The following is a 72,089-nucleotide window of genomic DNA, read 5'->3' as shown; positions in this document are numbered from 1 at the left end:
AAGCTCTTTTGAAATTGTTTAACTAGCAGTTTGTGTGTGTGTGTGTATGTGTGTGTTTTCATGAGACACCATTTTTCTTGAAACTGAACACTGACAGACAAATTAGGGTTATTTAGACTTGAGAATTTGGCAGACATTCAAAAAAAATGAACAATGTGAATCTGTCACTTCAAGGAAACAATGATCAATATTTATTGCCATTGAAAATATTTGAGCTCTTAAGCAAACATTGATAGTATAGACCAGGGGTCCTCAAACTACAGCCCGTGGGCCACATGCAAATACAAATATTGTATTTGTTCCCGTTTTGTTTTTTTACTTCAAAATAAGATATGTGCAGTGTGCATAGGAATTTGTTCATAGTTTTTTTTTTTTTTTTTAACTATAGTCCGGCCCTCCAACGGTCTGAGGGACAGTGAACTGGCCCCCTGTTTAAAAAGTTTGAGGACCCCTGATATAGACCCCTTCTATCTGCCACATGAAAACGAGAGCTCTCCAACATTTAAAGAATTTTTCTGGTGAAGGCAGTAGTGATATTATTAACAAATGTATTTTTCAGTATTGGATAATAAAATGTGTCAATATTTGGATGATCTAGAACTCAATTAGTATTTTCCCAATGACCAATGCTTCATATCATAAAATCATGCATGGATAAGAGATCCACTCAAAGTACACAATCAATCAAGATATTTTAATGTAACAGAGTACAAAAATCTTTGATTAATCTGATTTGGGATTCCATATTAAAACTAACTTTATAGAAATTACCACTTGTTAAGTTTTCGTGTAGTATCAAAGAAGAATATCTACAGTTACCTAAAATTGCTACTAAAATACTCCTCCCCCTTGCATGTACATATCTATCTGAGGCCAAATTTTCTTCATGTACTAGAAGAAATCCAAATCACACATTGCAATAATGAATGCAGAAGTAGATATAAGACTAGAGCATATATTGAAAAGACTTGCAAACAATGAAAAACAATGCCACTCTTCTACCTAAATTATTTTGCTTTGGAAAATACAGTTGCTTTTCATACAAATCTATTATATATGTAACTAAATAATAAAGTTCTGCAGAGGGGTTCTCACGTCACTGAAGTGTGGCATCTTTGGGGGCCTTGAAGTAGCTAGACTGTGAAAATGACCAGTTTTCTTCACTTCTCTTTGTAGTTCATCCTATCAGAAGATGGAGTCTATTTCTTTATATTTGAACTGATTTTGTGATTTGCTTTGTCCAGTTGACTGCAGTGGAAGTGACAGGGTGCTAGTTGCAATTTTTGAGCCTCAGAAAGTCTTGAGTGATTCTGCTCTTTCTGGGTAGCTTGTACCATCATATGAACAAACCTGGGCTAGCATGCAGGAGGTTGGGAGAACACAGCCAAAGAGCCCAGCTGTCCTGTTGTGGTCATCCTAGATTAGCCAACAGTCAGCTAATTAATGAAATAGGAAACGCTTTTTCTTTTTTAAAATTAAAGTTATGGGGTGACATTGGCCCAAATGAACATATAGGTTTCAGGTATGGATTTCTATGTTACAAGATCAGTATATTGCACCATGTGCCCAACACCCAAAGTCAAATCTTCTCTGCTCACCATATATTAGGATCCCCTTCTCCCTCCACCCCCTTCCTTCTGGCAGTCACTGCACTGCTGTTTGTATTCACGAGTTTCAGTTTTATATCCCACATGTGAGTGAAATTATATGGTTCTTAGTTTTGTCTGACTGACTTAATTTATTTAGCATAATGTTCTCAAGGTCCATCCATGTTGTTGCAAATGGTGCTGTTTCATCCTTTCTTATGGCTGAGTAGTATTCCACTGTGTACATGTACCATTTCTTCTTTATCCAGTCCTCTATTGCAGGAAACTTTGGTTGGGAAACTATTTTTTCTATTCTCTACCCACAAAACTTCTGATACCAATATTTTCCACCCACATCAACCAATACCCCAATTCTCTGGACACCAAATGGGTGTCCTACAATTCAATTATGGCATTGTTTACCTGGAGTTAGTGTAGACACCACAGGTTACACGCTAAGGCCCACAGGCTGCTCCCACTTGGGATACCATTGAAAGTTTCTGATCAACTGGCTATAAATTGGAGGTTCCCACAACCGTCTCCTCAGGCTTGATAATTTGCAATAAGGGCTAACAGAACTCAGGAAAACACTGCTTAGATGTACTGGGTTATTATAAAGGACACAGATGAATAGCCAGATGGAGAGGTATGTAGAGCAAGGTCTGGAAGGGTCCCGAGTACAGGAGCTCTGTTTGGGGGTGCTGCCTCCAAGCATGTGGATGTGTTTACCAACCCTCATAGTTTAGGCATTTTGCTGCAGGCTTCATCATGTAGCCATGCTTTATTATTAATTCAATTTCCAACCCCTCTCCCTTCCCTAGACTTTGTAAACTCCAAGCTTCTAATCATGGCTTGATCTTTCTGATGACTAGCCCCCATCCTGAAGCTATCCAGGAACCCACAGGAAGTTACCTCCTTAGAACAAAAGATTCCTCTACTATGTAGGAAATTCCAAGGACTTTAGGAGCTTTGTGTCTGGAACCAAGGTCAAAGACCAACTATTAAAACAATGATGCTCCTAGCACTCCTATTCCTCAGGTCATTACACGGGTTTTCGGAGGTCTTTGTTGGAAACCAGGAGAAGAGAACAAATATATATTTCTTGTTAGGCTACACCAGCACACATACAGAGAGCAGAGCTGCCTACGTGATCCCCCACTGACCCCAGGCACCTAAGGAGGCCTCAGTAAGACTGAACAACCCCGTTATCTCATAGACTTGTGAACAGTAACTAATACTTGTAGTTTAAAGCCACTACATTTTGGGGTGATTTTTAACGCAGGAGTAACTAATTGATATGTGTCTCAATGAGAACCAAGACTCAAAGAGTTCCATTTTGATATCCTCTTATAGTAAAATGTAGCTTGAAGGAGGAATAGGGTTGAATTAGCAGGCAGGGGAGGGGACAATCATAAGGAAATGAAGAGAAGTTAAAATGTATTACTTATTCATGAGTCAACGGGTAGGCAAATGTGGAGAAATAGGCTAGAAAAGTGAGTATGAGTCAGACTGTAAGGATTTTTATTTTAGGGTGGGAACTTCTTTTGTTGTCCTATATGCAATGACAAACGATTGAAGGTGGTGAGTGTGGTTTGCTCTATCCCAATTTCTTTCTCTTCTCTTTCATTTCAGCCACCACTCAATTCTAGAGTGTTTGCAAATGTAGAGTGCAGAGTCAATAGAAGCACCTGGGTTTTATTGCACAGAAAAGTGACTGGCTGTAAAGGAGACATTCTCAATGTGTTTCCTTGTGACCAACCTCCAGCCTACCTTTTATGGCTAGAAGCATGGTTTGGCAGAAGATGAGCCAAGGTACTTCTATCCTGACCAAAGAGAAATTGATGGAAGAAATACGTTTCTCTAAAAAAGAAGGCAAATGCAGAAAAAGCATCTTGTTTAAGTAAAAAGGATGAAAAGCATGTTTCGTTATACAGGAAAGGCTTTACGTCTTCCCTTTTCTTGAAGAGCCGTGTTAATTTTTTCTTGGCCGCTAGATGGCACTTGTGTACAGCATTTGAAATCGATTCCAGCAAAAACAAGAGTACCTGTGGTGGAGTCTGAACAGAATCTGAGGTTTTGCTCTCATGCAATGGGCTTCCTCCCCCACTCTGTGTCAAGAGGGGTATAGGAGAGAAGGCCTAAATCTTTTTCTGTGCTTTTCTGACTTATAAAGAAAAATGAACATGGCAGACGTGGTCCTGATTAGATTGGGAGAAAAAGGATGGTGCATTCCGGCTGGATGAATCAGGAGAGATGATGTTCTGTCATTCTTTAGATATAGACCTGAAATACTAACTTTAAATTTATGGTTGCCGGTACAAGCCATGGTTCTGTTTACCCAGTCGGTACATTTGGGTGAAGCATGAATAGTGTGTCTTTCAATTGGTTACTTTATCAACATTGACGATTTCAGAAGATAGAATAACTCTTACCCTTTTGGGTGAAAATAAATGGATCTCACAAGTCTTCTTATCAGATCACCATAGTTTGATTCATCTTTATGAGAACTGGCTGCCTGGTTGTTCATTGCTGCCTCCAACTCATCTGGACATTTTCAGATGATGCAAAGGGTGATAGCAACTGTGAACAGCATCCACAAATGTATCAAGACCAGTAAATGATACATCTTTAAAAGAAAAAAAAAAAGAAAGAAAAATAATAGCAAGCAAGCAAACAAACAAAAACTCCAATGATGCAAGACATCCCAGTAGAAGGCCAGAGGAAATGACAATCTTGCCTAACCTGTGCCCCTCATTCCTCTGCCCCTGGAGCTGCTATCAACATTTAAAACCATCCAGCAAACCACGACTTCTTTCTGGGAGGTAAGATACTGGCAATCTGCCAGTGGCAGCCCTGCCAGCCCCATTCGCTTGTCACCACAGTGCTGATGCTGATCTCTTTTGGGGCTCCTGTAATCTTGGCCTTTTGGTAGCCTCAGCTTCCTCCTGTATAGCCTAAGCTGCTGTAAGCACGTGTTTGAAGCATCGTCAAATCTGATATAAAGGGGACATCTGTCTGAAAGAAGATTAGGGTGGGCTCAGGATATCCTAATAGGGCAAAAAGAAAAGGGCAGATTGAGTCATAGAAGTAAAGGGAAATCAGAAACAAATGTATGTTCGGGGAGGAGGGGGTTGTTTGCAGAGACGGCAGGAGCCCTCTTCCACGTCTCTGGTCCTAAGCCTTTGACCTCAAGGATGACCTCTTGGTTCTCTTCTCAGTTACTTGGAGCTCTCATGCTCTTTTACAAATGTCCTTATCAAATCCTTCCTGATGAAAAGGATTGATAAACTAATTCCTACCTAAGATCAACATTTTAACAGGAGATAAAAAGCATACATTTAATAAGGGCAATGGAATACTATTCTGATGTTAGGAATTCAAGTTTTGGTGGGCATTTTCAGAGGTACCACTCTCTTGATTGTGAAGTCACCATCTTGGCTATCTACTTTTGTATGGAGATAGTTACAAAACTATCCTCTATCACATACATGTATGTATGCATGGGAGCCTAGTTAGCTTTGTGGTATTGACAGCACCAAATAAGCTCAATCTGACTAGGAAATAAATAGGAGTTAAATTATTGGTACAGTGCCAGAGTTGGAATTTGGGGAGGTCCATATATAAAGACTCAAAAAAGCAAATACATTGAAAATTACGCACGAGAAGCTAGCAGGTCCTGTGGAAGGAGTGACAGCAGAGAGCCTTGGGGAGGCTAGCTGAGTTGAGGGCATGTGAAAGATACCAAAACACCATGAAGTAAATAATTCATGAAGGAAAAGGCAGGAATCACAGGTCCAAATGGCAGTCAGGTTCCAGAGTTGACAAGGTCTGAATAGGACCATGCCCCACTGAGGGCAGGCACTGTCAGGCACAGTGAACTGGACCAAGAGTAGAGGCATGTTTGCTCCCTGCTCCATTAGTTTTCTCTGTTATCATGGTGCCCTGAGCCTGTAGGCATTAATCATTGACAGAAGAAAGTGTAAGGATTTGGGTTATACCTACTATTATTATTAGAAACAAACAAAGAGATGACCAGAAGGTTCCCACGTACAATGAAGTGGATTTATGACCATTATGGAAAATGATCATTGTAAGGGTCATGGATTCCTGTACTAGACTTTTCTGCTTAGTATACCATTTCTTTCTTTCTTTTTTTTTTTTTTGCTATGAATATGTTATTTCCTTTGAGTAATTAACCTATTCTGCTCCATGTGGTTCTTTTGGGTCTGCCAAAACACAGTATCTCCATCTTCTGGTATGTCATCAGGCCGCATCAACCACTTACCTGTTATATAACTGGCTTAGGATCCAAAACCAACCAATCATAAGTCTTCTCTGAGATTTCAGATAGGTGGATACATAGATTCATATATGGCTGACAGTTAGATAAAATGCTCTTTCTCTTAAACAGCAAAGCTGGGATGATGTACACCTGGAACTTTCTGTGGCCTTTTTCCCTCTTCTCAGTCATGGAGCAAGACTTTCTGAAGTCATGAGAATGAGGCTAATGGGCAGAAAAAGCAGAGATGTGACCAGCAAAGGCAGAGGTGATAAAATAGCTCCATCTCTGATCCTCCCAGTAAAATGACCCAGTACATTCCTTTTTAGCTTAGTCTATTTGAGCTGGGTGTCTGTCACTGGCAGCCATGAAAATATTGACTAATATATTCCCCAACCAGTCCAACTGAGACTTCTAATATGGCATATGTGTTGCTACTTGGAATTCCATTAATTAAATTATTTTACATTTCTAGCTCAGCTTGCCATCCCATTCTAGTAGAGAAAACAGTCAATATCTTTAGAAGAAAATATAATGGAAATTCAAATTTTGATCATTTTGATTTATGCTCATTTTATGTCCTGAAGCACAAGTATTATCTATCCCTGCAAGAAGTATTGTTTAGGACAGAGTCAAGTAATATTTGCAACAATTTGCCACATTTTTGTAAGGAAACTTATAATGAACGGATTTTTCATCAACTCCTTGGCTTTTTTCTTAAATACTTATTGACTCACAGTGTGCTGTGCTGGCCAAAATTCTTCCCTTATGGTTTTTTCCCAAACAAGGATCAACAAAGAGGGGAGAAAGATTTCTTAGAATCCCAACGCAGCATAAACCTAACAGCAACAAGACTAGAGGAAGGAAAAATATGCATCAGCAAGAGCTAGATGGTAACATTGCTTTTAGATCCCTAAGACTTTCCCTGACCCTACCCCACTACAGTAGAACTAGAGGACCTTAGTCCAATCCAAGTCCTTGGTTTTGTGGGCATGGAGACCCAGGAGGTTAATTAAGTGACCTAGCCAATGTCACAGAGCAAGTTTGTGAAGAACTGGGACTCTGTTCTCTTTTGATATACCAAATTGCATGTAAGTACTTGCTTTAAGAAAAATTATCTTGTTTTCATTTAAGGTGGTTATTTCTCCCAATTAGTGAGTCCTAGATAGTAGATTTAAAAGGGAGTTAGGCAATCTGATATAAATAGAAAAACAAAAAAAGTGGTATATTTGTAACTTATCTTTTTTTTTACAAAGCACCACCACACCATATCATGTTTTTTCTGTCCCCTGAGTATGCCTTAGTTTCCTGCTTTTGTTGTTTGCATAATTTTTGTGGTTTGCATCTCTTGGAATAGCTTTTCCTATCCCTCAGTCTGGTTCATTACACCTGTGGTAAGCACCGTCTCTGTGCTGTCCACTCTCAAGACTGGCCCTGTCCAACAGAAGCAGAATGCAAGCCACACAGGAGAGTTTAAATTTTCTAGTAGCCACACACAAAAAAGTGAAAAAGTAGTTTTAATAATGTATTCTACTTAACCCAATATATCTGAAATATTATCATTTCAACATATAATTGCTGTAGAAATTTAATGGGATCTTTTATATTCCTTTCTTTATAGTTAAGTCTTCTAAATCTTATATACATTTTATACACATCTCAAGAGCACATTGCAATTTTGATTAGTCACATCTCAAGTACTTTATGGCCACATGCAGCTATTGGCTATCCTATTGGACAGTGGAGATGACGAGCCCTAGAACAGACTTATAGTTTAGCCAGATCTTAGTAGCTTCTCAAGATCAAAATCAAGCTTCATTTTTCTACTGTAAGTTTCCCTTTAATTTTCAGGTCAAAAGCATTTCCTACTCTGAACTAACATTTCTGTTACTGTGAAAGCTCCCCTTCTGCCATGAGTACCACCAATAAAGAGCCGGGGGTGGGGGGCAAGCCAGGCATCATGCTAGACCTTAGGCAGGTGTCTCATCCTTCCTTGAGTCCCTAAGACACTTTGCTTGTCTCTCTTGGGGCCCTACCATACTATTATATCTCATCCTATGTGTTTGCTTAGATAATGCACTTTCCTAGATTGTAAGGCATCTGTCCACAGGAGCTATCTCTTACTTACACCTGTATATTCCACCCTGTCTTACCTGTGGTAGACCATTGATACAAGGATATTGAATTATACATGGGAGGGAATCAAATCCTGTATATTATATCTCCCCCATTTAGACAATAAACATCTTAAGGGAGAGTCCATACCTTGTTTTTCTCTATGTGCTCTCAGAAATTCATAAGAAAAATATATGTACAAAAATATACTTACCAAGTATTATTAATTGCTTTTGATCTAAGGTCAGGTAGAAGATGGAGGTCTTATTCTCACTAGATAGTTGCCAAATGGGCTTTGTTAACAACGAATCCATGTCATTGGGTAAGATGATTAATTTTCCAGAATTAAAAAAATAATTATAATTTCTATTTTAAAAGGTTCAAGAGACTTTAAAAAGGCCCAAAGATGTTCAAGTTTAATATAAGATTATACTGAGGTAATGCCTATTGGTTCCTCTATTACTAAGTTTTCTGAATTTTCTGTCCTATGAAATTAGATTTGAATGGGGCACAGATTTAGTGGAAATAAATGGGCTTTAAATTGAGAAAGACATGCATTCTAATATTAGTTTCTAATATTAATTCTAATATTGCTGTCTCCTACTTATATAATTTGGTTCTGTTATTTTACCTCTTTAAACCTCAATTTTCACATCTGTAAAAATGGGGGTCATGAGATTTATATTAGTTGACATGAACTTATGGGTTCAAAACCCTTTACCAATGTCTGACATGACCATAAATGCACAATAGATGCTGTGTTCTCTCCTTATCTCTTGCCAGAAGGAACACAATTAGTAAATGATAAGCTGGGGTTATAAAGTGGTTCTGTCTAAACTCTGACGGTATATTATTTCTCTTTCTTGTGACTTCCCATGTGGCCTCAGGCAATAATGCCGCTACAGGATAAATGGCCATTAATCTGGAGGAGAGTCTCTGAAGCAAGTCTCGGGGCTCTGCCCAGGACTCTGTCCCACTGCTTATTGAAGACCTGTGTGAGAGAAAGCTGATGAAATTTATAAGTGGCACGGAGCCAGGCTGAATATCTAGTATGTCAGATGTCAGAATCAAGGCTCAAAGAGGTCTTTAGATGCTGGTGTAATGGCCTAAATCCAATAAGACAAAATTTACAGGGAATAAGGTGAGGTCTTGCACTTCAGCCTGAAAACTCAATTGGGGGAGATGTAGCTGAACAGCAGACCTGTGAAGAAAAAATCTCAGGAGGGTCCTAGCTGGCAGTACACTTGATATGACTCCATAGAAATAGGGTTGTTCAAAAAGAGAAGTCAGCCTTAGGTTGCATTTGTGGATGTTTAGCATTCAGAAAGAGAGTAGCGATCAGTCTGGCTCTCTGTGCCTGCTGGACAATACCTGGAGTTTTCCAGTCCAATTTGGGTTCCATACTTGAAGAGGAAGAGAGACAAATGAGGCCACGCTCATCATGGGGCGGAAATGTTTGGAACCATTCAGTCATCATGTTCTCATTCAGTACATTTTTACTGAGTGTCCACTGTGTTCTAGGTACTTCCCTTGGCTCCTGGGATACAACAGCAAACAATTAATACCTGAGGAAACTCAGGAAATTTAGTCTGTAAAAAAAGAAAACTTAGCAAGTATGTGCTATCTATTTTTTCAGAATTTTAAGGGCATAGCATCCTTCTGGATAATTACAGTACTAGTGCTAATGTACATATGTGAAAACAAGCAGACTCTGGGCCATGACTCCATCAATTGAAAACACCTGCTGATGCAAAGGGGTGCTTTGCAAGTGGGGTACACAGTGTAAGTTGATTGATCTCTTATAGGCCAAAGAGGGAGTCAGATATAGTAAAATCCTGTGATAATGAGGCCATGTTAAAAGGGATTCTAATACAATGTACTCGGCAATTAGCCCCTTTGTTTCTCTTCTTCAAAAAGGGCTGGCTAAATTTGTCTTCTTAGGGGTAGAGGGAATGGAGAGCTCATTTGGCTGTGAACAGGGAAGAGAAGAAGGAAAATAGTGGGCCAACCTACCCAGTTAGCAGGCCTGTATTCTGCTGGCCCAGCCTCTGGAACAGGTGCCACTTCATTAAATGATTCCTGGAATTGCTACAGCAACATTCCAAGTCCCAGCCAGACCTGAAGCCCTGAATGGTCCTCATCAATATTAATCTGGAATAGATAACCACCATCAGGTGGCACGAAACCGTAACTGGGGTCTGGAGCGATCCAGATTGTACCGCCAAATGAAATGCCACACTTGTCAGTTCATTAACGTCACAATAATCAGCCTACACATCTTATGGGATTGAGAAGTTTGAGTCTACTTTTCAAATCATGGAGGAATTTAACAGTATGACAAGCATTGCTGGACTATGTCACTAAACTTCCACCCAGCCCTCTGTTTATCTAACTGTCCTAATCCCGGGGTGATCCACTCAACCTTCAGGCCCAGTTTGAGGGTTATGTTGTAATGTCCAGTCTTACTCTTCTAATCACAAATAGTTTTCTTTATTTTTATTTCTATGGAATTCTCTCATGTTTACCCTCAAACAGTTATTAAATTGCACTATAATTCCCCAGCCCAAATACATTCACCAATAAATATTTTCCAAGAACCTGCTCTTGCCTAGACACAAGGCAAAGAAATTGCACATGATTTTAAGAGGCTATTAGGACAATTGGGCAGATCAGATCAGTGTGGGACCTTAGACAGCATTGCAACTGTACTCCATGGTATGACATTGAGGGGTGTGTTGCACAGAGATGAGAGAGGTTAATGGGGACAGAGAAGGGAAGGCTCCCAAGGGAGCCAGGTGTTGTGACTGCTCAGGTTACTCTGCGGGGGGGATGCCTGGGTCTTTCCCTGCATTATTCTAGCACGTGATCTGTTTTCCCAAGTTAATAGTGGAGCAAAGTAGTATTAGATGAGTATATCTACACACACACACACACACACACACACACATATGCTCACACATTTCAAGCAATGGAGCCAGGTGCAATGAGTATATCAAATGCTATACCTTAGCCACTATGGCTCCATTAAGAAACAAAACTCACCTAAAGTCTAAAAGTATTATTATCTTGATAGTTAGAGAAAAGTGCCAGACAATCATTGCCAATATAGCTGCCTTTAAACACAAAAAATTGAAACAGAATCATTTCCCCAAACACTATTTGTCTTTAAAAAAAATCCAAGGCTTTGGCTCTTTCATTTTATATGAACTTATTAACTCTGTGCCTCTAAGCCAGCTGTTTTCTCTCTCCGAGTCTCAGAGTTATCGTATGTAAAAATATTACCCTACCTTTCTGGGCTATCAAGAGGATCAAATTCAATGCTTAATGTAAAATTACAGAATAAATGCTCTTTTATGGGCATTTTCTATACCAAGCAATTGCTGCCTCAGTTCTCTATTTTCTCAGTGCTTATGTCTCACTTCCTACCTGCCATTGACTTTGCTTGATGAAGTTTAATTGCTGATTTTCACGATCAATTGCCATTGGCAAATCTCTCCAAATACCTCATGTCTTTTCCCATCAATAAATAAGGGATTAAAATTATTTTATGGAGTGCAGAGCAGTGTATTGGTCTTTGGGAGGGCGTTGGGTGATCTAAAGAAAATTCGGTCCTTGCCTTCCAGAAGTTGATAGTCTTAGTATATTAGCCAAAACACACAGATTTCTATAAATACATATAGTAAGCTCTATGTTCCATCCACCTAGGATTTATTTTGCAAGGCACAAAAGTAGCCTCTGCCCCTTCTCCTTGGTGTGAAGGAGTTAGGAACATTGTCCGAATAATCGGATTCTTCTCAAGGACATCTTTCGATCTACCTATAAATTCCTGTCAATCAATTTTGAGCTCTTTTTGATTTTTACCTGATGTTACAACTTGTGAGATACCAATGACCATTGTTACAATGTATTAAGTATGTATTGTGTTTTACTATACTGTGCGCTTCCCATGCGTTGTCTCATTTTATCCTTGCAGCAACTTTGAAAGGGATGATTCTCTGATAACCCCCATTTTACAGACAATGGCATTGAGACTGTTTGGAAGGTGATTTGTCTTAGAACCCGCAGAGTAAATGAAAGAGTTGGGATTCCAATTTAGGTATTCTGATTGCAGAATTTATCTGCACGACAGGTTTGCTAAATTGCCTTCATAACAACTTCATTCATCTTGAAATTGTTTCTTTCAAATGTTTAAGTGTTTCTCCACTCTGTCTTTCCCAATTCTGCCACTCTGCAATGCCATAAACCCTCTCCCCTCCAAACCTTTTGTGAAAAAGAATTTGTAATGAGATGGAAGCACATTGGTCTAAGAATTAGAAGGCCCTCTAATGTTGGCGCCACCAACTTTTTATCCAGATAAATATGGAAAACTTACCGTCTCTGATTTTGTTTCCACCTCTGAGAAATAGAGATGAATGATGTCTTCTGTGGAGGCTGTAAAAAACAATACCTTCATATGGATGAAACTATGGTAAACTGCAGTAGGGAAAACTAATATAATGCAATAAAAAACATAATTGAGTTCAGCTACATCTTGTTAGGCTTTGCACTTCTTTAAGATCATTGTGGCTTGACATTATAAAGGAAATTTCCATTTTCTTAAAAATTGCAAAATTTTTTTTTGATTTTCCAGAACAACCTGAAGAATTTTGGAAGTAGATGTACCAAAGGAAAGATACTCTCATATTATTTTGTCATTTCCTGTTTTTTAAATGCTTTTCTTTTTGACTTCTCCAGAAGATTCTGAGGTGGGCTAAATTTTAAGATATGGAAAGGTCATATTTGCATAGCAGTGAGAGGTGGGGTTGCCTTATAAATGGTTGAGGCAGTGCTGAAAGCAAGAATCGGTTAGCTCTTTAAGAGATGTAGGTTGGTGATGACCCACTAAAATCATTTCCTCCTTTCTTGTACAGTTACTGCATTGGTTAGGGAGATTTCCAATAAGTATTATGATTGGACCATATGGACTCCTATTGCTGCCCAGACTTTCAGGGATACTTTCGTCTGAGGAGTGACAGGATGTTTCAGAAAGGGTAGCACTCACAGGCTAGCCCTAGTGCTGCAAGTCTCAATTAAGCAATGTGCAAAACAGCCATTCCTATACAGGGAGGTTGGGGGCCATTGACTTTGTTTGATTCAGGGCGATGATTCAGTTTGGTGCTAAAGGATGGTTTTTAACATGGTGCCATCTGGCACTTGTGTGTATTGCTGTCTCCCCAAGTATGTTAGTCCTGCAGCCATTCTCTATTAGCTATACACAGGACCTGTAGCATTACCAGCAAAGAGAAAGGGAAGGATGTGGGGTGAGAGGTGTTGTTGGGAGGGGTTCTAAGTCAAAGGTTTTATGATTATAGTTTCCATGGGTTTGTGTGGTTTGGGAAACTTGGACTTAACACACTTAAGTTCTCTATAGGGCAGGCTGACCTAGATCAATAACTCTGTTATTGTGCTTATTCCACCTCCCCCACCTCCATGCATCCATACTTTTTACTCACTAAAGCATCATCTTGTAAGAGTACTAGAAACACTGTTTATGAGAATGAATTGCTGTGAATGAAAATTATAAAGTAGGAAGTTATTTGTATTAGTCACCGTATAATATCAATGTATCATAAAGCCTAAGCTTCCCTATAACCTGCTGAAGATTATGACAGAAGAGGGCATTAGCAAAAATGTTCAGAGTAAGTGGTGAGCTGTGGTAATAGCCAGAACACGGGTGGGGAGGCAAAGTCCCCTCTTTCTGCTGCTTGACCCAATGTTCCATGTTTCTGGTAATTGTTTATAATAATATACACAAATTCTTGGAATGTGAAATAAGCTTTTATGCCAAAATTCTGGGAGTAGCACCCCTGCTATTTGATCAATTGCCCACTAACCTAGTGGCCTTTTCTGTCACCTGTGGCAGAGAGAGAGAGTGCCTTATTTTATCAACAGAAGGGAGCCAAAAACTGGTGAAGGAACTATAAACCACCCTCCTCCTCCTGGCAGCCCTTCCTTCCTTCCTTCCTTCCTTCCTTCCTTCTTTCCTTCCTTCCTTCCTTCCCTCCCTCTTACCCCCCTCCCTCCCCCCCTCCCCCTCCCCCTCCCTCCATTCCTCTTTTCTCCCTCCCTCTATCCCTTCTTTCTTCCTTCCTTCCTTCCTTCCTTCCTTCCTTCCTTCCTTCCTTCCTTCCTTCCTTCCTTCCTCTCTCTCTCTCTCTCCCTCTCCCTCTCCCTCTCCCTCTCCCTCTCCCTCTCTTATATTTAACTTATGTTTTGTATGTGGAGAGAACAAACCTTTATAAAGTTAAGGAGTCTTGTTTGGAGCCTTGAAATTCAAACCCTAGGTAAAGAGCATGCACCAGATCCTGTGCTATGGAAACAGAGGCGGTAGCATTGAAAGTTGGGATGGGAACAAGGGACCTACTTGGAGTAGGTGATGCTCAGGCAGGGTCCAGATAGGTGAGCTCTGTGTTTGCTGATATCACATTGGTAGCTTGAAATTAGCTATGGTGGGTGTATTTACACAAGGAAAATCAGAAAACACTAGAAAAGTGATGGAGAAGATGCTAATAAGGCAGATCAAACCTAAAAGTGTATTGTCTCTGTAGCTGTTACATAGTGAAGAGAATAAATTTGAGAACATATCCTTGTATTCAAAAGCTATTATTAATTGATCAAAGGAGTCTCTTACATTATTGACCAACAGATGAAGTTAGAACATCTTCATTGTTTCAGTTTTGTCTTACTCATTAACATTTAATTATTTTTTTCTCTAGTTGTTAAACATTTACTAGCACATCTCTGCTCTCAGACAGTCATTCACTGAGGAAGACATCATATAGGAGGACACCAATGTTGGGCAGATGGGGAATGTTGATGAGCTAGTTTTGTACTTTTGAGCATAGCAAGTAGGGAGTAACAATGTGGCTCTTGGACATATGCCATGATAGGTTTAAAAAGGGAGGTAGAAAGTAAAAAACAACCATAATTAACTGAAGCAAGGAAGGCAAAGTTTATGGATTAGGGAACACTTTTGCTGAGCTGCACAGAAACTGGTGGCCTTTCGATAGAGGTGGTAGGAAAAGACACTCCATATTGAAAGCACAATGACAACAGAGACAGTGGGATGAGGGGATGGGGATGATTTGAGGACACAGGGATCAAATTTGGTATGTATAAAAGGTAACTTGTAGGATATTTTATTAGAAAGATAGATTTGGGTTACATTGAAGAGGACATTGATAGCCAAGATATGGAGCATATTGAAGGAAATATGAGATAAGATAAATTATAAGTGTTTTTCTATGTAATGAAACATGAGCAGTTTCAGGGAATCTTGAATAGATTTCCAAATCTATAATTTTAGAGATGGAAGGAATAGTGCTCATTCAGTCCTGTTCTTTAATTTTTTTATATGAAAAATAAAAATATAGACAGGTTTTTGAAGGCAGAGCCAAATGTAGAACCTCCACCCCCTGGCTCAGTCCCTCCAACTGAAGTCTAAATAAGTTGCTAAACTCAGTGTTTACTGGCCTTTGTGCTAATTGTTTGTTTACATGAAATGCTTACAATCTTACTGGCATTCAGCACAGTGGCTGGCACACAATCGAGGTGCCATAAATATTACCTGAATAAATGCACAAGTGTTCTGTAAAAGAGGGATGGCACATTTAATATCCACTGGATGGCCAGGGAAACCACAAAACCCAAAATGATTAAAGTAAATCAAAAGCTTATTTCTCTTGTCTGATATTATATGAACCTGTTTCTTTTTTCATCTCTGTTCCATTTCTTCACATTTCTAGGCATTTACCTGGCTTTACATTTCAAGATGTAGAATAGACAAATAATAAATACAGAGAGCAGTCAGTAGTTGCTGAGCACTTGGATATATACTGGGGCTCTATCTAAAAGTTTTTCTTTCCTTCTCTCATTTAATCCTCATGACACCTTTGTGAGGTAGGTGGTATCATTGTCCACATTTTACACTTGACTTTACTGATTCAAATAATAAGAATCCAAGCCTCCTTCTGCGTCTGCCACTTTTGACACATTGATTTTGAGAATAAAATAAGCTGCTTCTTACTGCCCCTTCCCCATTTTTTTCTGCTTATAATTACATTCTCTAGTCAATATGTCTTGCTTCAAGTGCTTTCTGAAATGTCTTGATCTTTTGTCTTTGTGTGCATTTTATAATCCTAACTCTAGTGATTAGTATCATTGTTGCCTTCTCTGGTTGGTGAGTTAATCGATCAGCACATATTTATTGGATTGGTACAAACCATTTGACCTCTGTCTTGGCTGGAGAGAACTTAGGTTTGCTTTTGTTTTTGTTTAGGGGAAGTAGTTACTCTTAATTTCCAATTGATCATAGGGAGTTGTATTTTCCAGAGAAAGAAAACGTATGCAGTGTGTGTGTGTGTGTGTGTGTGTGTGTAAAAAGATTTAACATGAGGAACTGGCTCACACAATCATAGAAGCTGGCACGTCCCAAGATTTGCGGGGTGGCCCAATAAATTGGAAATCCAGGAAAGACAATGTTCCAATTCGAGTCTGAAGGCCATCTGCTTTAGAACCAGCAAGAGCCAATGTTACAGATGAAGTTCAAAGGCAGTCTGCTGGAGAATTCTCTCTGCTTGGGGGATGGGGGGAGGAGGCAGGTTTTATGTTCTAGTCAGTCATTCATGTGATTGGATGGAGCCATCCACATTATGGAGGGCAGTCTGCTTTACTCTAAGTTCGCTGATTTTAAAGATGATCTCATCTGAAAGCACTCTCCCAGAAATACCTAGAATAATTTTTGACCAAGTATCTGGGCACCCTGTGGCCCAGCCAAGTGGACACATAAACTTAACCATGGCAGGAGTGTTCTCAATAGTTTTAACTCAGGTTTGTAGGTTGTTGGCAGCTCCCAGCAGAAAGAAAAGAGGGAGACTGGTCCAGGAGACATGTGGGGCAAGATGTCTGTGGTAGTTGCGTTGATCTCTCTGGAAGGAGCCAGAAATAGAAAATACCAGACAAAAGGCAGTTAGCTCAAGTTCAATACAAGCTGATTTCAATACACACATGAGTTCATTTAATACCCACTGAAAAAAATGGCATTATTTCTTTGTGTACTCATTTATTGTCTGCCTCCCCCCCATGCAAATTAAATTTTGTTTGTATGAATATCCACATTTCCTCAGTGACTGATACACAGTAGTGCTCAATAATTTTTTTTATTGTTGTTGAAAGATGCGGGGTCTGGTGGAAAGTAAGGGCTTCTCAGTAGCAGCAGATTGCAGTTTCTGGCTCAGGGTTGTGTTTCAGAAAGGACTGTCCAAGTTGGAATAAGGGACACTAGACACAGGGGCCAGTCCTGGGATATAGGGCCGGGCCGAGAGGGGAAGAGGCACTCAGGGCCTCAGCTGACATCCTGGGGTTTTATAGCAAGGCTTTCTTTTTGGGGAAGGACAGAATATAAGCAAAAAACCAGCCAGAAGGCCAATCAGATGGATAAAGAACCAGCTGTATACAGTGAGTGTTATCTAATGGAAACTACAGTGTAATACTTACACTAGACATTACTATTTTTTATAACAATAAGCCTCTGGACCTAGGGCTGCAGTCTATATCCTGACTTACTAACTGGACATGTTTGCCTGTTGGTGCTATACAACTTCTCAAACCTCAAGATCCCATTAGACTTCTCAGCCCTATTTCTTGCTCCACACTGACTTTCATATGATAATGGCTGTCTTAGCACAGTCATTACTAAAAACAGCATCACAAAGATATGATGTCATTGAAAGAAATGTAGTGCAATCTAATGTTGAAATCGATGTGGAGAATTGACATTTTTCTTGAAAATTTAAAAAAATGTCCCAGAACATCCTCATGAGTTTTTAATAGAGTAAATTTCGAGAACTACTAATAGAAGGGTTTTAAGCAGGGCCTTCACATGACCAGCCCGTGTTTTGAAAAAACCACTCTGGCTTGTGGATTGGTTGGAATCAAAGGTGGAATTAGGGGAGATGGATTCAGAAGCACTTGCAGTAGAGAAGGTACAATGATGGCAGCTCAGTCTAGTAAAGTGTTAGTAGAATCGTGGAGGTATGTGTGAACATTATTTAAGAGAAAAAACATCAAAACACAAGGTCTGGAGCTACAGCAAGGACAGAGAAAACGGAAGATTTGAACTCAGAATTATTTAATTAGGAAATAATGTTTTTGAAACATTTCATGCTCTAATGAACTCTGATTGATCCAGGTTCAGGAATATATTCTTTCTGTGTCTCACATTTCGGACAGATAATTTGTTAATCTTTTGTGTATAAAAATGGTCTGTAACTCTTAGTTTCCCCAGCCCCCTACTATGGGAGAAGTCGAGATTCATGGGATATGCAGAGAGTCAGTCCCCTGTATTGGGTTTAGTTCCATGGTGGTTACAGGCGGGACTGCCTTCATGGGAGGAGTGAGTCACCTCTTCCTCTTGCCTTTCTCTGCAGCATTGCAAACAACCCCATTAAGGTTGTAGAGCAGGCTGAAGAGTCTCAGAGCCACAGGGCCCCTTATCCTGATATCTGGCCTCATGCTGCCTACCCTCCAGTCCCTCTTGGTGCTCCCCTCTGCTTCCTTGCTGAGCTGGAACTCTTGCCAAAATATCTCAGCCCCAGTTGCAGGCTGCAGGCCACCATCTGAAAATGACCACAAAGCCTGTGAGTGTGACAGTTTTCCCCCAGCAGTAGTCAACTAGAATTTTAACTTGTGCCCTTTCGAGCCCTGAAAGTTAGTTCTGGTTTTCAGGGTTACCGCTCCCTCTACGAAGGCACCTAGGAAGGAAGGAGGTCTTTGCTGATAACCTCCCCCTACGTCAGAAAGGAGAGAGATGTCACCTCAGGAATTTTGACTGTGACCCTAGTCAGGGCCAGACTTGATAACATCTTCTGCTCTTGGGCCAGGTGGCTGCCTGCCTGTGCATTCATGCTTGTGATTGGGGACATTTATGTCTCTCTTTTGTGTGACAGTGTCTTAGTCCTGTGGTTCAGTGACCTAATTGTGAGACTCCAAGTTCTCTTCCTGGCTCTCTGTAGACTAGGGTCTGAGGACCTGTCTCTTTCTCACCAACATCCCATAGAAGGATGGAGATTATGCTGCCCCACCATGACCCTTTCCAAAAGTTAAAGCAATGTACAAGGTTATTTCTCCTCTCCTAGAAGACAGAATTTTCGAGCTCTGTGCCAAACACATTCCCCAGTGCATCCATTTCTCTCTTTATTCATGCTTAGGGACTTATTTTCTTTGGGTATTTGGGGCTAGAAGTTAGAACATCACAAATGCAGCCATCTTCTAAATGGAATGAAACATTTAGGGATTGATAGTGCCTATCCCCAAAAGCCGAATCACTCTTAATGAGAAAGTCTCCTAAATTTATTCTAAATCTGCAATGCTAACACAAACTAGATATGTACCCCAATTTATGGGGTAAGTTTGGGGAAGTTCTACAATAGACACTACATATGCATAAGACACTTTTCTTGCAAATGTAGGTCTGTGTGTGCTCATTTAACTGGCTTCTTTCTTTCATACAACATCTGAGTAGGGATGGCCATCTATTTGCATGGTGTAGGTTTGCAAAAGTCCACATGTGGTCAAACACAGCCCCTTTGAGAGATCCTTCACTTTGAAGCCTAAGGAATTTGAAATGGCATTTGCAAGATGGAAGGAACCAACATATCAGCCTTTGCGAGGTGCAAGTAAGATGACATAAAGCTGCAAAGCTGGGCCTTGACAGATTTAGCACCATTAGCAGGGGCTTGTTGAAAAACAAAAATGACTTCAAAACTCATCCCTCTGAACCAGAATGTTACATTCATCCCTCCGTTAAAACATCCGTTATTTGCTGACTTGTTTTCTGTCCCCTACCCCACCCCCCAGCCTCTCACTCCTTTGTGTCGGAGCTAATGTTCCCAGCGTCTACACTGCGTAGGCCCTGATTATTTGCGAGACAGAGTGAGTTAATGCAGATTTGCAAGCTGTTCCCATTTGTTAAATGTCAGAAAAACACATGCAAGTCACTGGCTTTAGCACTTAGCTGCCAGCTGGCTCTTCTGGAGGCAGGGGACAAATGACAGTCTATCACACAGCATGCTTTCAAAGAAAGAGGGGACCTATTCCAGAACAGCAGCTTCGGAGCGGCTTTTAACAACATAAGCAAAATAAGAAGCCAACATCAGTTTTTTCCCCCCTCTCTCTTATTTCTCCCCCTGTTGCTGAATGAATGGCAGCACAACATTTGGGAGCTTTTTAAAGCCTTGGGGATATCGATTCCACTGCCCACCATCTGAGACAGTGATGGGATAATGGGAGCTTTCCAAAAGTGCTGCACACTCTCTGGTGGGTGACGACAGAGACACCCATCAAATCTCAGGGGAGAGGGTGCACCCCTCCTCACCCCTGTTCTTCAGGTGGTTGTACCTCCCTCCTTCTCACTGCCAACCTGTCTTGCAGGTGTCTGGATGAAAGTTGAATTTTTGCCTCCCTCTCCCTATTGGAATCATGCTGCAGTCCTTATCAGAGCCTTAGATTCTATCATTCAAAGTTCCCCCTCCCCATTCCCTTGTGAAGGTAAACATCATAAGGTGGAGGTAATGAAGGGATTTTTAATTAATTCATCCATTCACTGTCCATCAGTTACTTACTGAGAATCTAGTATATGCAGGGTACTGTGGAGGATGACAAAAAAGGAGACATGGATTGTTCTTGCAGGCAAGGATCTATCAGGGTTGCTGGTGATTGAAAAAGGTTACACCTGAAAGTAAAAGTGGGTGCCCATGGTTACAGAGGAGGAAGCTGTCATAATTCTCTGGTTTCAAAGGAAGACTTCATGAAATGAGTGGGTAATGGACTGGGCTGAAAAGGACATGCAATTTTAATAGCCAGAAAGAAATGAAGAGGGCATCTGAGGGGCGGGGGGGATGATGCTGAAAGGGGGAACGAGGAAGAGAAGGTGGGAAGAGTCATTGGCCTACTTATGGAAGAAAGTTAGGGGAATGGTGGGAGAAAATGAAAACCTGGATTGGAGCCAGGCTAAAGAATATGGGTGTCCAGTGGGAGGTTTTGAATCAGAGAGTGGTGTTTCATATTTTTATCCACTTATTCATGTATGATCAAATTCAGTACTCTGATTACTTCAGTGATTTATGCACAAAACTTCACCAGGTTTTCTTCATGGCAATCCCAAAGAGGGCATGTAAGGAAACCTTTGGAGCAGCAGCCGCCAACCGGTGGTCCGCGGACCACTGGTGGTCCATGAGGTCTGAAAGGTTAGCAACCGCTGTTATAAAGAACAATCCAATGGTTTGATTAGGACACTTTTTTCTTCAGGCTTCAAACAACATTCTTCATGGAAACCTGCCTTCCTCCTAAAGCTACACTCTCCCTTACTCTGGCAGAACTGCTTATCTTCTTACATTTTGTTAATTCCCCATTTCATTTAATTAATTCCTATTGCTGTTTTCAGATTATTACTCTTATACAGCCATGGCAAAAGGCCCTCTTTTCTTAGGTTCATGCTACTGGTGGCTACCTTTTAGCACCCCTCTTCATTTAGGACTTTGGTTCTTGCCTTACCTTACTGCCCTTGTGTCTTAAATCCTAGGTGACTTCACTGCCCGTATAGACAGTCTAGGCAAGAGGTGGCAAAGACTTGCCATATGTTCCTACTTTTACTTCCTAAGGCAGATATTACTGTTGACTATGGCATTCTTTCCTATTAAGCCGAGATGAACTGCTAGAATCCTTGCTAACACAGCACTTTATAAGAGAAAACATAGTTGACCTTCTTCCTCCAGCCTTAAAACTGAAAACAGTATTTATTCCTACTCCCGCAGGCTCATAATTCTAAGGTCATACCTTGGGTTTTTGTTCCTTTTAATCACCTGAAATCTTAAGCTGGCTCTGTGGTTTCTGACCCTTCTCTGTCATTCTTAATGCAATAAACTTTAAATTCACCCCTTTGCCAGTATTCCAGGCTACTACCTGACATGGGTTCACCTCCTTCCCTAACCATCTAGGCTGCGAGGTGAGGATTGGCATCTCGACAAAGCCAATGCTTAATCCCAGAGCTTTACCATTCTTTGAAGGGTTGCTTCATGTCCTCACCTCCAAATATACCCATGTCATTGCAGGTGACCTTGCCTTTGACCTTTGCCTAGGCTCCTCTTCTTTCCTGAGGAGCAGGTGAATCTCTCCAGAGCTGCTCAGGATCCATTTCCACACTTCTTCCTTAAGATGTTGTCATCTCTGACTCTCTCTTCATTGTCAAGTTCTCCCTCATTATTGTGTGGGTTTTTTTTCTCTCTCTATTGTCCAGAAAAGCTCAAATCTTTTAAACATTAAAAAAAAAAAGTCCTCAAAATAATCTCTCTCTATTCCACATCTTCCTTTAGAAACTATTTAGCTCTCTCTGTTGGATGACAGTCAAGCTTCTTGACCTCATATTCAGGCTTCATCCACTGCCTTCAGATTTCCACCCCTTCACCTCCCTGTACCGCTACTGGCAGAGAGGATGAAGGAACCACTGAGACACAATCCATCCGACATTTCAGGCCCCATGTTACATGACCTCTCAGAAATGTTTGACCTTATTCAATATGCCTGATGTCAGGTGACCCAATACCATCAATTTTCTTATAATGCTGATGATTATGAGTTTGGGCTATTATGGTAATAGAAGTGACTTACTGAAACTGCTTCAGTGTGAAGATAGGCCTAGTTTATATACATTTTCAGAAAACCTACTCTTTAGGCTAATCTTGATGTGTGATATTGCTTATTCTGTAGATGTTGGTGTACATCACATAATAGGTGCTCAATAAATATTGGCTGAAAAAAATGAGTTCAACAGAGAATGTAAATACTGAATAAACTCATCAGACTCCTGTGCTCCTGATCTGAACTCGGTGATTTCCAGGAGCTATAAATACTGAATGTGGGGTAATGAGTGTGGAGTCTGGCACACGGGAAAAGAAGAGCATTTAATCTAAACTGGCGATTTCTGGCACTGAAACTGAGTTTTGGTGGACACATAGAAGTCAGTCAGGCAAAAGGGTTATGTGGGCATTTCGTTGAGGAAAGTTATGATGGGCAGAGGCATGGCTTATGTGACATCACTGTTTCCTGATTCCCTTCTTATCTATCTCTTTTCAATCTTCGTCGGTTCTTCCTCATCTTCCTGCTCTTTAAATATTATAATAATAAAAATAGTAACATTGATGGAAGAATACTCATTCTATAATTTGCATGCATCGTATCATTTAATCATCAAACCATTAATCTGTTGAACAAATATTGGACATCTACCATATATCTGACATTGCTTTAGGCTTATAATACACAAATGGAAAGACACAAGCTAGCTCATTCAGCAAATTCATGGTCTAGAACTGGGGGACATAAACAAATGTGCCATATGATGCAGCTACTTTGGTGCCTAAGAACACAGTAAGTACTCAATATTTGTTAGCTAAATTATTAATAGAACTCAATTATTTAGAATTGGTAAAACTGGCTTCCATTTCTCATCCCAATATCCTCATCCACTGCACACTAGCTATTAGGTATGTGTGTGTGTAAGTGTGAACTCTAAATGAGTAGATAAAAGTGACACTTGTGGAAAGAGGTTTTGCCTAATCTCTTTCTCTTAGTCAGACATAGTTGAACCTTTGAGCTTCCCCAGGCAGCATTCAAAAGGTGGTTCAAATTATTTTACCTTTTCCACCCATTATTGTCCAACATATAGAAAATGTACCACCATGAGTGAGCTCATTCTAATGAAAGACAGATTATTTAACAGCCCTTTTAGAACTAAAAGGAATATAGTCTGATCGGAAGTTATTGGGAAAGTAATCAGAACAAGATAATATAAAAGGCCTTGTTAATTTCAGACTTCTGACATTCTCTCTCTCTCTCTCTCTCTATCTCTATCTATCTCTATCTCTATCTCTATCTCTATCTCTATCTCTATCTCTGTCTCTGTCATTATCCCTATCCTTACCTCTATATAAACCTACATCTATGTCTATATCTACATATCTATATATCTAAATCCATATCCTTATATATCTATATATTCCTATTAATGTGGCTTACAAATTTGTTTCCATAAATTACTCCAAACTCATTACCTCTACTCCCAAAGAATCAAGATGCCTAGATAATTCTGTTTACATTTGACACATGTTTCCATGCTTTGTATAAGTACAAAATAAATTTTTAGATGCAGCTGAAGAAAACATCATGAGCTTTTCTCTTCTCTGTCATGCATACAACAGTACATTAGGCCAAGATAAAGTTAAAGTATAGAATGTAAAAAATAGATAAACAAAAGCTCAGGATGGTGAAAGTGAGAAGAAAGAGTATCTAATTGAATTATTTTCTAGAGATAAGAGACCAGGAGAGGGGAGAAAAATGCAATTTATACGTAGAGTCGATTCTATTGGTCTTTCTAAAAGGATTATGTCATCATGACAAATATTGGGTAGGTGGCCCTGGATGCTCAAGTCTGTAGGTGAGTCAGACTGCATGTGCAATGCTGATAACCACTGGGCTGCGTTCTCTGTGCTTGTATCCAGCATTCTCTCCAGGGAAAAAGAAAGTATCTGGCAAGACTTATGAGTGAAGCTAATTTGTAATGGTATTTAATAATGCTGACAATTATATTTGTCCAGCATTTTATTATTTTCAAACCTTTGGGGAACCTTCTCTCTTTTAGATTAGTTACATTCCACCTTCATTAAGCACATTTCTATTTTATGCCTTACCTCCAACTTTTTATCCTATATATAGCTTCCATTTCATCCAAAATTGATCTTCTCTGACCCTTGAAACTGGCTTGTACTTTTCAGCCTTTTAATATACCATTTTACTTGCAGTGCCTCTTTTCTTCTTTCCATCTTCCCAAATTCTTAAAAGTGTAGTTCAGGCTCTGTTTTCTCTGGAAAGTCTTCCCTTGAACTTCTATCCTGAACTCCCATAACTCTTGTTATCTGTATACCTCACTTGGTAGGTGTCTCTATCTGTTAGATCTCTTTCAGTTACAAATGATAGAAACCCAACTCAAACTATCTTAACTAAAAGAAGCAGATCTTTTGTGGGAGGTCACAGAATAGAGAAATTAAAATTTTGGATGTAGCTTTGAGAGCAGCTGAATCTAAAAAGTTCAATGATATTGTCAAGACTCTCACAGTCTCTATACTTCTCTTACCCTGGCTTCCTTCTCAGATGAGCTCTCTGCATGTGTTAGTTAAGTTGACATTGGCAGCCTCTGGACCACATTCTTCTAGTTTAAAAAGTTTAGGAATTTTTGGTGATAGAGGGCAATTTTCTTAGAGACTTCTAGCAAAAAAAAATTCTAGGAGAACCATAATTTACAAATTTAGATCATTGATTATTTCTGCACCATTTTCTGTGGTGATGAGTATGAGTTATTGTGGGATCAGTTCCATCTGAACCACAGAGAGAATATCAAGATAGGAATGAAGAATGAAAGAAGTTAGGCAAAATCAAAGGACACCCACAATACCTATGAGTATAAAGTTCTCATGTTGTTAATAGGTTTCCCTCTACCAAAGAATGCACATCTTTAAGGTTTGAGACTTTGTCTCAAATTCCTTTGTGTTCCTATTTTTTTTTTCATATGCTTGGTATTCAAGAATATGTTGAAATTATTTTGGAGTAATCATATCATATGGCAGCAGCTTGTTATTTTGGTTTGTCAAAGTATGGTTTGAAGGAGGCTAAACTGTTGTATATTACGCGCACAAAAGTCACTTACCTGTTCATTCATTCTTTCTGGGGCTAAGGGATACTCCTGAGACCTCAAGCAGCTGTCTCACAAATACAGCCATTGGAGTGGGGGTGGGGGTGGGGTGCAGATGAGAGCCTGAAATGGATTACTGCAAATCTAATCCCTTTGTTGGGATAGCAATTTAGTGTGTACATTCTGATGGTGTATTATCTTCACAAGAGAAAAACATGATAAATAGTATAACATAATATATGGTTCTAGGGTGGCTGGGGGAAAAAAAATCCAATTTTCTGTTCAGCATTTGGACCCCCATGGAAGTAAGTTGTATTGTAAATTCAAAAGGGTCTTGTATAAATCTGGTAACATTTCTATTGGAATAGATGACCTATTTAGTCTATCACATCTTTAGTTTTTACAATTCTGAGATTCCTTGGGGCGTGTGCAGAATGGAGCATTCGAAGAACAGCAAATTTCACAGTGTGGTCCACCATCTGTATAGGGACAGCCAGAAAACTGATGGGATTTCTCTCCCTGGCAGATATTTATTTCTCAAGTGCCCTGAAAACAGGAGGTCTGTAAAATTCTTCATGAGCAGTTAAAACATGAAGATTGATTTACAAATGTATATTTATTAGGAAGAAATATTTCACAATGTGCCTAAAATTTCCATGAAAAAAATCTAACCAAGTATTTCTAGCTTCTCCCCAGATGCCTTAGCTCCCACAATTTTAATAAATCAAGAAACATTTGCAAGTGCTAAATGTTAAATGGTTATTCACAGTTAATTTTTAATCAACTAACAACAGTTATTTGTTAATTGAATGCCATTAACAAGCCATACTTGATGCATTAGCTCTCTTGTTATGCAAAGAAACTTCTCCCTACAGCTTTCATATATTGTCTGACTTTCTTTTGAATAGAACATCAATATCTAAAGACTGTGAATTTAATAAATGCATTTGTTGACAGAAAGGTGTATGTAAGTGTATGTGTGACCCTGTACCCTTTTAAAATACATCAAAATGTGCTGAGGTACTGAAAGTGAAAGAGAAATCCAAATTTAGTCCCATACAAAAATTAGATAAGCAGCAGCCAAAATAGAAGTCAATTTGACATTTGGAATTCTAATCTGAACGCATTGTTTTTACTTTGAATTTCCAAGTTGCTTAATATTTCTTCGGCTTCTATTTTCAAGAATTACTTTTTTTAAAAAAATGGACACAGACGGTAGTGTGATAAAGACCTGGGATGGGGTGGGAGTGGGGTGGAGGGGACCAATGGGGGAAAAGGGGTTATCTATAATACTTTAAACAATAATGATAAATTAAAATTTTTTTATTAAAGAGAGAGAGAGAAAGAGAGAGACAGACAGACATTGATTGATTGCCTCCCACAGGCACCCCAACTGGGGATCAAACCTATAATTTGGGTATGTGTTCAGACCAAGGATTGAACCCACCTCCTTCTGGTATACAGGATGACACTCCAACCAACTGAGCCACATCCACCAGGGATTTTTAAGAATTAGTTTTGAAAATGTGGCTGAATTGATTTTGATAGGGGATATTTCTCCATCCTAGATTGAAACAGAAAATTAACAATCTCCTTACAACTCAAAAGACTAAGAAAAAGCTAATATATATCACCACCTAATATGTTTCTGAAAATGTAGCATAGCTTTATGGCCAAAAGAAGAGACAGCTGGGGTCACAGTATGGCAAATTACCATGGCTCCATGTGAGACAGGCTGAAGACAGAGCATGGCCTTACGAACCAGGTCTCATGAGGGGTGAAGAAACTGTACCTTCAAGGTCAGCCCGGTTTTTCATGTGTCCTGTCCAAAGAGTTATTCTGAAAATGCAGCCATTGGCCAAGTCAGGCCAAGCCGCAGTGTGGAAAGGTACTTGAACTGGGAAGCTTTATCTTTTCTGTTTATCTCCTCTGCTCACACATATGCACCACTGTCCTATCAGATTTACTTATAAAACAAGCTCAAAAGTAAGATTATTAAGAATAACAATAAGAGCATTAAAGTAGGGCTGGGGCCTTTCTGAATGTGGGACCCTGTGGGACTGCCCACAAGGCCTGATTGTAACCAGGGCTCTCACTGATTTAAAGATGTATGGAAAGTCTGCAGATAATGGTGCTTATTGGGAAGAGTTGGGATGCAGCAAATTAAGGAAACAGGCGGCATTTGCTTCAAAACTGAACATATTATTAGCTTGATCCTTTAGAACAGTGCTTCTCAACCTTGGCTGCTCATTGGAATCACCTGGGAATCTTCTTAAAATCCTGATTTTCGGGCCTCGTCCTCCGGAAATTCTGTTTCTTTGTTACTAATGTTGTGGCACCACCCCATAACAAAGAAACAGAATTTCTGGAGGACGAGGCCCAGAAATCAGGATTTTAAAAAGATTCCCAGGTGATTCTAATGTGCAGCCAAGGTTGAGAACCACTGCTTTAGAATATCCTTATTAAAAAGTTTGAAATCTCCACAGTTATTACCAGTCTGTTTTTTACTTTCCTGGAAGTGGCCATTGACTAGTCTTAAGATTCCCTAAGATTCTTCAGAGATGCGGTTGCGGTCTTTGAAGCATGGATAAAGAAAAATATAACACATTGTGCATGTATTTATGCTCTAATTAGAAAATGCAATAGTTCTATTGAAAGGCATATAATCCTATTATGATATATAAGATCTAACCAATCAGAAGTATGCAAAAATATTTCTTGGTGCTCTTTCTGAAAGCATTTGCAGTATTTGATGCAAAGGGAATGTCTATAGTGAAATGATCTGAAAATCCAGTTCCCGGGGGAAGTGTATCAACTCAATTGCTCCATCTAAACCCTTCTAGAAGGGTCAGGCTGACAGCCTCTCACCCCTACATCACCCATGCACTAACATTTCTGCTGCTTGGAAGGTATACACAGAGAGGCTGTCTGTGCCAGAAGCCAGATGCATTTCATACATGTACTATCTTGACATCTAATTTTAGGTAGATATTTACTTTTCCAGGCTGTAAGGTATTTTCAGAACAGACTAACTTAATTCTGCCCTGGTGCTGGATGCTTCCACCGGGCATGCTGGGCACACTTCCACAATAATGGTGGTAATGAATATTTGTGTAGCTCTCTCTAGGATTTCTTAAACCTTATTTCATTTAGTTTTTTTGTTTTGTTGTTGTTGTTGTTCTTTACTATCAAGCCAGTCATAAAAATGCTCTTATTTGACAGACGAGGAGACAAGTGAAGGGAGGTCACATGATTTGTCTAAGTCACTTGTGTTAGGTTGCCGAAGGAGGAAGGCATGAGGCCAGAGTGGTGAGGGATTATGAATTTATTTGATCATCCACACACCAGGTGTCTGAGCCTGGATGGCTCCAGCCCCCAGTGAGAGGAGTCAGCGGCTTATAAAGGACTTTTGGCGGGATTTTTCTGGGTGAAGACTTTTTTATGCATACCCAGAGGGGAGAGAATGGAATGTGGTCACCGCAAGTGAAATGTGGTCAAAGGGAATGTCTATAGTGAAATGATCTGAAAATCCAGTTCCCGGGGGAAGTGTATCAACTCAATTGCTCCATCAAACCTAACAACTTGCATGTTAAGCAATGTAATCAGGTCTTGAAATTGGTCTAATTCATTCTGCTACTCTGGAGAAATAGGCTGAGGCTTCCAGGACCCTTCAGGGTTCCCTTCTATTCCTTCATGTCTGAAAAGTGGAAAAAGGACAAGGTCACCAAGGTCATATAAAGACTCACCACATAAGTCCTCACATCTTTCCTTCATCCCCATCAACAAGACTGCTCGCAGTCCTACAAACATACATTGTAGGTGTGGCCTTCTATAATGTTCCATCCCTAATCTTCAGCTATTGAGGTTTGCCTTTCCTTCAAGTTAGGCTCAGGTTTAGTGACATATCCATAATGAATACTCTCAGTAGAAGTAATGTCTCCCTCTCCCCGCCAAACCCACACACTTATGGCTTAGGTTTGGCTTATGTCTCCTGCCTGGATTTCATCTCCCATCCTCCTGAGGCTATTTGTGTACTGAGACCATCTTCTCTGTTAGGCTATGACGGCAGTTAAGACATCCCCCATACCTAACCTATAGCCTTGGCCCTGGTAGGGTTCAGTGAATGTTGGTTGGTCACACTTTTAGCCATTGTATTTTTGGTTGTTAGATTTCTGTAAATCTTGACTCTTTACTCATTTTCTACCTCTTTAAGGAGAGAAACACATACCTTAAGTTGCCTTCTCCATTCCTTAACATAATTGAATACTAAATACTTGCTGAATGAATAAGCTTGTGTTAGCCTGTGCTTTTCTTGGGGACCACCAAAGGCAAGCATAGTTTAAATTATAAAGTAGGCGGCTCACTTTTTTTTCCATTTTTTTTCCTCATTAATAATTCAGCTACTTGCTCTCCTCAACTTGTGATCTGGCTTTATTAGGACTCAACCTTATGTTCGCCCTCTCTAGGCAGCACACATGGCTCCAGACCCTCTCTTCAAACATGGGCTCCAGGTCCCATTCCCTCAGGGTCCTGCTGGGCCAATGCATCAATGGCTGCTATTTGATTCATGTGGTAGTCTTCCTAGAAGTGGCAGCATCATATTGGAGTTTTCTGAAGAAAAAATGCTTTAACTTTTAGTGTTTTTGAAACAACTTTTTAATGGTGAGAACTATAGACACCATGATAGGCAAATGACAGGGAAATTTCAAGACATAAAAGGTTTTTTTTTAGTTCTTGTAAATTGCACATCACAGGCGTCTGCCAAAGCACAAATGTGGTACTGCTCTCATTCCTGACTTTTCAAGAAAAATAGGAGGGCGTAGAAGGAGCAAATCCCAGGAACCAAGTTTACCATGGAAATGGGCTTTTATATTAAACTGTGTTTTGTTTGTTTGTTTTGTTTTTGTAGCTATCTGGAACTTGGGATTTTCTCCCAGGAGTCAATGAGGAGTAGGAGGAGACAAGACTGCAAGACCAGGATTTAGCTGTGTGACCTTGGACCATTGTTTTGCCTATGTTCTCTCTGTTGCAAAGTCCATTCTCTTTAAGGCTTCAGTCTAACATGGGAAGTGGTAGCCAGAGAGGCTTGTGAATTTTATTAAATCTTGCCTTTGGGAGTCTCAGCTTCATCCTAAGAGGGGGGTTGGACTGTTGATCTTTAAGGCCTCTTCCAGCAACAAACTTACGTTTATTTGAAGACAGTTATTAATTGTACTCCAGCTCTCCCTGGCTTTGTCATTTGGGGAATAATTCCATGGATGAAAAAACAAACAAACAAATTCTTCGTTTTTTTCTTTCAAATATTTATGAAGCCTGGCCAGTGTGACTCAGTTGGTTGAGTATTGTCCCATGCACCAGGAGGTCATGATGCAATTCCCAATCAGGGCACATGCCTGGGTTGTGGGCTTGATCTCCATAGGGGGCCTCAGGAGGCAGCCAATCCATGATTTTCTTTCATCAATGTTTCTGTCTCTCTTTCCCTCTCTCTTTCCTCTTTCTGAAATCAATAAAAGCATATTAAAAATATTTATGAATATACTTCTAATTGGATACTTTTCAAGCTAATAATTACTAAACTGAAGATGAAATATTTAGGTCTCTCAGACTTGACAATATCTCTTTAAATTGCCTTTTCCTTCCACACAGCTAGATCAGCATCTGTAAATGGCTAAGTTGTGCTGCCAGCCAATCTTGCCTACAGCTACATGATGCTGAGAGAGCCTTCCATAAAACTGATTATAGCATTTCCCTGCCACACAGTGAAAAAACAACAAGTGTGACATGATAAAGCATGGATTGGATACAGGGATGTGAAAGTGTCTGTCATCAGGTTGGAGGGGGCAGAAAGAGTAGCTTTCTTCTTTCTCTGGGGTGAGGTAGGGATGAGAATTGCATAGATATTCATTGAGATAAGCTCCTGGTCTTTCTTGAGAAATCACTTTGTTATCTGAGTTTTGCCCCTTTTGGCTACCCATGCATATTGTCAGCATCCTAGAAGAGAGAGAGAGAGAGAGAGAGAGAGAGAGAGAGAGAGAGAGAGGTAATAGAGGAGACAAAAAATGAAAGAGGATTAATATCTGCTAAGTATTCACTCACTGATTATTTCTATATATGTTAATGGAGAGCCTAGTATCTTCCTAAGGGCCTGGGATCTAGTAGGTGCTCAATTAAACTATTGAGTGAGTAAAATCATAGGTTCCCAATTTAATAAAATGAATATTTTATTTTGGGGTGAAAGGACAATATATTGACTGGGATTGTAGTTCTGTGATAGAAGAAGCAAGGGTTTGGTCACTGTCCTTAAGTATTATACTCCCATTGCATACGTGATCTATACAAAGTTTAATAATAATGTAATGAAGTAATCAACATTACAATAAGAATACTATTTTAAGAAAATTAATTATAAACATTGAGTGGGTGTAGCAGTAAGGTAGGAATCCAGAATAGGGAGCTATACCTGGTAGGGCACAGGAGACAGGAAAACAAAAAGGGGAGGTATTTAAAGAAAAACATTTATTTAGTAACTTCTACGAGCTAAGCACTCTGTTAAGTCCTGGGCATACAAAATAAGATATATGACATGGAAAAACTTAGAATTTAAATTAGTGGTTTTCAAACTTTAATGGGCTCAATATTCACTGGAGGTACTGTGACAATTCAGGTCCCTAGGATACATCTACTAGTAAGGAGAATCATATTCAGGAGGACTGGTGTGGGATTTAGGAAGCTGCATTTTGACAGTTGCCTAAAATGATTAGGCATAGATTGTCTGGAGACTGACTATGTGTTGGGACACACTGATATAGGGCAGTATTCAAATTAGAGATCCAAGAGCAGTAGTGGCACCTGGGAATTTGTTAGAAATGCAAATGATTGGAATTCACCTATTAAATCAGAACCTATGAAATGGGTCCAACAATTTGTGATTCAGATGCATATAAAACTATGAGAACTTGTCCTAGGGGCTGTGGTGGGACTAGAGATAAATTTTGCCTCCTTCATAATTCCCCTGGACACACCAATGAATAAAGTTTAGCCCTTGAATATATGTTTGTATTCTTTTGTTCAATCCAAAGAGATGACATGTTGTCAAAAAGCCACCATATCGTTCTGTGAGATTAAAATACAGAGAACTGACCTAGATTAAAGAAAATAAGCTTAAGTGGGAAGAACTTCCTAACACCAAATATGTGTTCATCTGTTGGTAAGTAGCAGATCAGATGTTGATGGAGGCAGAGGAGAGCTCAGTCAGCAAGGACAGTCAATTTTCCTTCATGTGTCTGCACATGTGTACTTTTGCCCATGTTTGTGTTTTTTCCTCACCCCACTGTCAGAGGGACAGCGTGATCTCTGGTCAGTTCCAGGACTGGAGTAGACAGTCTGAGGTCAATGGCCTCTGCTAGCTCTGACACTCTCTGCAATTTACATAACTTATCTCGGCCCCAGTTTTCTCTTTAATGCATAAATAATGTGTGTCTGATCTACCTTAGAGGGTGGTTGTAAAGATGATGATAGGAATAGCTAACATTTACTGAGGGCTTACTCTGTGCCAGACACTGTGCTAAGTGCTTTACATGAATTGTTTCTTTTAATCTTCCCAAGAACCCCATTATCATTGTACAAATGAGGAAATTGAGGTTTGGCTAGATTAAGCAAATTGCCTGAGGTCACACAGCTGGAAAGTGGTAGAGCCAGGATTTAATTTAGACTGCCTGACTCAGAGCTAAAGCATAGAACTGCCATGCCGAATTATAAAGTTTCCAAGGATATAAACTATAAACTGTAAGGTGCAATTCACACTGAGGAGAAAGATGGTGTCCATGTGCTTCCCTTTGTTTAATCACGATCTTATCCAAAATATCGTGCGTGTAAAAGAACCTCAATAAAAAGCAGTTGAGAGATGACAGTTAGGTGCTCTTTAACTTTTTTTGCCCTAACCAAAAGGTCTAGTCTGATTATGTTCTCAACGTTATATAACGGGCTGTAAGTGAGAATTAAACCGAGAAGCTTAGGGCAGTTGCTAAGGTAACAGGCACAGACAATGTTCTCTGAAGTTTCTGCCCTGTTATTGGATTCTAACATCATCTCCACATATCTGGGACAGATGGTACATATGTGGTATGGTTCTATCTCCTTATCATAATTAGAGCTCTGTGAATTAATCTTTAAAATCTAAGTTTTCCTATCTACTGAATAACCTTTAGAAAATTGGTTAAGTAATAAACACGGATTCTTTCCATATATACTGAACTGTGCTAAGGTTTGTAGGACATTAAGAAAAAAACAAAAATGTTTATATCACAGAACTATGGAACTACCCAAGGACATTATAATCTACTAGAGGCCCAGTGCATGAAATTCGTGCATGCAGGGCGGGGGAGGGGGGGGCGGGGGGGCGGGGCCCTCAGCTTGGCCTGCACCCTCTCCAATCCGGGACCCCTGGGGGGATGTCTGACTGCCTCTCGCAATCTGGGACCACTGGCTCCTAACTGCTTGCCTGCCTGATCACCCCTAACCCCTCTGCCTGCCTGCCTGATTGCCCTTAACCACCTCTGCCTGCCTGATCGCCCTTAACCACCTCTACCTGCCTGCCTGATTGCCCCTAACCACCTCTGCCTGCCTGATTGCCCCTAACTACCTCTGCCTGCCTGCCTGCCTGATCGCCCCTAACCACCTCTGCCTTGCCCCACACCCAGGACCCAGGATTCACTCCCTCTGGCCGGCTGCAGGCACCTAGGACCGCAGGGTGGGCAGCTTGTCTCTCTCTTGGGCTGCAGGTGCAGGTGCAGGTGCAGCTGCTGGTGCCTGGGACTGCAGGGTGTACAGCTTGTCCCTCTCCTGGGCCACAGGCGCAGGCGCAGCTGCTGGTGCCCGGGACTACAAGGCAGACAGCTTTTCCCTCTCCCGGGCTGCAGCCTGGCTGGTCCCTATTCCTCTCTTGCGAGCTCATTTGTGCCTGGCTGGTCCTCATTCCTCTCTCATGAGCTCATTTGTGCCTGGCTGGTCCCCATTCCTCTCTCCCCAGTGTTGAGTGTCTGAGCCATTACGGTGTGACAGCGTGAGGTCGTGATGATCATTTGCATATTACCTTTTTATTAAATAGGATTGCATAGTTGAGGTGAAGGATTAGGCATGCAAAATGTAATTAATAATATAGTCTATAGTGGTATCTTAGATGACAAAATAAAAAGTTAGGGAAACACAGTTAGCAGAGTCATTGAAAATAATTCTAGAAAATAGTCTACATCCACTAGAAGCTTAATAAATGTTTGTTGAATGAATAAGTGGGTGGGCAGCTAAGAATTGAAAGATTTAAACTCTAATTATGTTCCTTATTACTATTGGTATGATTTAGGAAAAATTGCTTAATCTTTTTGAGTTTCAGTTACCTTCTTTGCAAAATGGGAAAATAATGCCCATCCAAGCATCCAAAGTATTTATAATAATAAAAGGGTAATATGCTAAATAGGCCAGATGTCCTCCCAGATGTCCTTCCTTCCAGACAAAGCCACAGCGGGGGAGGGGGGGGGGTTGAAGGGAGGGGGCCACAGCATAGCTGGCAGAGGCCCCTGGTTGCTGCGGTATTGGTGGGTGGGGGCCAGGGCCAAGGCCCTTGCATGAATTTCGTGCATCAGGCCTCTAGTATTATAATTAAATACTGCAATGGATGCAAAAGCACTTTGCAATTGGATAATAAAATACAGTTTTAAATCACTGTTTTAAAATGTGCTAAAAGTGCAATAAAGGTGAACACAAAATATGAAAATAAAAGGAGGCTGAACCCTGCAGACAGACAATGGGCTTTTTGACTGAGGATGGGTTTGAAGAAGGGGCCACAGTTCCTTTCCTAGAGTTCGATTCCTGCTGTCTCCATAGCTGACTTGAAACTCAGGGAGCACCTCAGAGTCAGGAGTCCAATATCTTTTGTCCAAGAACAGTTCTTGGAATGTTATGTTCAGATGCAAAGCAGACAGGAATAGTAGCCAACTATGCTAACTCCTTCTTTTAATTTTGAGGATTTAAAAAATGACAGAAGGCTACATTGATTTCTTTTTTTAATATAAATAAATATATATGTGATTTATGAACTTTAATTTTTTTCAAAGAGAAAAATTAGAATAGTAAGTCTTCATTGTTCACCATTTTCAGTTCCGTTCTTTTGTCTTCCTCACCACACTGAGTCACTATTGTGAGTTTGATGCATGGATCCTCAGTTCATTCTAAAAGAACTTGTTTGTACATCTTTAACATCCACATAAATAGTAAAGCTTATATATTAGTATTGTTCTATGAGTTTTTTTCATTTATTGATTTGTTTTTGATGACCAGTCAGTCAAAATAAAACTATTTAGCTAATACCCCTTCATTAGACAATGACCTATTAAAAATACATTTTAAAACCATGTCCAATGTTGTTTCCCCAACAGTCTCACTGCATTTAAGAAAAGCACACATTTTTATTTAGCACAGTTCTAAGACGCATTGCATTCCATTTCCAAAAAGGCAGAGCCTGACCAAAAAGGTGAAGAACTACTAAGGATGATTCCTAATCAATATCATGAAACACAATTCAAACAGTGGCTGGCTCTGAAAGCCACTGTTCAGTTGACCTGAACATCATCTCTTCCAGGGCTCCCTGCCTGTGCTCGGTTCTCCGCCCCTCGTGCCCGCCCCAGTCTTTGTGTGCTGAATCCAAATGAGTTGAGGTTGAGCTCTAGCTGCTCTCCCCAGAGTTTTATTATTTTCCCCCTTTCAACATAAGGGTGCTAATTAATGGAGGGAAAGTTATGTGCCAAGTTTGCTTTGCCCGTGGTTTCCTTAGATTAAAGGCTGCTGGCAACGCCAGCTCTGTCAGAAGGGCCAGTGCTGCACTCAGATCCCCTGAAGGGGGACTTCAGCTCTGCTGACTCAAGAAGACGTCAGCTCTTGATTCGGAGTTATTGGATATTGACCCATCATTCACAGCAGAGTTATGGACCTGCTGCCCTGGATCCGGGGAACTGGGCTCTGGCTTTGCCTGCAGCATCCTCCACCCCTCCCTTTTCAGTTTCTGTTGGACCTAAGCCTACAAATGTCAATTTCATTTTGTAAAGGCCAGGCAGTTGTCAGTTCTTCCAGGGGATTCAGGCAGAAGGAGCTCAGGATGATGCCCCCAGCAACATTTTACAGTATTTTACTGCAGCTCTCCAAATGCAGCCCTTCTCTCCTTCCTTCCCGGCCCCAGACTCACCCAACCCACCACCGTTTTCCCTTGCCCTGGAAATAACCAGGGAACCAGCTTTTCATGACACCCGACAACAGATATAATCAGGTTCAAATGACCCCAATGTCTGGCAGATCTATTATGATGCAATTTACATACAAAGAAAGTGTTAATGCAAAGAAAAGTAAATTGTTGTGGACAACTTCTTTGTAAGAGACTGCTGTTGATAAAAACAAAATCCTAGCCCTGGCCAGTTTGGCTCAGTAGATAGAGCATCAGCCTGTGGACTGAAGGGTACCAGGTTCGATTCTGGTCAAGGGCATGTACCTGGGTTACAGGCTCCATCCATGGCCCCTGGCCCTGGTCAGACATGTACAGGAGGCAACCAATCAATGTCTCTCTCTCGAATAGATGTCTCTCTGTCTCTCTCCCCCTCTTTCCACTCTCTCTAAAAATTAATGGAAAAATATCCTCAGGTGAGGATTAACAAACCGCCCCCCCCCCCCCCCAAAAAAAAATCCTAGTTGACTGGATAATAAGAATTATCTAAAGTGGTCATTATGATAATTTTATGGTGAGGAAAACCCTTTTTAGTTTAGCTTTAGCTTCACCACTAGTCCACAGTTACTTCTCTTTAATTCTGATTGTGGCAAGATCCCAGTTCAAATAAAATTCCTACATGTCTGTCTACAGAACAACTAGATTTCAGACCATGCCAGAAAAATTTCGTGAAAACTAAATAGTCTCTTGGGAAAAAACCTATGTTGAGGGATGAAGGAATCAGTTATGATAGTCTTGACCCACTGACAAAGCCTTGTGTTTGGAAGTGATGCTGAGAGCCATGAATAAAAGACAGAAAAAGTGGTTCCACCTAAACCTGTGTAACACAGAAGGCACGGGCAACCTGGACTTGGAACCCCAATATGAGTTCTAGACTCTCCATTGGGCACAGCCCAATGATATCTCACTGGCTGTGGAGGGCTTGTGGAGGACAGCATCTGAAAGGACAGGAACGGGAGTGGGGACCAATTCTGGAGTCCACCCTGCCAAGTGCAGTGGCCACCTTTGGGGAATCCAGCTAACACTGGCTCTCTATTCCCAACATTTTGGTCCATAGTGGCCCACCCCTTTATTACTTACTTTAATCAGTGGTGAGCACGTGATCTAGGCCAGGCTACTCAGTCTCCATTGGCCATAAATTGGCAGCTGGGCCCCAAGGAGTGATTTGTTCTCTCCTGGTAGCTGGATCTCTGAAGCTGTCAGTGGTCACACGGACTGAGAAACAAGGAGGCCCACTGCAGAGGGACCGAGATGGCAGCAGGAGATGGAAAGAAGCCCTGCACAATCGAAACCTTGGGTTCCATGAGGCACTCCTGTGTTCTTAGCGTATCCCTGTAATTTTTATTTCACAAGGTAAATTGGGTTGGGTTTTGTTATTTGCAACTAGAGCAGTCTTATATTCGGGCAGATTTGAGATCAAATAGGAGCAGTAAAAGAGTCCCAAAGTGAGCCCAGCTGGTGTTGCTCAGTGGGTGAACATCAACCTATGAACCAGACAGTTTGATTCCTGGGTAGGGCACATGCCCGGGTTGCAGGCTTGATCCCTAGTATGGGGCATGTAGGAGGTAGCCAATCAATGATTCTATCTCATCACTGATGTTTCTCTCTCTCTCGCTCTCTCCCTTCTTCTCTGAAATCAGTAAAAATATATTTTAAAAGGAACACAAACCTTTAAAACAGTGGTTCTCAACCTTCCTAATGCCATGACCCTTTAATACAGTTCCTCATGTTATGGTGACACCCAATTTCATTGTTACAAATTGAACATAATTAAAGCATAGTGATTAATCACAAAAACAATATGTAATTATATATGTGTTTTCTGATGGTCTTAGGCGACCCCTGTGAAAGGTCATTCGACCCCCAAAGGGGTCACGACCCACAGGTTGAGAACCGCTGCTTTAAAAGAAGAGTCCCCAGAGTGGGGATGAAATCTCCCTGGTCATTCGTGAGAAAGAACTCAGGAACCAAGAACAAGGCAGAATTCCCTCCATCGAATCAAGGGCAGGAACTAGAACCTTAGCTAGGAGACTTGGAACCGATGCCAAGGGAAGATTAGCAGCAAGGATTGAGGGTGCAGCTGGAAATGCTTGGTTATTATCCTTTTCAAGTTCAGATGACACTGTAAACCAGGGTGGTGCAGAGTGCATGGGAGGAGATAGCGGAGAGGGCTGAGACCAGAAGTTGGGATGAAGAGGAAGGCCTCGGTTGATTGATACCCCATGGACACTTGAAATTTGACATTTAGTGAGCATATGTTGTATGCTTCACATGCTTACATGCAAGACTTTTGCCTCATTATGATACAATCAAATGTCCAAGTACTTATTTATTTTATGTATAGACCAAGCCACTGGGAATCTTTTGTGCCAGCTCTGAGAGCAAACCTATTTTTAAGATACCCGATTGTGTCAGCTTTTCCATCATTAGAGCATTATGACCTGAATCTATATGTGATTGAAAGGTATCGTATTTTCAGATGGGCCTCATTAATTGTGGATAATGTTTTTAAAAATACAATTTCTAGAATTTAAAGATAATAAAGAGTAAGCATCAGCATAATAATAACACCTTATTTCCTGGCAACACTTTTTTTGCATTGTAAAAATTTGTTTTAATGAATATTTCATTTAATCCTTATTATAATCCTGCGGGGAAGGCAAGATAGAGTTTCTTCTTTTCCTCATTTTGAAAATGAACTCACAGAGAATTTGAATGACTTGCCAGAAGTTACTTACCAAGTTAGCATTAGAACCAGACTAGATTGCAATCTCCTGAGATAAGGGAGACATGATCCAACTTCTGTCCTCCATGACATGTGACTTCACTGGGTCTCCACAACGGAGCTGCAAGGCAGGATTTATTATTCCTTTGTATAGATGAGGAAACTGACTGTCAATGAGATAAAGATTTTTGATTACCCAACTATTTAGGATGCAAAGATGGGTCAAATCTGGATCAGTCTTTCCAACTTGAAGGCTGCCCTCTTTCTCCTGTCTCAGTCTCTGTCCTCACAATTTTCTGCTGTCCCTAATGCCAAGTGAGGCAACACTCACAACTCTGACACTGTAGAGGATTCTCTCGAAGAGTCTGGGAAGCTGCTGAAGTAGAACTGGAATTCAGCAGAGCAGAGCCATCTGAAAGAAGTATCACTAGGTTTAAGTTTGTAGGGGAGGCTGGAGGGGGATGTGTGAAACATGGTTGGTGAACAAATTTAGGAGCTGAGGGGGTCTGGGGGCACCCCTATGATGGTGACCTTGGACGATGCCTGGATGGGGACAGAAGGGTTGTTAGCACTAAGCACTTACCCAGTCGTTCAGTTTCAGAGGCTGGAAAAGTTCCCTCCTGATCTAGGATCGGCTTAAGCCCTGAAGCATGAAATGTGAATACCTTTTGCTCAGCATCCATTAAATAAATGTTATTCTTCTCCCTGGCAGAAAACACAAATTTCTCTGCTCAGAGCCGTGGTGTAGCAGAAGGAACAGAATTTACAATATCCCTCTTTACGATAATGGCTCTCACCTTCCAAGGAAATGAGCTTGGAGGAAAGGAGCACCATTGAGTGCCCAGTGACAAGTCGGCTGGGCTTACTGCTGCTGCTAATTATCTGGCAGGGAGGAAAGGCTGTGTCCCTGGAATAGGAGAAGGGTTTGTGAACTTTGGAGAATGGGCAAGGCACTTTGGCGTCTGTGTCATGCGAACTGGAGAGTGGCCCCCACCGGGTCTTGCCTGACCTTTCCCTCTTCTCCATTCCTGAGCAGACGTTTTTGGCCAATTACGATCCCAAACACGCTGAAAAGTACCCTTGGCCACTGACAGTTTGCGAGGGAGAAGCAATGCCTCTGGAATAATACCGTGCCCAGGACAAAGAGGAAGGGTAAACAAAGCATTACTTTGTGTTGCAAATAGATGCCTTTGTTAAATACTGGAGAAATTCCCTAGGTGTCCACTGTACGCAGCCCTGATAAAAATGCATTTGCAATAGGCTCAGTGTCAAGAAATCACATCTTACTGGGCCAAGGAGGTTAAGAGTATCTCCCCAACCACAGAATAAAACTCATTAAAATTGTCTTTCCAGCACGAGAAGGCCCAATTTCCTACCTCTCCACACCCTCCTCTATTTTCTTTGAAATAAATGTATTGCAGAAAGAGAGACACGATCCAAATAACCCAATCCACATTTGTATTAAAAATAATAAGCTTGGTAACAGTGGGAAAAATTAATGGTAAACAGCATCAGAAAATACAGCAGAAGCAGAAGTTAACTTAACAGGACATACGTGACCGGCAGGTAACACATTAAAATGCTATTCTGGTAGACAGAATTGATAGCAGACTTGCTGAAAGAAAATCCGCTCTGAAAAGTCGACAAATACAATCCTAATCCCTCTTTTTCCTGCCACATGCTGCAGATGAGTGTAACCCAGGGGGGAGATTCTTATTACAGCAAATAGGTGTGAGTCCAGAGGAAAAATTAAGTCAAGTTGACAATTTACAAATTTCCTTTCAAGCATGAAAGGGGACTGGAAATCAGGTTATTTTTTTCTAAAATCCCAAGCCTGGTATTTGGTTCCTGTTAATATGGCTGACTGCAAATAGGGGTATAGGTAAAGGCTCATTACCAATCCAGAAGTTATCTCTTGGAAATAAAGCCAGAATGAAATAACTTTTGTCAGACAAGCAATATTAGAAACCTAATTTGGGGAAGAGACATTGTTCCAGCTGCCCAGTGGGTGTTGGCAGACTGGTAGCTTGGGTTGAGTTATGGCACTGCTGACGAGCATTAGAGGGGGGAGCAGAGTTTCTGTACAGTTAACTATTGGACTGCCAGGGTCTCCTAACAACCTCAAAGACATTTGTCTTCCTTTCTTTTGGGTCCTGGTGTAGTCTTTAATATTTACACTATAGGCCCGGTCACGAATTCATGCATGGATGGGGCCCCTCTGGGTGGCCTGCGGGGATCTGGTCGAAACCTGCAGTCCACTGTTGCCTGCAGCTCCTACCTGCCTCTCCCACTCATCCCAGCCCCACTGTGCCTGCCGCAGGCTCACGCCCATCAGTCCTGATCAGGAGAGGCTCGCGCTGCCACAGCAGCACTCTCCACCCATGAGCCCTGTGTCTGGCACCCTCCCAAGGGGAGTGGCCTGCAGGATTGGGCTGAAACTGACTCTCTGACATCCCCCAGGAGGTCCTGGGTTGTGAGAGGGCATGGGACCCCACCAGTGCATGATCGGGCTGGGGAGGGACCCTGGGAGGTTGGTGGGGGGGAGGGGGGGAAGTGGTGGTGGTGAAGGGAGGGATTGCGGGAGGGTTCCAGGGTGTGTTTGGCCCATCTCCCTCAGTCCAGATGGTCAACCCCAGCAGCAAGCTAACCTATGGGTCGGAGTGTATGCCCCCTGGTGGTCAATGCATGTCATAGCGAACTGTTGAGCAGCCTTAGCATATCTTTAGCATATTTCGCTTGATTGGTTGAACAGTCGACCAGACAACTGGACACTTAGCATATTAGGCTTTTATTATATAGGATGGGCTGCCATTAATCCTGCATAGCTGGTGTCTTTGCTCATCCAAAGGAAAGGCACCTTTAATGTGTTCGTGTACTCCCTAGATGATCTGAGTGTCACAGGTGTGATGGCATTAGAGCCCCAACATGGACCAACTAGAATATGGAGATAAGAAATAGAGGGGAAAGGTATATACTCTTAATTTGTTTCTGAACCCAAAGTGAGGTGCATTTGAATCACACAGAGGCTGTGACGTGGGTTGATGAGGTCTGGAGACTGAAATTTTAGTCTCTCCTTTTCAATATTAGCTTTCTTTGTGATGTGGACAAGTCTTTTTAAATAAGGTGACCATATATTTCTGTATGTCCTGGTTTATTTCTAACATAACTATCAATGATTCATCTTTAACTCCAAGTATTGTGTTTTGCCTGAAGTTATATGATCACTTTACTTGTAAACTCTCTGGGTTTGGTTACCATATTTGAAAATAAAGAGATTATTCTAGAAAATTCTAGCTTCAAACATGCACAGGTATTCCAGTGTTCCACTTGAATGCTATTAATCAGTTAGGGATGCTCTTAATCAGTTAGTATAGTTGAGAAGGGTCAACCTATAAGCTGTGATAGATTAGGATGCTGCCCCTAGCAAGGATATTTGCCATTTAATAGGGAACTTTTGAAAATAAGCTTTTTATAACTCAAAATCCTGAATCTTTAGTGCTGAAACTACAGGCAATCTCAGCTTTTATCAGCTATTTGTCTTTGAGAATCACTAAACAGTGAACTGGTGGTCTTCAGTGGTTTATCCAGGAGATAACCAGTCCTAGGAAGACTGTATCCCAATAGCCTGGGAAATGAAAACCAAAACATGTCCTTGGTCCCTAACCCTCAAGATTTTAATGAGGCCCCTACATTAGATTTTCAAATTGCTCCTAGGTATTTCTGGTACTCAGCTGACTTTGGAGACTTAATTCTATCCCAGGATCTTTCAGGAAGTGGTAGCAATAATGACTGGTTTTTGTTTTTTATCAAGTGCATCTGTGAACAGAATTTCCTTTGATGCTCATCAGAGTTCAGTGAAGTTTAAAACATTGGTTCCGTTTTATGAGGAATAATATAAAACAAAATAAGGAAATGAGCTCAAAGTCACACAGCAAGTTAGTGGCAAATCAGAATTGGTATTCATATCTCCTGATACCCATTCTGGATCTATTTTGGTTACCCCATAATGACAGGTTGTTTGGGAAAAGCTTGTATGTCCTTGACTAAAATGCTCAGTTCACTTTCTTTCCTTTTTTTCCAGAGAGATAGATACACACTTAGGAGGTGGTTGTTTCCTTCCCGGTCTTGTTTTTTTTGGTGTTTTTTTTTTGATGAACTGTTAACTTTGCTCTCCCCCTCCCTGTGTGTTGTAGTGGGCTGCCTGGCAGAGATGGCAGGAGATGTTTTCATGGGCAATCAAGGACATAGACACATTGGCTGCCAGCCTCAGGCAGGAAAACAGACTTGTCTCCCACCAGCAGAGCGATGATGCATTTCCCCAAAATGTTCCAAGAATGGCCTGGAATGTGACTAGACAAGGTCCATGTGGCCCTGTGAATGGCTTCACACTGTACCAGCCAGAAAACAAGCACCACAGTAATTCTTGGATTAGCATGAAAACACTTCCAAAGGGGGCTCAAAGACAGCCTTTTGTCCCTTCCATAAAAGAGAAGAGATGAGGTGTGACAAATGGCCTGTTGGATGGCGTTCGATGCCAGACAGAGGTCACCTTTGAAGGGCACCACACGTACAGTTTAATAGACAAGGAACGGACTCAGAGCTAAATGACAAAGAACATTTCAGAAGAGGCAAGGTGGTGTTTAAAGAAGACAATTTAACAGACAACAGTATGGCAATGGCCAGACAGAAGGGGCACGGGGTCTGGACAGAGGGGGACAAAGGGAAGGGGAAATGGGAACATCTGTAATAGTGTCGACAATAGAATAAAGAAAACAATTGAAGTAGTAAAGGGAGATAGCGTGACTCCCATATTTTAAAAACACACTTTCATTGGCATTGAGACATGATGCATATAAAACCAACATCATGGGAATTTATAGTCAGGAGATGTAGGTATTGTAACATTAGCCAAGGTGCTATGATGTTCTGGGCTTTAGTTTTTGCATCCATAAAATAAGGCTAATGATACCCACTTTGCCTGGTTGCTGTGAGGATTAAAGGAGATGAGATGTGGGAAGTCAGGAGGATGTGGATGGTGAAGAGAGCATGTGAACACAGTTACCTTGGGTTAGGGCCCTAGCTTCACAGCAACTAGTTGATATGAGCCAAGTCCTTTTGCCTGAATAGCCCTCAAATTTTTCAAGCCTTTTAGAAGGTGTCTGTGGAATCGTAATTTAACAAATTAATTCTTAAGCAAAATTCTAATATATGAAACAGATGTGGAACTGCACTGTTTGAAGCACTGGTGGGTTGCCAGGAGGTGTCTAGGCTTCTCCTAACTCCTGCTCTCCTTCTCCTATCTCTTCCTTCTCCCATGACAATGACTGAGGCAGCTCTCTGCTTCCAAGTTCCAGGAAACATGAGCAGCTGCTCACCTCTGCTGCTTGCTTAATCTTTCCAGCAGGAACTGGGAAGTAATTCCTTCAAAACCTCTCACTAAACCTTCTGAAACTGAAATAGAGTGGCCGCATTTTCTCATCTTGGATGATGGGCACAAATGGAAAAAGTAGATCCAAGTGCATGAATATTTTGGTGACAGAGTTAAACACCTCTGCTTGACTTAGTGCTGCTTCCTAGGGTGTGGGCACTTAAGAAGCATCTCTAGATTCAGACATAAGATCATTGTCATTATCCAAAATGCCCATCTGTTTATTTTAGCAGAAGGAGGAGTAAGAATCTAAGTTTACATCTCATAGCCCAGAGGTCACTTTGAACTTTAGGTATCGTAGTGACTATGTAAATGAGTAATTCCGGTCAACAGTGCCACATTAAAAAATAATTGTGATTTTGACTTTATTTTCATAGCATGACCTATCACATGTTGATCGAGCTGTAATTTTACATTGATATGTGCTGCATACACACACCACACACACACACACACACACACACACACACACACACACCATAACAAACCCTCTATCAGCAACAGGAGCACCGAAACTGTTGCTCCTGAAATCTGAATGAACCTGAGAGAAGTCTTCATGTCATGTTCCTTTAAAAGCATTTCCTTTGGGTTTGGTTTAGGATTTACCTATGTCTTAATTTATGGAGATTAGATAAACCTTCAAAGTTTTGAAGACAGAGAAGGAGAATGATATATTTGGAGCCATTTCGAGGAAAATACACAAAGGACCTACTCTTTGCATCATATAAAATACATGTGTATTAATCCTGTGTCATGAATCCTGTTTCTATCATTATTTTATTGTGCAATCCCGGGTAATCACTGAGATTCTGTGACTCAATTGTCCTCATCTACAAAATGGGAAGAAATGTCTTGTGAGACTCAAATAAGGTTTTGAAAAGTATATAAAAGCTAGTCAAATGTGATATTTATGATTAAAAATTATAAAATATAACTTGTTATTACCTGGGTAATATTTTTAAAAATAAAGTTATACAAGGATACCTGTTCTTTCTTCCAGTAATAACAAGAGCAGCATAAACTCATACCTGGTAATAAACAGAGACATTGATGTTCAGCACACATAGAATTTCATTTTAGCTTGGAGGCTTTACACAAAGTGGCTCGGAATGTAAGCACTACGTTCTCTTGTTCAGTGGAGTTCTCTGAGACTTCTCTTGTTAATTTCTGGTTGGATCAGGAGGACTTTGAGTTACTCAATAGGACTGTATTCTGCAGCTGTTGCCTTGTCACATTTGGTGGGAAGCCTTGGGCCTCTTCCCAAGCCTTGAGCTTTTAGGGAGGGAAAAATAAAAACTATGCTTAGGGTCAGCGCCAAACTAAAGAAAGCTGTATCTTTGGGGTTCCTGGTTCCAACCCACCTTCAAGTTGCTTACCTTTCTGCTGTTGGCATTTCTGTTCACTAGAAGAAAAGCAATCTGATAAATTTATTTACCCTGAAGGGTTTGCAACTGAATCTGCAAGGAGGATGCATGGAGCTGGCGGTAAGGCCAAGTGCACCTAAACCGAGTGGCTGAGAACAGGAAATGAGAAATGGGAGGGCTCTTAGGAACTGGGATGACTGCTGGGGAGCCTCGAAACACAAATGGTCATTCCCTCTGCTTGGTTTGATTACAGGAACTCCTTCTTGTTGCTTTTCTGTCACTGCTCCTGTCATGGCAGAGCTTTCCACTAAGTCGTGAGACAGGGTCTCTGGTTCCGTGGTCACTGATGAACTGATTGACCTTGGATAATGTCATTTTACCTCTCTGGTTCTGGCTTTTCCTTTTTGTAAAACGAGTTTGGATATAGAGATTTTTTCTTCAAGGTGCCTTCCAGCTCTAAATACTGTAATCACGTTACTGTCTATTGAGTTCTATAGATGATGTGCTGCTTAATTGTGATATGTAGGTTAGTACTCAAAATAACAGGGAGATGAAAAGCACCACAATGAAAGTTGACCACTGTGCATGTGTCCTTCATCTGGTTTCTTTTCACCCCCAACATGGGAGGGCAGGAGTGATGTATTCCCTGTGTGCTGCACAGATGAGTATCTGGCATCTGATTCTTGATCATTATAAGTGATGTTCAGATCAGGATAGTTAAGGTGAGTATAGGATATAACTGGGAGGAAAACCTTACTGCTCCAGCAGCGATCTTCGCTCCTTTAGCTGCTGTGAAATAAAAAACTACCCCATTCCAGAAATGTAAATGAAGGTGGTTGACGGGCTTTCCTTCTTGAATGGCTTAGATTGCAGCATCAACCAGAGGCAAGAGGGTGGAAGAGTTGACTTCTGGGAGTCCCATCTTAGCCCCTCCATTCTCCAAAATGCTGGCCCTGAAGGCGAAGTGTCACATATCTTCTCTCATGTCCTGTCTCACACTGAGTAATGTTGCCCCTCTGCCCCCAGCAGAGCGTTTTAATGATAATGGCTGTCTTCGGGGACAGACAGTGACTTCTCTTTCAAAGGAAGATGAAATCTATTAAGACAGTGAGGACAGAAAAGAAAAGCTATGTCCCTGAGAGGAGAGCTATAAAGGAGTCCCTTTCTGTTCCCTTCTCACTGTCTCTTTCTCTCTTTGTTAGAAGACTGTACCCTTCAAACTGCTCTGCTTTGTGTCTGGGTTATTGAGGTTGTTGGTGTATAAAATTGCTGCTGGTGTGTATAATGTATAAGCTCTAAAAAATGATAAGTAATAACAAGTAAGAAGAGTGATTTGTGTTAAAGTCCTCAGGGTACTTTTTTTAAAGGAATTTAATTTCTTGAGGGAAATTGTCTATAACTTCCTGTGGAATGTTAGTTAACTGGTTCAAAGCTGGGATTTATTTTTTGTAATATTTTTCCCTGATTATTGGTTTGGATAGGTTTACCTGGGCAAATGAAATTATACAGAAATTCTTGATGAACTGGGAAGCTTAGGGAAATAGAGCATCTAGTTAATTTACTTTTCTTAGTTTTGTTTCAAACCTATTGTTCAGATCCTTTGGAGGTGTGTGTGTGTGTGTGTGTTTGCATGCACGCACTCTAGCCCAGTAGTTCTCAACAGAGGGAAATTTTGCCACCTAGGAGCATTTGGCAATGTCTGGAGATATTTTTGATTGTCACACGAGGGGGTTGATAGTGGCATCTAGTGGGTAGAGGCCATGGATGCTGCCATACATCCTCTGATGCTAAAGACACCCCCTCCCACCACAACCACCCCACCCCAACAAAGACTTATTAGGCCTAATATGCTAATAGGGTTAAAGTTGAGGAATCTTGATGTAGACAGTAGGCTCCAGCACTGAGCCTAGTAGTTATTATTGAGATGACTGGATTGATTGAAAATGCAATAAGCACCATCTACACGTTAATATTCAACATGCAAATATGAACAGCCTAAAATTCCTTGGCTTGTATCAAAACTTTCTACCATATGATCTCAACTTACTTCTTACTCACTCTCTTACTTGAGTCTTCTGCTCTATTCAACTTTTTTTACCCAATGCCCCATACATTCAACTTGCGCATTCATAGATGGTCATATACCCACACTGTTGCTTATGCCAATTCCTTTTCCTACTGGCCATTAACATTTCAGCTATCCTTCAAGAGTGAGATTAAATTTTCTTTTGAATCAACCAATCAGAAATACTCCTCCTTTCCTCCCATCTTCCCTCTTTCCTTCCATGACAAAATGATATCATTTATTCATTGGGGGTGGATGGAAATAATATTTGTTTGTTTGTATTTTTCTGTAATAAATATTTTTAAAGTATACAATGAGTCTGGGGACCTGTCCCAGTTCCAAATTGACCCTGACAAAATGTATCTAACTTAGAACATGTTACTTAACCTCTCTGATCTCATTTTTTAAAAAAATATAAAATAGGCAGAATAATACTTATTCTACTTCTTTCTCAAGGTTGTTTTAGATCAAATGAGATTATGAACACAAAAAGCCCTTTGAAAAATACGAAGAACTACAACATGTAAGGCATTATTATTGTCATCAATTTACGAAACCAGAGTGAATCTCACAAAGTGCTAATGCTATAGATATTCTGCAGAGCACTTAGCTGTAGTCTGTACTTAATGAATGAGAGCTCACACAAGTGAATTGTTTCCACAGTGAAGACAGATTGGCAGGAATAGCAGTTAGAGACGGGAGGCTGGGTAAGAGGTTACTACCTATATTGATAGAGAAGCTATTAAAAGCAGAATGTAATTTTTAACATCCCCAGGACCGTGATAGAAATGAATAAAATTTTGTGCGTTTTACCATTTGTGACCCAGAAAAGAGAACCCGGAAGGCATACTAGTAAAAAGGTCTTAAAATAAATTATTTCTGTGCGAAAGGAGCCAACATATTCCATTGATTTGACAATTTTAGTTTCTCCATTAAGGGCACAAATAGGAGATGGGTTCATTTAAGCAAAATGCTTCCTGGTTTGTTAAAGCCTTTCCCGAGCAAAAATTCATAAGGCTGAATTTATTTTTGTGGCTCATAAGTGGCTCAATGTACGAACTTCCCTTTGGACGTTGATTGGTGGGAGGAGGGTAGAATTGATTGGATAGGTGTGAGGGTGTGTGGTCTGAGAAGTGGGCAGAGCTGGCCTTCAGTTGCTCAGCATGGAGCCAAGAGAAATATTTCAGAGCCAGTGGCAGTGCCAGGTGACAAGTACAAGGGGTAGAGAAAACAAGAATAGAATCAATGGATGATGGCTAATGGCTAGTGGATGGTAGGGAGCTACCTCAAACTCTGGCAGTTTAACTAGTAGATATTCTCTGAGGCAAAGTAGGAGGGAGTTTTCTAAATTGCCTGTGTCTTACCCTTTCTCAGCAGTTGGGTGGAAACTCTAGACGATTTCCAGCTTTAAAAACATTAAATTAACAATAGATTAATCTGTTGCCTTAGAACTAAGTATGGTTATATTTTTGCTATGTGAATATAATATAAGAGACAGGATAGTGAGGGTGAAGAGTTTAGGCTCTAAATTAGGATGCTTTTAGTCTGTTCCTGCCTCTGCCATGGATTAACTAGTTGATGTGACCTTGAGGAAGTTACTCACCCTCTCCAACCTCAGTTTCCCCATCTCTAATGTAGGAATCATAGTTCCTACTTCACAGTGAATTAGAATCTGCATTTTGACAAGGGTTCTGGTGATTCCTGTACTGATTAAAGCTTGGGAAGCACCTGTATAAAGCAATGCCACAAACAGAGGTTTTTTTTTTTTTATTGATTAAGGTATTACATATGTGTCCTATCCCCCAAGAGTCCCCCAACCCCCCACTCATGCCCTCACCCCTCTGGTGTCTGTGTCCATTGGTTAGTTTTATATGCATGCATACAAGTCCTTTGGTTGATCACAAACATAGTTTTTTGGAAAGAAAAAAAAAATAAAGGGAAGCCATTTACTTTTGAGCAGTTTGAAATTGATTGGTCCTAAGATATTAGATCAAAATACAAAAATGAAAGGATAGAATAAGAATGAGATACATCACAAGCACCATTACAACTGTACCACAATTATGATCTGATTTGGTTAAGGTTGAGATAAGCAAGACCTAATGAGGATATGACATGTTAGAAAACTTGGAGAAACAACCACTTGTTTCCCAAGTATCCACGTTCCTCCAGCAAAAATTAAGAAATAAAAGGAACAAAATAAAGGAATTAGGATCTGGTTACTTATTAGAAAAAGGAAGAGCTGATTAGAATGGAAGTTTGGGGAAACTGTAGGGGAGAGGATTATCAAATGACTGTATCATACATGAATTTATTTCTTCAGTAGAGCCATGTGCCCCATGATGATGTTTCAGTCAACAACAGACCAGTATTACAATGGAGCTGAAAAAGCACTATTGTGTAGTGATGTCATAGCTGTAATGTTGTAGTACGACACATTACTTATGTGTTTGTGGTGAGGCTGGTATAAACAAACCAAATGTGCTGCCAGTCATATAAAAGTATAACACATACAATTATGTACAGTACATAGTGCTTGATAATGATAATAGATGACTATACTACTGGTTTATATATTTAGTATATTATACTTTTTATTATTTTAGACTGTACTCTTTCTACTTATATAAAAAAGTTTTGTTCCGTAAAACAGTATGTTGTGCTATGCCTACAGCAGCCTCATACATCCCAAGTTTACAGCGTCTCTTGATTGCATCATTTTCTATTGTGCTTGATTTAATCTCATGTTGTTTTCTTCATCACAGTCCCTAAGTGTACAAAATTTGCCACTAATATTGCCAGTAAGAGGCTGTGTTGAGTGATTGACCTGGAAACAAAATTAAAATTGATTACGGATTATGGAAAATCTGTGATGCTTATTGTTCGCCAGTAAGGCATATTCCATTCCACTGTAGCTATGATCTTCAAGAAGAACAAAGTGACAGAAGCTGTTAAAGAATCTGCTTCTGCCCTAGCTGGTTTGGCTCAGTGGATAGAGCATCGGCCTGTGGACTGAAGGGTCCCGAGTTCGATTCGAGTCAAGGGCACATATCTGGGTTGCAGGCTCAATTCCCAGTAGGCAGTTGCAGGAGGCAGCTGATCAATGATTCTCTCTCATCATTGATGTTTCTATCTCTCTCTCTACCTCTCCCTTCTTCTCTGAAATCAATAAAATATATAAAAAAATAATCTGCTTCCTTAAAGACAATGCCACTAACAACAATTCAAGAAGGGCTTATATCAGACATGCAGAAAATTCTAATGTCTTGGATTGAAGAGCAGACACAGAAATGTATCCCTCTTAGCACTATTGTAATCATGGCCAAAGCAAAATTTGTTGGTGATGTTGAAAGAAGAGGCTACCAGGGGTGGGCAAAGTTTTTGACTCGAGGGCCACAATGGGTTCTTAAACTGGACCGGAGGGCCGGAACAAAAGCATGGATGGAGTGTTTGTGTGAACTAATATAAATTCAAAGTAAACATCATTACATAAAAGGGTACAGTCTTTTTTCTTTTTTAGTTTTATTCATTTCAAATGGGCCGATTTGGCCCGTGGGCCGTAGTTTGCCCAAGGCTGGGCTAGACCCAACTATGATGTTAAATTTATTGCTTGCTCTGTGTGGTTTAAATGACTCAAGAATCGTTATTCAATACATAATGTGAATTTGAGTGGTGAGACTGTGAGTGCTGTTGTGAAGGCAGCTGAAGAATTTCTGCAAACTCTGGATAAGCTGATTGTGGAGGAAAATTACTTGCCAGAGCAAATATTCAGTATGGATGAATATTCCCTATTCTGGAAATGGATGCCTGAAAGAACTTTTATCCATATGGAGGCCAAATCAATGCCAAGTTTTAAGGCTTTTAAGGACAGGATAACAGTCTTGCTTGGGGGCAATTTTGCAGGCTACAAATTAAAACCCTTTGTCATCTGTCACAGTGAGAACCCTAGGGCCTTCAAGCATATCAATAAGCTGTGTACTACAGGAGCAATAAAAATGACACAGCTCCTCTTCTAAGATGCCCTCCTGAATTGCTATGCCAAAAAATGAAGTACTGTTTGGAGAATAACACTCCTTTCAAAATTTTGCTTACTGGTGTGTTTTTTGTTGTTTTTATTGATTTTAGAGAATGGAAGGGAGAGGGAGATAGAAACATTGATGAGAAAGAAACATCGATTGGCTGCCTCCTGCATGCCCCCTATTGGTGATAGAGCCTGCAACCTGGGCATGTGCCCTGACCGGGAATCAAACCAGCATCCTCCTGGTGCATGGCATGACACTCAACCAACTGAACCACACCAGCCAGGGCTGCATATCGTTGATAATGCTCCTGGTTATCATCCTTTGTTGGTGATCTTCATCCCAATATCAAGGTGGTGTTTCTTCCTCCAACCTCCACCTCTTTGATCCAACCAATGAATTAGGAGTTACAGAAGCTTTTAAGGCCTATTACTTCAGGAGGATTTTTGCTCAAGATATTACTACAACCGAGACACTGAGAAGACACCACTGGAATTGTGGAAGAATGACATCTATGATTGCATCAAGAACTTTGCTTGGGCTTGGGGTTATGTCACCAAGAAATGTATAAATGGCATCTGGAAGAAGACACCCAAAAGGTTCTTCCACGACTTCAAAGGGTTTTCTAAGGCTAAAGAGGTTGCAGAAATCAAGAAGGAAAAGACTATAACCTGGGTGTGGATGAAGATGACATTGAGGAGTTCTTAAAGGCTGTCCCTGAGGAATTGATTAATGAGAAGTTGTTGGAATTGGAACAGGAACATATAGCTGAAGAAACAAGAGAAAAGGAAACTGTAGTAGAAGAAAAGAAGAACCTCTATTAGAATTCACAGTGAAGGATTTAACAGAAGTTTTTGAAGACCTCACCAAGTTCTTTAAAAAGTTTAAAACATGGATCTCAACAATGAAAGGTTTTCATTAACGGAGATGGATGCTCATGGTGCATTACCTGTTTATAAACAAGTCTATACTTACAATAGGGTAATGTGCAAATTGGTCTGGGACACCATCATGTAATGACTGAACAACAGGAGGGCTGGTCAGTGAGCTACAAGCATCAGAGAGCTGTAGGAGGGCGGGGCAGTGGGCAGAGAGCTACAGGAGGGCAGGGCAGTGAGCTACTTGGGCAGCAGAGAGCTACGAGGGGCGGTGGGTGGGGCGGCCAGCTGAGGCAAGCAGCAGTGAGCTACTCACACATGGATTCGTGCGCAGGGCCACTAGTCTATTATTAAAAAAAAAGAAATAAACCCAAGAAAAGCACCATGAATGTATTTCTGAAAAGAGTGGCATTTCTTTATGGAGAACCTTAGGCTGGTCCTTCAGGACATATTCAAAAAGAGGCATTGTTATCATAGAAGACAGCTGCATGTGTGTTATTGCCCATGAAGATATTCCAATGGAAGAAGATGTGGAATTGGAAGACAGTGATATTGATGATTCTGTCCCTATGTGGGGCTAGGCTAATATGTGTGTGTGTGTGTGTGTGTGTGATTATTTTTATCAGAAAAGTTTAAAAAGTAAAATAAATAAAGTAATTAAATAAAAAATTAAAAATTTTATTATAGAATAAGAAAATAAAGAAAATATCTTTGTGGAGTTGTGCAATATGTTTGTGTTGTAAACTAAGTGTTATCACAAAAGAGACAAAAAGCTTAAAGGTTAAACAGTTTATAAAGTAAGAGTTAGAGTAAGCTATGATTAATTTATTATTGAAGAAAGAAAACTATTTTAAATAAATTTAATCCAGCCTGAGTTTACAGTGTTATAAAGTGATGTCTTAGGCCTCACATTTTACTTACCACTCACAGACTGACTCACACTGAGCAACTTCCAATCCTTCAAGCTCATTTATGACACATTCCCTATATACCTGTACTACTTTTTATCTTTTATACTGCATTTTTACCCTACTTTTTATGTTTAGATACATTTAGATAAGCAAATACTTATAAACATGAAGTGGGAGAAAGAAATAGAAAAGATGGTCCTATCACCTCACTTCTGACTCAGGAGGGCCCAGAAATGCCATGTGCTTGGAGACCCTAGTATCCTTGGTGTTTGGGTGAGGGTTGATAGCCAGTTAACTTAATTCTTTCTCTCTGCTTCAAAATGCTTCTTGCTTTCTACCTCTCATTGAATTTCTTCCTTTTTAGGTTAACTTTTGTCATCTTTCTTACTAATTACTTTAACCTCTAGATTTTAATTTCTTTTTCTTTTTTAAAATAATGAAAATAATAACAACCACTGTTATTATTTTGACTAATCTAATCTCTAGTTAACTCAATTGGTGCTCCTCTGGGTAGAGAAGGGAAAGATTTCAGGATCTAGATCATTTGATCATGAAGTTTCCCAGAGTTGGGGACTGGGGCTAGGAATTCTGGCCTAAATAATGAAAAGATCCAATCCAAACAAAAACAGTATAGGAAAGCAGAAATCTGAAGATCCAGACTGAGAGACCAGAGAGTCATCTGAACCAAAGTGGGTCAGAAGAGAATTTTAAAGTGTGGGCATATAGCCGAGAATTCCAAAATGAGATAAATAACAAAATGCAAGTGATTATTAGGATAGAAGGGAGAAGTAGACATTATGGGCTCCAAGCAATTTTAGAATATTTAATGTTTATCATAGGTTTTTAAAAATTATTATTATTACTAGAGGCCCGGTGCACAAAATTCCTGCACGGTAGGGTCCCTAGGCCTGGCAGGAGATCAGGGCCAATTGGGCCTTCAGGCTATTGGCCGGGGGCCTTGCTTCCCCAGCCATCAGATGCTGCTCAGGGCCTTCCTTTGTTCCACGCCACCCCCTGGTGGTCAGCGCATGTCATAGCGAGCAATCGAATTCCTGGTCTCCTGGTTGAACTCCTGAAGGGACAATTTTCATATTAGGCTTTTATATATATAGATGAACAGGACAAAGGCAATTTATGATCTAGCTGAAAGGCCCACAGTAGGATAGATATTAGCCATCCTTCCTTTAGTAGAATATAGTTTTAAAAAATGTTTATTGGAAGCCAACTATGTAGTAGAAGCTATTTGAGACTTTTACCCTCTTTTAACTTTGTAAAATACAAAATTATGTAGTTATTATAAAAATCCCAAACAAAGATAGATAGATAGATAGATAGATACTAGTGGCCTGGTGCACGAATTCATGCACATTGAAAGAAAATTAATTAGAAGAAATATTTTAATATCGCTATTTGCCCTTTCTCTATAATAGAAGTATCAACCAAATTCATGATTGACAATGAAAGATCGAAAGACACGTGCGATTGGTGCCAATGATATATATATACACATATACTTGATTAATTAGACCTGCTTTCTGATTTAGCTAAACTTTTGCCAGCCCAGTGAAGCACCCCAACTTCTCTTTCAGGTAATTGTCAGCAACACAGCAGTAAATATTAACATGGAGCAGATTATTATTGTAGATCACGTAGGGAGAACAAAGGGTAAAATATTTAACTGCAGCAGTGTTTGACTATATTCTGCACATTGAAAAAACCTGAAGTCATTTTCAAGGTCCACCATTTCTTCTTTTCAGTCGGGTCAAGTTTCTAAACTTTCTAAATCTCCATTTTCCGGCTAATGAAAAGAAAATAGGATTCCACTGAGTCTCCTATCTACCTATTCCAGGACTTCTGTGAGGATCAAATGAGATGAAGCACGGGAAAACACTTCACAGACATTTGGTTATAGTATAAAATGTTTGTACCTGGCTATAAAGCAAGTCGTGTTCCTGGGCTGAAGAAACTGCAAGGAGGGTAGTTGCCAGGGAGAGGAAGCTGGGCGTTGCTACGGACGTTATTACCTGGTGCTCACAGTGACCGTTTCTGGGCTGGGCTGGGCTGTTGGCCACATTTTGTGCCATGGGGTCTCAGCAGCATTGGTTGCGATTTGGTGAGGTGTCACTCCAGGGTGGTGGCGGGGCCTGTATCCTACTTGGGGGAAGCTGAGTGTTGCTTTGTGGGCGCCAGGTCCACAGTGCTGTTTCTCTGTAAATGGCCGGTGTGTGTCATGGCAGCTCCTGCATTGAGCGCCTGCCTTCTGGTGGTCAGTGCATGTTATAGTGACCAGTCAGAGGGTTGGACACTTAGCAATTAGCCTTTTATATATAGAGATTTTTGTGTACCTGTGTGTGCATGCACATTGAGAGAGAAACAAAGAGGGGAGAGGGGTACAGGGAAGAGTTCTTCATTTCAGTATGCTCTTACTCCAATCAGGTTTCCCTATAGAAAGCCTCCCTGGTGAACAACAATGTCACTATTGCTAAGATTCAGAATATTCCGTTCATTTGATACTAAAAGGGGCATATTTCTTTTTTCTTTTCTGATCACTGGAGGGGACTTGTTTTTTGTTCTCTCATGAAATAATCTTCTCAAAGCTTCCTTTACTCATGACCTGTATTTTCAGACCACAAATATACTCAGATTTAAATCTATGGACAGTTCTCAATTTATGAAAAGTGTACATGGCCTTCTGTGCTGTTTTGTTTGTTGTGACATTGAAAGCTTCTACATGAGTAGGACCTGGCTGCTTCATGCTGTACTCGTCACAACAGGAAATATTGGGGTCATGAGAGTTGCTTTACAGGTCAGCCAAGCTGTAGCATATAAGCACTGCTCTACTGATGCCTTATTATGAGTTACTGACATAGAATAAAATAAGCGATTCTTTTAATAAAGATGAAATGCATGGTTCATCGAAGGAAACAGAAATGTCACTTGTTATTTTCAAAATTGGAGCATTTGGCTGAATATTTGTATTGCTTTATTTGCTGCTTATCAAAAGATTCAGATTGGCATTGCAAATCCTTAGCCGAACTACAGAGGGTAACCTTAGAAAAAGAAAGTTTAAAAAAATAAAGTAAATTTTAAGAGGCAAACTTACATCTCAAACTGTGCGATTTCAAGAATGGTCAAGCAGGCCACCTAGTGTGTGTGGGAACCTTACAATAAGTTGAGGCTGAGATAGAGACAAAGGGTTGACCCAAGTCATATAGCTGAGGTTGATCTCTACAGTCTTCAGGTACCATTCTCTGGTTTCCTTCCAGTGGTTTGTTAATGCCTAATCAGGAAGCTTTGCATTTCAGTATCCTTGCAAATAATTAAGAGGCTATGCAGACAATAATTACACTTTCTACCCATTTTTCCTAGAGCCAGAAGAAATGGGCATATATTCTATTAGTGAAGTAAGTGAAATAGGTGCTAAGCTCCTTGAGGATAAGGACCTGAGCTTTATTTGTTTTGTGAATTCCCCACCACATTTAGCACAGTGATTGGCACCAGATAGGTAATAATATGTATTTTGTGTTGCTTTCACTTCTTGTTGTTAAATATAAAAAGAACTAACCTACAGCTTTATTCTGATTGACATTGATTGAGAGCTATAAAAAAGAAGGCAGATTCGTGTCAAACAGACTCTTTAGATGGGTGCTGTGTGAAGGCTGCAGAAAGAGCTAAATGATCATTCAAATTCTCCTCTCATCTAAGGAGTCCACTATTCAATCTAAATACTTATGATAAACTGTGTAACAGGAGGAAACAATCATAAATGATCCTTTCCCAATTGCTTCAGAGACAAGCATATTAACATTTTGTCACAGACCCATTTATTTTAATTGTTCTCTCCTAGGTAATATCAAAAAATCAACATGGGTAGAGGAAACAGAAAAAAACCCCCACACAATTTGTTCCTCATTATATGTTAGAAAAGTCCAAGATAAACCTATTTAAAATTGATCTGATAAGCCCCGAGAACTGTGATGCACTGATGTGTTTTCCTCAGCTAATGGTCTTCAGCTAATATTTATCCATTGCTTTGAGGAACCATTAATCTCTTGTGTTGAGAAACTCCACCAATGCAATTTCTAGGGCATTTTAACCTTTCCGCGTTTGCTGTCTCCTGAGTTTAGGTGACTTGGCTGTGGTGTCTACTCAATTTCATTTCGTTTTCTTGGATCCCAATTGCCAAGATAATAGAACCAACTCCATTTAAAATTAGTCTTTCTCCTTCCACTACACAGCACTGTGTTCCTGAGGTGTAATGAAGTTAAATTCATTTCGCCTTCCTACACGTACACTCTTATCCATTACTACCTTCTCTTCCCTGCAATGCAACCCCTGCTATTTTTCTCCTCTGTAATTTGACATCAGGAATGACCACACAGGAAACAGCTAAGCAGTGTAAATGCGTTTCTAATGATCTCAAAGCTTCACTACAAGCTTAATAATATCAATATCCTCAGGTTAATGTCTAGGTGGGTTTTTTTATTTTTTTTATATTGTTGCTGTTGAAAATTTTTATGGCTTAGATATGCAGCCAACTCAAGTTCACTTTTTAACTTAAAGGCATCACCCACCTTTCCCCTCCTTCCTCTTCTCTTTTCTCTCTCTTATTCCCCCATTCAGGGCTTGACAAGTAAGGCTTTTGAAAAAATGACTACAATTCTGAACAAAGCCTGTTGTTGCAGGTAATTGTTGAAATATCAAGGGTATTGCGTCCTCCATTACTTAAGCTCTCATTTGTGGTTTTCATGGTTTTGAGGAATGTTTATGGCTGACAGTCCTTTCTTTACGGCTCTATTCTTCAAACTTTGGCTGAGACTGCTGAGAATGACTGCTTGAGTGACTGATAAAATGTCAAGATGCCATTATTTCCAAGAGCATGTTTGGGAGCAATAAGATCTTTTTCAATTTATCTCATCCACCTGAATTTAATTCTTCAGGTTTAACTTCATTGGCGGCTACAACCAAATTGTCTCCGGGTTTTGAGAGAACAGCCATCATGGAAGGCAGAGAGGGTTGTAACAATGGTCACGCCATGACATTTGTGTTGTATTTCACTGTGCACATTGGTGCAATATTTTGGACTTAATTAATACACTCCAGGAACCTCAGTTTATGGATGCCAATAACCATATTTTAGATCCTGTGAAACACTGCAACAAAAATTCAATTCATGAGGCAGATGGCAAAGCCTGGTTTGAAGAACAACAAAACAGGAAGATTTACAGTGAATTTCAGAACTCTTCAACTGGAATCCAGCCGCTGCCAACGCTCTATTATTTCACTGGAGGGTCACAATCTGTGAGGGTCATTAGTGCCCTCATAAAAACAGATTAAAAAGTAGTCAAATGAAGTGAATAAATAGTCAAGGCTTTGCCTGCGTGATGGAAATCTAAAAAGCAAGTTTTCCTAATATTAAAAAAAATCATTCTATAGTCATTTGTGTTCAAACTGAAATTTACTAAAGTAATAATTTTTAATAAAATGAGAAGGATGTTGTCACTTTCTCAAGTGTGCAGCTTTCAAGAAAACATTTCATAAGCAAGGCATATTTTATCTCCCTCTGCTTCAGAGCTCAGAAGAGAACTCAGGGTGGAAACAGTTATGATGGAGAAGGAAGGCTAATGAATAGACTGTTAATAATACCAGTGCCCAGTGGCCTTGGTGTATCTGATTTAGGCACTGCCACAAGTACCCATATAAAAATGAAGTATGGTTCATATAGGCTTTAATCTGACAAAGCACAAAGTTCATAAATAGTTTAGATGCCTTTTGAATTTTCTGAGACTAGCTAAGGAAGGTTGCAGACACTGAGGTCTGACCACCCATGGACTCAGCAAGCACTTTGCTGCGTGTTAAAGAAAATGGTGCAGTGAACTAAAATTTTTTAAAAACTATAATAAGAGGCTTCCAACATGATAGGATTTTAATTATTTCAGGATGGAGTTGTATGAGTGCTTGTGTGTGTGTGCGCGCGTGTGTGTGTGTGTGTGTGTGTATGAAACTTGTAGCACTTATTCACAGTGATACTTTTTCTATTCTAAAAATCAGAATTTTGTTTCATTAGCATAAAAGTTAGTGGATGGGGGAGGGGAGAGTGAGATAAAGCAATGATTTAAATTTGCTATTTTCGAAGGCTAGAGATCTTGGAAGGATAGAAAAAGTAGAGACATTAAGTAGTTTTGCACAAGACAACTGAAAATCTCTTAAGCAACCACCATTTGCATCCCATAAACCCAGAGGGACCAGCCTACCTCTAACCACTGTCCCTGATCAATTGGCCAAGAAAATACAAGTGCCTTATGGAGAATCAGAAATTCAGCTGTTACTCATGTAAATCTGTTGTTTGAATATGTGGACTCTAGACCAGAGCTCCTCCTTGATGTGCCCTTGGCAACACTGAAATTCTGTGAATGGATTATAAGCGTGCTGAGGTATTGATCATAAGATATTGGTGGCCAAGCAGGGCTGAGGGCAGCCAGTCCCCCCCCGGATGGTCATGACAAGCCTTTACAGATTGTGCCATAAACATGTGTTCTCTTTCTATGTTGTCATGACATGAACATGGTTGGGAAGTAATGCTCTGCTATTTCTTATGAAATGAGGGGATTGGGCAAGTTGATTCCCAAGGTCCATTCCATTCCTGTAATTCTATGAGCATATATCAGCCTGCTCTTAAAACACCCAGAACTCCCTGTTTCTTTAGCCATAGTTTCCTAAGCCACAGAGGCTCATAAAAATTGAATTGAAAAACATGGACAAATGTAGTAGAGTATATTTCATGTACTGGAAGTCTACTACTGATTTTTATTGGATTCTGTTCACAAAAGGCAATCCTTGTTTCTGTGGTAGCAAAGGGGCCCACAGAACTATAACATGATCTATTATTTAAAAATATTGTTATAATAAAAGGCCTCTGTGACATATCTCTGAGATCCATTTAGTCCTCTGCCTCCTCTATACGATTTGCCATTCCCGGCAGCTAGCTACATGAGCCCCCAATTTCTATGCAGAGAAAGCCCTGAAAAGAGAAAAATAATTATGGGCCCATTTGCTTGGTAACCAAGGGGGAGTGTGTATGAAGAAAGAAAATAGAATTGCTGACTCTTACATGTTCAATAATATTCTCTTTTTATAAAATCAAATTTAGTTATTTGTTAAAAAAGATACAATCATTTTCTTCTAGATTCAAGGCAGTGGGAGTAGAGAAAATCTTTATTGTCTTCATTTTACTTTTCATGGCCTTTCAGAATTCCATGTCAGGTTTGCAATCATCTTCTAACATCTTCAAAATCCTGCATATTCCCTTGGAGAGTCATCGTTCTTCATAGAGCTCATAGAAAAAGACAAAGTAAAATGATACCATTTTCCCTCTACAAAACTTCACTTTAGCACATAATTACTTCTGAAGCCTTCCTTGACTGATTAGAATAAAGTTGGTGATTCATTTCTTAATATATAGCTTCAATGGCTTTTCAATTACTCTATGTTCCTTGGTAATTTTTTCACAAGATAAATGAGATAATGGTTATGAAAGGGCTATGTAAGCCATATGACACCTTAAAACTTTATTATTATTACTATCATTTAGTTAATTAGAATATAAATACAAAAATACAATATATTAATTTGTTCAATATCCCCTTCCCATTTTGCCATCATGCTATTTCCTTTAAATGTGTCTTTGTTTACAAAGATATTGAAGGCAAAGGTAAGCGCAAGACTCATAAACTGCTGAGTCAAGTATTTCTCTCTGTGTTCTATGTTCTTGCTGTGTGTAAGGAAAAGGGGCAGGAAATGTGTTCACTGCCTCTTACCCACAATGATATCATTTCATTGAGGAAACAAGAGAAACATCTGAAACCACCATGGAAAATTATGAGGAAAAATAAGTTCTAAAGTGCCCCAGGCATTTGGTGTCATGGGATCTTGAGATGATTTTGTGGCTCACAGATGGCTGTGACTTTGGAGGATCAGGGAAGGTCCCTCCGCAGTTGGTGCCCACCTGGTACTTAGCGGAGAAATAGGATTCATATTTACTGAGGGGAGAAAACTGTTTAAATAATTTTCTTAACAATACCATGACAATTGTTAATTCCAAAATGTGTAACTTTTCAATCAGAATCATATCTTTGAAATTGCTACAGATTCATAAAAACTTTTTGGGAAGAATATGAATAACAGTAATATGTTATATACATAATTAGGCCACTGCCACCAGAATGTGAGTTAAGTATCAAAATCAACAAATTCTTCTAAGCACTCACTATTTATAAGGGTCTGCACAACATGTTATGAGGACATAAAGATGAGTAGTACTTGGTCACTATATTAAAGAGTATAATCTAGGAGATTGGAAATATCATTTTAATAGAATGGAAAAAGTGAAGAATGAGTTAACCTGAGTTTTATTTCAGATTTTGTCCTGAGTTTTCAGAGAATAGGGAATAGCTCTTATCCTTTTGAGGTTTTAGTTGCCCCTCTTACAGATGCACAAGTTGGGTTAGATTAATTCTCTTTGCCATCACTGTGGCTGCTGCCCTTGGGCAGGTTCTTGCCATCTCTGGGATGGACTTGCCGTGGATACCTAATTGAACTCTCTCTTCTCTCAGACTTGCCCTCCTCATTTCCACCCTCCATCTATATGCCAGAAAAAAATAAATTATAGCTCTAATCTGATCATGGTATTCTCTTTACAACTCTTGAGGGTCCACTTAAGGTCTCTGTGAGGGCAAAATTCTAGTTCTTTACATGGTATAGAAGGCTTTCAAATCTATGTCCTTCCTATTCAGTCTTCTAACCACTCAAGAATTCTTTGTTTACATCTGGATCATACTGGAATACCTGTAGCTTCCCAGAGCACCATGTTGTCTCTTACTTCTGGGAAACTTGTTTGTACTTGTAACTCCTTTTATAGGCAACATTTCTTCCTTATCCCTTTGGGCTGGGCTCACTTACTTCCTAGAGGCTCTCCTAACTCCTTCCCTCCATGCCATCCCTTCTCAGGTTTTCTGAGAAGCTTTGTGTGCACCATAGTCACCAGATCTCTATCTTCTCTATATCTTGAATCCTGCCAGTTAGTAATTTATTTGAGTTTGGACACTAATTCATTTTTTTTAAACATAGAAGGCACTCAAGCACTCAACCAATATTTTGGAATGAATGAATCCATGAATGAAGAGTCTGTGTTGTAGCCCAACCAGTGTAGCTCAGTGGTTGAAAGGGCTTTGTAAGCCATATGACACCATAAAAACATCTACCAGGAGGTCACAGTTCAATTCCCAGTCAGGAAAAATGCCTGGGTTTCAGGCTCTGTGTGGGGCATGCAGGAGATAGTTGATCAGTGATTCTCTTGCATCATTGATGTTTCTATCTATCTCTCCCTCTCCCTTCCTCTCTGAAATCAATAAAAAATATTTTTAAAGAAGAGTTGATGTTGTATATCCTATACTAGTGGTAACTCATAGAAGAGAGATATGGACAAATTATTATGGGCCTGGAAAGCAGAGAGATGTTAGTGCTTGCTAGAGGGGTTGAGTTAGTTAACTTTTGCTAAGTGAATAAGATTTTAAAAGGCAGAAATAAGGAGGAATGTAATTCCAAGCAGTTAGGACAAGAATGAGAACAAGGATAGAGTCAGAGAATTTGGCTTATTCCAAATTATCCTCAAACTTAGTGGTATTTAAATAAATTTCTTGGCCTGAGATGGAGCCACACCTGCCTGGGGTGCCTTGTCAGGAAACCTAAACTTTGCTAACTGTCTAGTCCCTGTAAATGCTTTGTTTGACCATAAACACAGTATATTCAATTCCCCAAAGTCAAGCCAACTCTGGGGTCTATATTTATTTCCTTGTTCTTTCTCATCACAAACAAGCTTGACTCTGCTTCCAGCCAATCAGATGTTTTCTATTTGTCTCTTCCTTGTTCTTTATTCTTTGTCTTATTAAAGCTTGTTGCCTTGCAGTTCTCCAAAAGGAGGCTGCGCACTTTAGGAAGTATTAAATAAAGTATATTTCTGTCACCAAAATTATCTTTTAAAATCATTATTTTAAAACAACATCTTAAAAACATTTTATGTCAAGGTTCCAGGGGTGTCTTTAGCTGCTGTATTTCAGAGAACAGCTGGGGCTTATTATCTGAACTGGATGCCCAATATGATTGGCATTTCTCTCATATGTCTGGAGTCTCTGTACTTCTCCAAGTGTCTCCCTATCAGAGTAGCATGGACTTCCTACAGGAGCTCCAAGAGGCAGGCCTTAGAAGATGCCAACCCAGTTAAGGATGGTGCCAGGTAGGGGCACATCATCACTTTGCCCTATTTTATCAATCGATGCTGCCATAGGGGCCATCCAGACTTAAGGGGGTGGGGAAATAGCTGCCACCTTTTAATGGACTGGGGCAAGATCACACTGCAGAACAGGTGAGATAGAAGACACTGCTGCAGCTCTCTTAGAAAATACACTTTACCACAGACTTCCTTTCTGAAAATAGTAAGGAGTGTGTGCAGGTTAAAGAAAGGGAAATATGGAATCTTATGCAGTAAGGAAAGTTGGCCTGAGCCCAGAGAGCTTTGAGAGCACAATCTCACTGGAGTTTTAATAAAAGGTGTGCCATTCTATTAGTAGGCAGTTCATGTGTTGTTTCATCCTGCTGGAGTGGTTGCTCTCTTTCAAGTCTATTGAAACTTTTTGTTTTAGCATAGGCTTGTTCTACATTGACCTATTTTGCTGAAAATCATGTCTTTTATGATAAAAGATCAAGATGTCTTTCTTTTTTTATTTTTAACACAGTCATTCATCTTGAGACAAAATGCAAGCTGAGCAAACTTATCAAATAGGCATATCTTCTGTAATATTTGATAGATTTCAGGGAAATTTAGTGCACATGTAGGGGTTATAGAAACAACAGATTGCTTTGGGTGATGGCCACAGTTTACTGAACTACTAGGATAGTTGTCACTGAATACCTTCCAAAAAATGGCTTGCAGTAATAGATACCCTGGGAGAAGAGAATGTATTGGGAGGGTGGATAGAACTTTAAGGAAACTATGTAGTGATTTGGTTGATGACAGAGCCAGACTATATAAATTTAGACACAACTGCCATTTAGGGAAAAAATTATTTTTTCCCTGCCAAAGATTTTTAAATAATTATATCTCCACTTCAGGATGCTCTGTTACGTACAGCTTCCGGGTCCAAGAAATCTTAGGATGCTCTTCAAAAAGCCAGAGCACTGTAAGTAACAGTCCATCTGTCCCTCAGTTTTAGAGATTTTTTTAAAGAAAAATCTCTTCTGAGTTTATGCTTACCTCTAAGCTGTAATGCAAGTGATGCAGCAGGTCTCCCTGACAGATGATAAACGAATGTTACCTGCTAACCTCCTGATCCATTGCCTAACTTATCTAGGCAAGTAAAAGCAGCACCACAGAAAATTGCTCTTAGAATGTTGAACTTTGGTGCCATGTCAATGGTTATACTAAGAGACTTTTAAAGAAACAGCCCTATGACTGCTTTCATAATGGAAGAGTATTTTTTAAAAAGATGTTTTTCTATGAAGCCTCTGCTCTTATTACTGAGAGAAGCAACTTCTCCTGTGCACCTGATTTACCTTCTAACACTAAGTGATGTGAATGCTAGCTTTTCTTTTTTATTGTAGAAAAGCTTAGAAACTTGGAGACAAATTTGTATTCTATCTCCAGTAAATGTGCTGTATTATAGTATATATAGTTATGAATTCTACTTTCAATTCTCAGATACAACCAGGTACAAAACAAATAATCAGTTATCCAGTGAATTAATCTTAAATTGATGGTTCTAAAATCCATTGGTCATTACAGTTGGTTAATCCTACATGTGGACATCAACCTCATAGAGTACTGGAGAATTAGGAAGTTGCAATGCTCTTTCTTGATTCATGCAAGCTCATTAATCTTCAAGATGAGCTAGAATACACATAGGTTTGGTTAGCCTTTACCCTAAATATGTCGTTATGGTGATGGGTTAGGAAACAGCCAATGGTTTGAAATATTGTGTGGTAATATGGTTAAAGCTTCTGGCTTCCCCATATGGGGAATTTACTTCCAAATCGACTTCAGTTGGTAAATATCATAGAAAGCTGAATTCTGGCTGGGGCTCTAAATTACTTTTCTATTCATTGACAGAATATCTACACTAACCCCACATTTTTTATGGATTGTCTCGCATATCTTTCCTGCCTAGGCTGTCACGAATCTGTGAGATGTGAAGCCAAGAACAGTGTCCCCTAATAAATATGTGCCAAAGGAAGTAGGGGGAGGATTTTGATGGCACATATATTTAATTTTTGCTTCACTGCCTGATATAAGTGAGAAAAAAGGCTAGATTAAAAAGAACAAATCCTCCGAATGAAATATCTAAACTTGGATACCAATACATAGTACTCATTCCAAAGTGTTCATGCCTTTCTTTGTAGAATATATAAAGCATTCCTGTTGTTTAGCCTATGGGTTTTCTTACACTCTAAAAACAACAAATAGCACTTTATGATGGAAATAAAGCACGTCTGTGGTTCACTACCACCCAAACACTGATGAGACTGACTCTCAATCTCTTTGACTGAGGATTCAAAACACAGTGACAAATGCTACCAAGCTGCCTGTCAGAAATAAATTTCTGGATTAAATCAACAGGGCTTCAACTCGATCCAAATAAAATTGTGGCTATGTTGACAGCATAAGGGCATGACTTTAGGGAACTCACCTGTAATGCATCGTCACCAGAGACTCAAGCAGTAATTCTTCCAAGAACCAAGACAATGCAAATGGGTTTGGGTTAGTTTTCTGGATAAGCAAGTGAATACACCCCTTCCTCACCCTAGACCTGTATTCCACAATAGGGAACATGCATGGTTTCTCTGCGGAAATCCTTTGTGCACAGGACATGATAGAGCTTTGAATCAATTACTCAAGTGACGACTAAGCTGTAAATGCCTACCAAGGCATAGTAAACATCTCAGTGGCAGGTACTAATATGTATAAGACATTATTCTTCCTTTTGACCAGTTTAACATCTACTTTGCAGGTGAGCTATAGGAATAAAACACAAGCAGATTACAGACAAGTTGTATTAAGAGAAAGTCTCTTGGAATTTTAAAAAGGGAAGAGAAGAACCTGGTAAGGCAATTTAGGTTCTGCCTCAAGAAGGTAAGTGGATTTTTCCACACCCTTGTCATCTCTCCTTTGGTTTACTGGCGCCAAGGGACTATCTGTCTTTGAACTTCTTGTGCAATAAGCAATACAGGGTACCTTAAAAATTTGAGCCACTTTTAGTTGGGTTTTCTGTTATTTGCAGATAAAAGTATCCTGCCATGAAAACCAGCTATTTTAGACTTAATTTCATGAGAGTACCCTTGTGTTCTGGCTTGTGCAGAATCATCTAAAACATTCCCTTGGGATATTGCCATTTTTCAAATTCTTTGTGCTTTAACCCAGTTAGAGCATCTATTTACTAATTCATAAAATACACTTTTATTGAATTATCTTCTAGGAGATAGGCTCCATGCTGGACACTGGAAATTTAAAGATTAATGAGATGTCTTTCCCTTCACAGAACTCATAAGTGACTGGGTGTGGGGGATGGGTGAGAGGTGACACAGAAGCAACTAATTTTAGTGAATTATGCTAAGTTATGATAGAAACATTGTAAGTAAGGTGCTCTGAGATAACAAAAAAGAAAGAAGTGGCATGGATTGGATATAGTGGGAATGGCTTCCTTGCAGAAAGTTTCTCTGGGATGTTTTAGGGTGGACTTTTAACTCTGGGGAAATTGTAGGCAGGCTCAAGCCATTATTTGGCAGCCATTCTTTTTCTCTTGTCTAGGAATAATGCTATGTGCAGGGCATATGGATACATTTCCTGTTCAGTAATGGCAGAAAGATCTCTCCCAGGAGATGAGAAGAAACCTGAATACAAAGTTATGAGCTACTGGGATTCTGTCCCATCTCTGCCATTCATTTACTCTTCAATTGTGTCAGTCACTTCCATTTCTGAACTCTTTTTTCCTCATTTCTAAGGTGAAGATTATTAAGCCTGCTTTTAGGCACAGGTGTGAGGCTGGCCTGGATAAAAGGAGGGGAACACCAGAAAAGTAGCTTCTAATGACAGAAGGAGGGCAATGGGGTATTGGGTATCATAGTAGGCTCAAGAAAATTATAAGGGGAAGAGATAAACCAACTGAAATAATAATAGAGAAGGCCAACAGAGTTTGCGTGCCAGGCATTTGCCCAAGTCCTTGTCTGAACAAATGCTGTCCTCACAATAATCTTTTGAGATAGACACTATTCATATCCTCATGTTAATGATAGGTAAACTAAGGCCCAGGAATATTAAATATCTTACCCCATGTTACACAGTAAGTATTTTAACCTAACCATATCTGCTTTAGAGCCTGCACTTATAACATTTTTCTGTATTCTTGAGCACTGGTTGATTAATACCATGCAAAAAATGAAACTGCAAATGAGAGAAAAGATAAATTCAAATTGTGAAATGAAGGATAGCAGGGTATTTATTGTATACACTGTTGTGATGCTCTTAAATATATGGCTTAATTTTAAATCTATAACCAATTTGAAGATCAAGGTAAAGTAACTATATAGAACCATGGCATATGTGAACTGATGGAAATAATTTGTCTATAAGAAGACAGTAACAATTGCATTTCAGGTCTCATACTACTCTATCTTTTAAGGTTAAGGGTGAAATTGAGGCAATAGTTCAGGTGAAAGAAGATGATAACCTGAATTAGGGTATCAGCAGTGGGAATAGAGAGATACAAAGGGATTTTAGTAATGGAAACAAGAAAAGCAACAGGATTTGATGATTGGTTGGGTAGAGGGAATTTAAAAGAGAAGAAAGAATTGGGGATGACTACTAGATTTCTGCTTCAGGTAAGTGGGTAGATGGTTTTACCATTCATAGAGGTAAATCGTACAAAACAGGTAAATGCTGTTTAGGGGAGTGAGGTATGAGTTCATTTTTTTTGACATGTTGAATGTGAAGTGCCTTTAGGATGTTCAAATGGAGGTGTTCACTATATGGTCTATTAGTTCTGGAGTTCAGGAGAAAAATTGTGAAAATCACCAGCATGTAGGAACGTCTGACTCGTGGAAACAGATGGATTCACCCAGAAGACAAAGTAAAATTAGAAGGGAAATGAAAACAGAGCCCAAATATTTAAGGTGTTGCAAAAGAAGATAAGTCCCTGAAGCAATGGCTAGAGAAGTAGAAGGGAAACCAAAAGGCAGAGGTTTCTGAGAAGCCAGGAAAAGAGAGCACACACATTTCCTTGAAGGAGTGGGATGGTGCCCATTGCTGCAGAGGCCACATCAAATTGTCCAGGTGCATTGTCTACTGGGTCTCACAGCAGATACCATTGCTGGCCTTGAGTGAATAGATTCACCGGAGCAGTGGGGTAAAGAGGGACTGGACGCTAAGAGGAAATGAGGATAGTGACTATGGACAACACTTTCAAGGCATGAGTGGTAAAGTAAGAGAGAGAGAGGTATCTAGATGGACTAGACTTGGGCATTTTTTAAAAATATGTTTTTATTGATATTTTAGAGTGAGAGAAAGGGAGAGGGATATATAGAGAGAAACATCATTGATCGGCTGCCTCCTGCATGCCCCCCTGCTGAGGATAGAGCCCGCAACTAGGGCATGTGTCCTGACCGGGAATCAAACCAGTGACTTCTTGGTTTATGGGTTGATGCTCAACACTGAGTCACACCACCCAGGCCAGACTTGGTTTTTTTTAATGTTAACTAGAAGAGCCAATAGCAAAGGAATGTTAAGTGATAGAGAACAGAGTGGGAGTATTCTGAGTAATGGGAAAACATGTGAAATAAACATTAACAAGTGAAAAACAAATTATTTTATATATGCCTCTGTATCTGGACACCTGCCTAGAACTGCTTCTCTGGATGTCCCAGAGGACTTTTAGAAATGGTACATTAGTGTATTTTAGAGAACATACTTTCTCTCTCTGAAGAGAATCAGAAGACCCATATGGCCTCCAGAATACTCATGGTTTTCTCTGTGGAAGTGAAGAGAGTTGGTAGGGAACAACCCAGCACATTCTGTACAAATGAGTGTAGATAAGAAATAAAAAACTATGAACAAGGGTGGTTTATTAGCAATGCTGACTTAAAATAATAAGCAAGGGAGGGGAATGTGTAATACGATCAAGTTTAATGAATCTGGTCTGGAAAACCTTGGGCCTGTGAAGTGAAGTGTTTTTTTTTTTGTCAACAAGAAAATAGTCCAGTGAGCTGTGTATATAAAGATGGCTTGCAGGTAGAAGGAAGAGGAGGACGAAAAAAAAGTATCGGCCCTGGGATGGGATACTAAGCCCCTAAGCAGCTGTGATATCTCTATTTTTAAGAGAAGAATTCTAATCTACCTGTACCCCTTTAATCTCACTCATTTATACATTTATTGAAACCAACATTTAATTTGGTCTCTTTCTATATGACGAGCACTGTTTTGGGAACTCAAAATGAATAAAGCTTCATTCCTATCTTCATGATGTCACAGTTTTCTAGAAAAATCAGACATAAAGACAGGCAGTCCCTGTGCATTGTGGTAACTGTAATAAAGAACTTGGGAAGAAGTGGGCCTTGTGGAAGTGGGACCTGAGCTAGTCTTCGAGAAGGGATAGGATTCGAACTGGCAGGTGGTAATTGAAGGAGAGTGCATTTCAGGCATCATCGCCACAGGAAGAACCTGTGACTGGGGAGAACATTTATTTTATTCTTTATAATAGTTTTGATATTCTTGTTTTAATCCACGTGAATAACTTTGAGCAAGTTACTTAGCCACTCTGGTCCTCTGGTTTTTTTTTTTTTTTTTCTTTCCTTTCCTTTTTCCTTTTTTTTTTTTAGCAGTGAGGAAGAAATAACAAAGCAGGGCTGCATTACAGGGAAAACAGGAGGTATCCTGAATATGAAGCGTTATAAAGGGTTTTAGCCACATAAAGGGGAAGGAGAATATGCTCCACAAAATTCTACGGCCAGAATTTCAAAGCATCATTGTTGCCTAATGATGGTTTTAGCTTTGCTCTTGGTGGATATATAGTTGGAGGTTTGCAGCTGAATATTATCTTTGTTATGTTTTGCCTGGATCAAAGCACACATACAGCCTAGTGGAATGGGAAAAGCAGGGGAAGATACAGGCAAGCACCTCAGCATGACAATGATCCGCCCTCAGGTTTTTACTAATGCCCTGATGGGTTCAAATGTTCCGAAAACTTTGTAAGTGAGGACTGAAAATCCAACAGAATTACCATATATCATATCCAGAACAGGTCCTCATGCCTTACTGGTGATCAGAGTTGCTACCAATAGAAAGACCAACACTTTGAGCCCTTCTCTTGCACAGGGCATGAGGCCAGGTCTTCAGATCTTTGTTAGAAGAAAAATGAAACTGCAAAAAGTTGAAACATTGTAAGAGAGAGTGACGATAAGGAAGTCCATTTAAAAAAGAAGGGGTCCATGTAACAAAATCCAAATTTTTCAGTTTTAGGTACACAATGAGGAAGTTTTATGAACAGATGAAAGTAATCTTGTAAAAATTTATTAGTGGTTTACATATAAATGATATTTTTAATGAGAACTAGAGAAGCCTTTCTTAAAATGAGTG

The sequence above is a fragment of the Myotis yumanensis genome, unplaced genomic scaffold (assembly GCF_028538775.1).
Source record: "Myotis yumanensis isolate MYYU_CA2020_CCGP unplaced genomic scaffold, mMyoYum1.0.hap1 SCAF_7, whole genome shotgun sequence".
NCBI lineage: Eukaryota > Metazoa > Chordata > Mammalia > Chiroptera > Vespertilionidae > Myotis > Myotis yumanensis.
This window is presented reverse-complemented; position numbering follows the sequence as displayed.